The 65,346-nt window shown below is 43.1% G+C and overlaps 1 protein-coding gene across 2 annotated transcripts; it reads right to left on the bottom strand.

The window, feature by feature from the left end:
• Positions 1-13,170: 13,170 nt before the first annotated feature.
• LOC114669427 (uncharacterized) lies at positions 13,171-52,883 on the bottom strand. 2 transcript variants are annotated; one of them, XM_028825648.2, is made up of 10 exons: positions 52,608-52,883; positions 46,551-46,617; positions 44,998-45,062; positions 39,547-39,654; positions 37,906-38,016; positions 37,262-37,289; positions 34,508-34,575; positions 33,688-33,795; positions 23,121-23,184; positions 13,171-14,513 (listed from the first exon to the last, which is right to left on the bottom strand). In XM_028825648.2, the coding sequence occupies exons 1-10, from the start codon at positions 52,701-52,703 to the stop codon at positions 13,474-13,476; spliced, it is 1,755 nt and encodes a 584-aa protein (XP_028681481.1). In that variant the 5' UTR covers positions 52,704-52,883; the 3' UTR covers positions 13,171-13,473. The 2 variants fall into 2 exon arrangements, with proteins under 2 accessions (XP_028681481.1, XP_051779184.1); XM_051923224.1 differs by lacking the exons at positions 34,508-34,575; positions 37,262-37,289; positions 37,906-38,016; positions 39,547-39,654 and having other exon boundaries at positions 13,172-14,513; positions 52,608-52,878.
• Between the last annotated feature and the right edge of the window lie 12,463 nt (positions 52,884-65,346).

Raw genomic sequence — 65,346 nt, 5'->3', positions numbered from 1 at the left:
GTGCTAGCAGAAATTGGGCTACTGTTGGCCAAAGAAGGAGAAGAAGAAGAAGAGGAGGAGGAAGGTAAAGAGAGTGGAACTGAGGGTAGGAACTTTGAATGTTGGCAGTATGACTGGTAAGGGGAGAGAGTTAGCAGATATGGCGGAGAGAAGGAAGGTTGATATATTGTGTGTACAAGAGACTAAATGGAAGGGGAGTAAGGCCCGGTGGATCAGAGGGGGATTCAAATTGTCCTATCATGGTGTGGATGGGAGGAGAAATGGAGCAGGAGTTATTCTGAAGGAACAGCATGGCAAGAGTGTTTGGAAGTGAAAAAAGTGTCAGAGTGATGATCATGAAGCTGGAAACTGAGGTGTGATGATGAATGTTCTTAGTGCGTATGCACCGCAAGTTGGGTGTGCAATGGCTGAGAAAAAAGATTTAAGGAGTGACTTGGATGAGGTGATGGACAGAGAGTGGTGATTGGAGTGGATTTCAGTGGACATGTTGGTGAAGGGAACAGTGGAGACGAGGAGGTGATGGGTAGGTATGGTGTCAAGTAGAGGAATGAAGGTCAGATGATAGTGGATTTTGCTAAAAGGGTGGACATGGCTGTGGTGAATACGTAATTTAAAAAGAAGGAGGAACACAGGGTGACGTACAAGAGTGGAGGAAGATGCACACAGGTAGATGACATCCTATGCAGAAGAGTCAATCTGAAGGAGATTGAAGACTGCAAAGTGGTGGCAGGGGAAAGTGTAGTTAGACAGCATAGGATGGTGGTCTGTAGGATGACGTTGGAAATCAAGAAGAGGAGGAGAGTGAGGGCAGAGCCAAGGATCAAATGGTGGAATTTGAAAAAGGAAGACTGCAAGGTTGAGTTTAGGGAGGAGGTGAGACAGGCATTGGGTGGTAATGAAGAGTCACCAGACAGTTGGGAAACTACAGCAGATGTAGTAAGGGTGACAGCAAGAAGGGGGCTTGGTGTGACATCTGGAAAGAGGAAGGAGGAAAAGGAAACCTGGTGGTGGAATGGGGAAGTACAGGAGAGGATACAGAGGAAGAAGATGGTGAAGAAGAAGTGGCATAGTCAGAGATATGCAGAAAGTAGACAAGAGTACAAGGAGATAAGGCACAAGGTGAGAGAGGTGGCGAAGGCTAAAGAAAAGGCGTATGATGAGTTGTATGAGAGGTTGGACACTAAGGAGGAAGAAGACGACCAGTGGGCTACAGAGAGGGGCCAAGATGGGAAAGATGAGCAGCAGGTTAGGGTGATAAAGGATAAAGATGGAAACATACTCGCAAGTGAGGAGAGTGTGCTGAGCAGATGGAAAGAGGACTTTGAGAGGCTGATGAATGAAGAGAATGAGAGAGAGAAGAGGTTGGATGATGTGGAGATAGTGAACCAGGAAGTGCAACGGATTACCAAGGAGGAAGTAAGGACAGCTATGAAGAGGATGAAAAATGGAAAGGCCGTTGGTGCAGATGACATACCCGTGGAAGCATGGAGGTGTTTAGGAGAGATGGCAGTGGAGTTTTTAACCAGATTGTTTAATGGAATCTTGGAAAGTGAGAGGAGGCCTGAGGAGTGGAGAAGAAGTGTACTGGTGGGCCGATATTTAAGAATAAGGGAGATGTGCAGGACTGTAGTAACAGGATGAAGTTATGGGAAAGAGTAGTGGAAGCTCAGTTAAGAAGTGAGGTGATGATTAGTGAGCAGCAGGATGGTTTCATGCCAAGAAAGAGCACCACAGATGTGATGTTTGCTCTGAGGATGTTGATGGAGAAGTTTAGAGAAGGTCAGAAGGAGCTGCATTGTGTTTTTGTGGACCTGAAGAACACAGATGACAGGGTGACTGAGAGGAGCTGTGGTATTGTATGAGGAAGTCAGGAGTGGCAGAGAAGTACGTAAGAGTTGTAGAGGATATGAACGAGGGAAGTGTGACTGTGGTGAGGTCTGCGGTGGAGTGACGGAGGTGGGATTACATCAGGGATTGGCTCTGAGCCCTTTCTTAATTGTAATGGTGAAGGACAGGTTGACAGACGAGATTAGACAGGAGTCCCTGTGGACTGTGATGTTTGCTGATGACATTGTGATCTGCAGGTTGAGGAGACCCTGGAGAGATGAAGAGATGAGAGGAGAGGAATGAAGGTCAGTGAAATGGTGAGGATGAGGGGAGTAGAGTTAGCGAAGGTGGATGAGTTTTAAAAACTTGGGATCAACAGTACAGAGTAATGGGGATTGTGGAAGTGAAGTGAAGAAGAGAGTGCAGGCAGGGTGGAGTGAGTGGAGAAGAGTGTCAGGAGTGATTGGTGACAGCAAGAGTGACAGGGAAGGTCTACAGGACAGTAGTGAGACCAGCTATGTTATATGGGCTGGAGACGGTGGCACAGGAGACAGAGCTGGATGTGACAGAGTTAAAGATGCCAAGATTTGCATTGGGTGTGACGAGGATGGACAGGATTAGAAATGAGGACATCAGAGGGTCAGCTCAGGATAGACGGTGGGGAGACAAAGTCAGAGAGGCGAGATGGTGTTGGTTTGGAGATGTGCAGTGGAGAGATGCTGGGTATATTGGGAAAAGGATGCTAAGGATAGAGCTGCCAGGGAAGAGAAGAAGAGGAAGGCCTAAGAGAAGGTTTATGGATGTGGTGAAAGAGGACATGCAGGTGATGGTGGAACAGAACAAGATGACGAGGACAGGAAGAGATGGAACAAAATCGTCCGCTGTGGTGACACCTAACAGGAGCTGCTGGAAGAAGAAGATTCAGTCAGAGAGAGATTGGGGGTCTGAGGGGTGGTGGAAGTGTGATTAGAAAATTGATAAAACGTGGGGGAGGGGAGAACAGGACTTGCTCCGTCAACATGGTGGCAGGTGGAAGACTTTTTCGTTTTTCTTGTGCGACACGAGCAGCGTAACACAGTAACATTCACTCACAGTGGGGGTCCTCACGTGAAGAGGCGCAGTGTGCTGCGTGACATCGCCGGTGCTTTACGTGGATGTCAGGAGAGCGGCGCTCAGTAAATGAGCCTGAGGAGGACGTGCAGCAGATGGCGCCCCCAGGTTAGGGTCACTGAACTGTGAAAACGGTGGCCACACTGCAGTGAGCAGGACTCACAAATCAGGTGGCACATTGAGTCCCTCATCAAGTTGAGTCCAAAGGGTGAGTTGGGGTCTCCAGGACGTCCTCAACTGTACGTTTTTCTTTTTTAAAAAGACGTTTCTGTGGCACAAAACTTCAAGTTTGCATCAACCAAACAATCCTGGTGCAGTCTGGCTGAATGTCACACAAGTTTTTTACACACGGCGCTCACATGGCATACAAATGACCAATCACTGCGAGTTCTGAACAACAGTCATCCAATGGTGAGGAGCCTTTCACGCTTTGCGGTGAGATCTTTGACAAAGACTCGCTCAGTCGTGACGTGTGTGCAGCTCGCCTCAGGGTGTACCAGGGCCAAGCGCAGATTTTAACAATGAAGGACACTTAGGAGACCCCTCAGGTTTGTGAAAAGACCATCACTACCTTGGATTGACTTGTGGGTTTACTGCAATGCACACAACCATCTCTGCAATACGGCAGAACACCTCGGGTATAAGTGGGAACTGATCGGTTAAACGAGAGAACATCGGGATTTGAGCAAACCGCGAGATACAAAGAGTCACAAAATGTGAGCCGACTCTGCACAAGCTGCCCCCCTCGAGTTTGATTTACAGGCGGAGAATAAGGAAGAGCGCCAGCTGCGCCAACGGGAAGACACCCAGACACACAGGAAGTACAAAGTCAGAGAAAATGAAGAAGAACGGGAGCAACAAAGCAGGGAAGACAACTTGATGAACAAGAGAGCAAAGGCAAGAGGAACGGCAGAAGACAGTTGGGCAAGGCTGGCGAGAGGTGCCATACGTCAATGGGCACGAGAAGAGAATCTCACAGGAATGGCGAGGTAGAGGAGTTTAGTGTTCATATTGGGGTGCAGGGGATGTCTGAGGGGCTTCATCAACGCGCATCGAGCTGTCATGAAGGTAAAGTCACCAGACATCTGCAGCACATGTTGGAAGAGATAAATAAAATCAGTGCAAACTTTAAAGATTTTTGAACTTTTTATTTTGTTTCTTTTTGTTTCAGGTTCTCAAATTGTGATTTTCTTTGGTGTCCTTTGGCAAACTCCATCTCCACAGCCTTCATTATTCTGATATTAAAGACAATCAGGATGAGGAGCTTTTAATGGACAACGTAATGTGGCGTCCACTCCTAAGTATGAGGAGCCTCGGTAGTTAAGAGACGTGCTTCTATTTTATTAAAAACTGAAGAGCTCTACATGGAAAATGACGTCATTATGTAAAAATAACCAACACGTTACTTAAATATTAAGAGAAAACGTAATGAATAATGTTTAATTAGCAAAAAAAATAATCAGGTGTTACTTCTTCAGTAGCCAGAAGCACAACTGGTTAAAATCAGCAGAGTGTGAAGAAGGCGGCGAGGACCTCCGACTGAGGCAGGACCACAAATCGTAGAGAGAGACGAGCTGCGGGATTAAAAAGGCGGACGTGAGCAGAAACAGGCCTCGGACTGGGAGCTCACAAATGTCCACACTCTGGACACTCCATTGAGTTCCGCTCCTCCCTCCTTAAATGTCCCGTCTTCGTGTTTCTTCTACGCCGGACACGTCGCGTTTCAATACGAGACTCAAATCACTCGCCTTTACACAAAAGAACGAGAGACACGTGGAGTTGCTTTGAAAACTGAGGAACGTTCCCTGATCTGCGGTTTGGAAAATGGGCTTCTTTGTAAACATCTGAAGTTCTTAAAACTGCAATTTACAGAAATGACAAAGATCTTTAAACTCACAACAAGAATCTCTTTACTTTTTATTTTTTTTACCTCATTCCTTTGAGGTCACTTGTACCACAGCAGCTTTATCATAGCACCCGGAAAATTAAACTCTACAGGAGCGGCGAGACTGATAATATATATAATTAGAAATGAAGCGACGCCAGCGACGGACGGACGACAGGCCATTCGAGAGGCAGGCGAGGTCATCTGCACCTTCTTCTTTCACCACACCACGTGGGCAGCTCAGCTCAGGGACAGGAGACTCGTTGGCTACTTCTCTACGGCACGTCTCAAATTTGGGCTCAATTTGTGTTCCTACTGGAACTTCATAAATGAGAAACGTTTTCTGGGGTACATACAGTAGATAGAATCAGACTCCATAATTCTGTTTAAATCAGCATTGCAGACATCCTGTATATACAGGTGCTGGTCATAAAATTAGAATATCATGACATATCATTCAAAAAGTGACACTTGTATATTAGATTCATTCATTACACACAGACTGATGTATTTCTTTTAATGCTGATGATTATAACTGACAACTAATGAAAGTCCCAAATTCAGTATCTCAGAAAATTAGAATATTGTGAAAAGGGACAGCTTGCAAAGTTGTGTAAATAAATCAACTTTGTCATGATATTCTAATTTTATGACCAGCACCTGTAGTGCTGTACAAAAAAGAAACAGCGAGATTTTATTGTTCAACAACAGCAGCAATTCAGATCAGTCAAAGGTGGAAAGTCCTAATAAATTCAAGTAAACCTGCTATGCACGACAGCACCACAAGGGGGCAGTAAAATACTTTTAGATTAAATGATAAGTTGTTTTTATTTAAGTTTTAAATTAGAAATGTGCAGCATATAATTACAATTGATACAACATGTTTCAGTATTAAATGAATGAGAAACCAGACACTAAGGATAGTTCAACAACTATCGGAGTGCTGGCTCTGAGGCTGGGGATCTGCACTGGCAATCGGAAGGTCGCCGGTTCGAATCCCATAAATGCCAATAGGGACTCTGCTCTGTTGGACCCTTAACCTGCAATTGCTGAGCACTTTGAGTAGTGAGAAGAGCGCTATATAAATGCAAAGAATTATCAATTATAGAATTGCCATATTTACACGTGTACCACGCGCACATTTTTTCCAGAAAATTAGCATTAGAAAATCAGGCGAGTGTCAAACACGAGGAAATTTTTTTCTGTAATGTTTACTTCTTCTGCTTGGGCTCTCTCTCTCTCTCTATGCAACAAAAACAGAAGAGCATTTCGCAGAAAACGTGCCCTAAACGCTTCCTATACAATCACAACGCACGTCGCACACGGGACAGATTTTTTTCGCGATATTCTTTGTAAAAATTAGGGTGCACGGCTTGCATGAGGGCGTGTGGTACACGAGTAAATACGGTATTAACAATGAAGGTGATTAATTGGTGTCAATCAAAAATAAACCTTAAAATGACCCCCCCCCCCCCCAAAGTTGACAAAACACATGAGACTCCATGAAATGATCATAACAACAGCACAAGATTTAGGACTCTCTTCAAGGCATTTCCTCCTCCATGATAAAAACGTGTGAAGTGTGAGCCATCTGCACAGACCACAAACAGAGCCGTGCCAGCTGTGTGACTGTGACGTCATAAATAAAATGAAGGTCAGAGCTCCGTGAGCGCCATGACGGGTCGTGTGTTTCACTGCTGGTTTGCGGCGGTTTGGTTTTTTGCACAGCAGCACCACCACATGGAGGAGGTCCGACAAGACGCCGCTACCCCTGCAACTCCACCGCTGCCCACCCTGCTGGCCGCCTTCTCTTTCTCTCAGGTGAGAGATGAATTCAGCTTTGTGAAGTTTGACTTCATTGTATGTAATGTTAATTCCTATGTTGTATAACTTTAACTGATTCTATGAAATGTTATTTTTTTTCAAATAAAAAGGGTAAGAAGAAGAATTCTGAAAAATCAAAAGGTGGAACATTCTAATGAAACCAAGTAAAGCTGCTGTGCACAACATCACCACAAGGGGGCAGCTAACATTGGCAATTAAATATATATATATATATATACAGTTGGTACGGAAAGTATTCAGACCCCCTTCAATTTTTCACTCTTTGTCATATTGCAGCCATTTGCTAAAATCATTTAAATTAATTTTTTCCCTCATTAATGTACACACAGCACCCCATATTGACAGACAAAAAAAAGAATTTTTGAAATTGTTGCAGATTTATTAAAAAAGAAAAACTGAAATATCACATGGGTCCTAAGTATTCAGACCCTTTGCTCAGTATTTAGTAGAAGCACCCTTTTGAGCTAATACAGCCATGAGTCTTCTTGGGAAAGATGCAACAAGTTTTTCACACCTGGATTTGGGGATCCTCTGCCATTCCTCCTTGCAGATCCTCTCCAGTTCTGTCAGGTTGGATGGTAAACGTTGGTGGACAGCCATTTTTAGGTCTCTCCAGAGATGCTCAATTGGGTTTAAGTCAGGGCTCTGGCTGGGCCATTCAAGAACAGTCACAGAGTTGTTGTGAAGCCACTCCTTCATTATTTTAGCTGTGTGCTTAGGGTCATTGTCTTGTTGGAAGGTAAACCTTCGGCCCAGTCTGAGGTCCTTAGCACTCTGGAGAAGGTTTTTGTCCAGGATATCCCTGTACTTGGCCGCATTCATCTTTCCCTCGATTGCAACCAGTCGTCCTGTCCCTGCAGCTGAAAAACACTCCACAGCATGATGCTGCCACCGCCATGCTTCACTGTGGGGACTGTATTGGACAAGTGATGAGCAGTGCCTGGTTGTCTCCACACATACCGCTTAGAATTAAGGCCAAAAAGTTCTATCTTGGTCTCATCAGACCAGAGAATCTTATTTCTCACCACCTCAGAGTCCTTCAGGTGTCTTTTAGCAAACTCCATGTGGGCTGTCGTGTGTCTTGCACTGAGGAGAGGCTTCCGACAGGCCACTCTGCCATAAAGCCCTGACTGGTGGAGGGCTGCAGTGATGGTTGACTTTCTACAACTTTCTCCCATCTCCTGACTGCATCTCTGGAGCTCAGCCAAAGTGATCTTTGGGTTCTTCTTTACCCCTCTCACCAAGGCTCTTCTCCCCCGGTAGCTCAGCTTGGCCGGAAGGCCAGCTCTAGGAAGGGTTCTGGTCTTCCCAAACGTCTTCCATTTAAGGATTATGGAGGCCGCTGTGCTCTTGGGAACCTTAAGTGCAGCAGAAATTTTTTTGTAACCTTGGCCAGATCAGTGCCTTGCCACAATTCTGTCTCGGAGCTCTTCAGGCAGTTCCTCATTTGCTCTGACATGCATTGTGAGCTGTAAGGTCTTCTATAGACAGGTGTGTGGCTTTCCTAATCAAGTCCAGTCAGTATCATCAAACACAGCTGGACTCAAATGAAGGGGATCTCAAGGATGATCAGAAGAAATGGAGTTAAATATATGAGCGTCACAGCAAAGGGTCTGAATACTTTCCGTACCCACTGTATATATTTTTTTGGCTTTTTGGTTTTCATTTCTCTTTTAAATCTGAAATGCGCAGCAGATAATTGCAGTTAATAACCCGTTTAAGCGCTAGTATGAGGGAGAAGACAGACAGACGTACAATATGAAGAAACACAAATGACAGTTCAGCAGGTCAGGTCGTTCAATCAAAACAAACCTCAGGGCCCCCCGAGAGTCTCGGTCACCGCTGGCCCCCTTTACGCCCAAACACTTTATTTTCCGGTGTCTTTAATCCGCTCTTTGTCTTTCGTGGACTCCTCGTGTGATTTGTAAACTTAATATTTGTCACATACGCTGCACCGGTGCTCAGTGAAGAGCACAAGACACAAAGAAGTGGAGTGGAGTTTTTTGTACCTAAAACATAAATGAAAAAAATAAAAAAGAAATGAGTCTTATTCACTGCTTCACAGGCGCCATCATCCCAGACAAAGGACACAACAGAAGTAAAACAAACAGAAAGCCCACCCACTGTACTCGCGTCTTCTAATTGGGATCTGTAAAGTTTTGCATTTGCAGACCCCGTCGCTGCCTGATCATCTCGTCGCACAGGAGGGCACCTCCATACGTGCTGTCACAAGGTGGTCTCGAGAGCGTGGAGGAGACACCAGCACTGACTTAGGGTGGGACATTCGTGGCAGGGAGGGTTTGCCACTTTTGACGTGGGCTGACAGGGGGACAGGATGCACGGATTCTCCTTCAGGGAGTTTCATTTATGAAATGGGCGCCGGGGGTTTGTAGACCCCCAAGGAGTAACTCTGAAGGACATTTTCTAAGCCAGGAAGGCCATAAACTGTCCACTCTGGAGGACAGACATGTGGCTCTTTACGAGTGGTCATCGCGTTCCAAGACGCCCTGCTAGCCCAGGACTGAATGAACTTCGGGAGCCCCCCACACCCACTGAGTCAGGCTGTGTGTCACTCCGAGTCTCTTGTCATTACTCCCCGATGAAGACAACTCTGACTCAGCAGCCATATTGAGGCTCGTGGCCTGTTTCAATGCTCTGCTCAAAGCTCAAGCTGGAGAGCACAGAACACAGAATGGCGCCTGTGGACACAAGCTGCTCGGTCACCCTCAGTTTATGTCAGATCACCTGTGACACATAATGAAGTGCGCAGCTCTTTCTCCTGCCTGTTCTTTCTAATCGACTGAGGTAAGAGAAAGTGCAGCACCTGACCTCAGAATTGGAGGCGTTGTGGTCAAGTCTGCATAACAAAGAGCGTAAAATGGGACCCTACAGGACAAAACAGAAGAGAAGTGTCAAGAAAACGTATACTGGAGTTCCAGATGGAAGAGGAGAGATGAAGATGTGGAAGAACTCGAGTATCCGGACTGAAAGACGAAAAGCAGCCAACAGCCCAGAATGAGGAGGCCAAGGAGTTAGGGAGGTAAAGGAAGTTCCTGCCTCAGAGGCCGTCCTGTTTTGTGATGTCGATTCACACGGGCGACCGACTACAGAACTCCATCGAGACGCCTCATTGCAGCTCGGTGACAGGAAGGCGAGTTTGTCTTTGTTTTTCACAGAAGTCTAATAAACAAGAAACATCAGACGGCCCTCCGGACTTTCACGAAGCCCATAAAGTTTGCTTTCCTTCTTTCCTTGCAGCAGCCCTCAAGGAGGAGGACTTCTTTGTCTCTTTGCTACTCTCAATTGTTATTCTCTGGTTGTCGGCCTTCCTCTTTTTCTTCTAAGCGGGTGGTGATTTGAATTTAGTTTTGTTAAGTCTGACTTGATTGTATGGAATGTTACTTGCTTTTAATAAATTCAATAAAAAGAGGGACAAGTAATAAAATAGACCCCGGTTGCGGTTCAGAGTTCGTGGCCTCAGGCATTCGCAGATTTTCCTTAGAACCTAACCAATAATAATTGTTAGCAGAAACCGCAAATATCCTCCACAATTTTTATGGCAATACTGCACTGTAGAGAGAACAGGAAGCAACTGTAGAGAAAACGGTGGCTTGGGATGGTGAAAGTAGCCAATAGAATTTGAAACTGCAACTCCCAGCAGTCCCTGCAGTGGCTCTGATTGGTCTTCTGCGGAAGGTGTTGGGGTCAAAGGATGTCAGCACGGCTTTTAAAAAGGGGGCCGGTGACCAAAAGCAAAAAAAAAGTTTGTGTAATTTGTGTTTCAAGTTCCTGTCTCTCGGTCGTTTCATGTTTGGGGTCTGGATTGTCTGCCTGCGTACATGAGGACTGTAAGTAGATTCATGGCCATCCTACGTAGAAGGCAGCGCTCCTGAACCTGTCTTCACCATTTCATGAGCTACCGACAGGACTACCTGTACATTCCTATTCAACGTGTGCATCTCTGGGCTATCAATTTTCATCCATTGCCGTTTTTCATGATTTACTGTGTGTGTTTTGTTTGTTATATTTAATGTGTAATCGCCATAAGGGGTACAGGGGTGGTATCGTTGTTTTCATTACATTCTTGAATTTGCGGTTTGATTTGTTTTTGTCTCTGAAGGCTGGGTGCGTCCCTGGAATCTCCACCATAAAAATAAATAAATCACCATCTTCTCGTGTGATGCTACGCTTACTTAAAAGCCTCAACAGCGCCTGTCCATTTTTGGCTGACTGCTTTGTTTCTCTCTCCTCCCCCAGACATCCTCTGATCCTGTTGGAGGTCTCGCTCCCGTTGTGCTCCCCTATGATGTTGGTCTGTTCTTTAAATCGATAACTAACTGCATACTGAGCTCCTTTTACTTCTGACAGAGACATCTTTGTTTGAATAAAGTTCCTGTCTCTACAATCTCCTGTGTTTCTGTGCAAATCTGTGACCCGAGCTGCACTAAGACTGGCCTGCCAGCGCCGGCGTTTACCTCTCTGTGTGCTGGAGTGCAGTTGGCTCAGTGATTTACTGAATTTCCTCCATGGTGTCAGTTGCACTTTGTACATATTGTTCCAGTAGTTTTTACAGTTCAGCAGCAGTGTGTAAAATGTTCAGTGTTGCAGTAATTGTGATGCTCTTTGCATGAGGGGGAAAAAAAAAAAAAAGTGTTCCATTAAAATTTCACTTTTTCTTTTTTTAATTGTGACGTTTACTTAAAGTGCGCCAAGTATTGTATTTTTTGCTCCATAAGACGCACCGAGGTTTAGAGGAGGAAAATGAGAAAAAAAAATATTCTGAACCAAATGTTGCACTAATATGTTTAATAAAATATAGCAGAATAATATTTCAACATGTAAATTCAACAGCGGTATTAAGAAACATCACCACTGACATTAACAAATAAGGAGAGACTTTAAGGTTCAAGCACTCTTCTAGTGTTATGGAAACCCCAATAACTCCTCATTCCCAGTGTCACAATTTATGAAGCTCAGTTGCTCACAATCACTTTGCTGGAGCACGTACCTATCATCACACACGTTTGGACCAGTGCTCCCTGAAGTTATATCGCCAGTCCAGTCCCATCTCTATTTGTAATGCCGCCACAAAGCCCTTCATCTCGTGTTTTGTTGTGGGTTTCCAGTTTGAAAAACGAGAATGCGGTGCAAGCGCAGCCCTCGATTCAAAAAATTGCTCTTCCTACCCGTTTGTCTTGTCTGACAGCAGCTGAAAGGCAGCATCAGGGGACAGCAGCCTGAAGTAGTCCAGCGGCTGGTAATCTGTCACGTCCAACAGCAAGCCATACTGTCTTGTGAAGTCCGGTAGCCAGTTTGGCTCCCACAGATCAATGTCTGGGTATTCCTCCCACATGAACCTTGCTGTAGGTGAGTCGGCTGCACGAATGCGCTCAGCTGGGGTGGCATCGGCTGGTGTCCCGATCAGCTCATGCCAGTTCCCCACTCTCTTGTTCGATCTCCTGATCACTCTCAACAAAAGTCCGACTCAGTGATAATGCGCAAAACATTTGTTTTCTGCACTCGCTTCGCTCCCTCGTGAGATGTCGATGCCATCTTGCCATTGTTTACATTTCGTAACTCACGCACACACACGGATTAGATGCCAAGTCAATGAGTCTAACATTCCTCCAAGCACAGAGGGAATGCCTCTAACGTAACTGAGTTTTGTCACCCTCTACTCCTGGATGTCGACTTGTGTCAGGTAATACACATCATGGTCTGTGACGCAATATTCACTCCATAAGACGCACAGACATTTCCAACCTTCTTTTGGGGGAAAAAAAAGTGCGTCTTATGGTGCAAAAAATACGGTATTTGGCGTCCAGGGATGCGTTACCCCCCAAGTATGTGGCAGTTTAAGGGTTAAAGCCCCAAGATGCCACCAAAACGCCCTGCGCCTTTTGGCAATGAAAACGCGCTTGCATGAATGACAGTACGTAGAGCGGTAACATCGGTATTCGACATTCTAGCACTGCGGGAGACACAGCAGTACACTTTACAGGTTCACCTTTATACTTTAGGTTTAAGTAATGTATTAAGCCGAGTTTGAAATTAAATTAAAGTGTTTTGGGGCATATTTAGGGGTTAAACTATGAAAAAAGCCATTTTTTTAAACCACATCCAAAATTCGCGGGTGCTCTAGGAACGTAACCCCCGTGGATTTTGGGGGTGTCCTGTACTCCATTTCAATTCCGCTTGTAATAGACTCTCTCATATACTATGCACTAATATAAAGACATTTAAACTAACAAAGTACTTGTATCAACTCACCAAAACCTAAATACATAAACCAGCAAACGGCTCTTACAGGAGGAGTGCTGGAGTTGTCAAATATCGCGGCCCATTTAATACCAACCAACAATACAGAAGAACAGCGACCTTCTCCTCGATACGTAATGGCGAGTCCCGGTAATGCGAAGTACAAGAACAATATTTATTTAACACAGAATGACAAAATGATTACGTGAACAAAATAAATGACATTTATTTAACAAGTACAACTTTTTAACATATGAAAAATAAGCAGGATGTTAAGTTCTGTTGTCAAATCAGGACACAATTTGAACGTACTGACAACACAAACAGGTCCAGTCAAGAGACTTCCATTAACACATTCAAAAACTCAAACATTTACAACTCCTGAAGTATCCATAACCAGTAAACGAACTTCACAGTGAACTAAACTTCTTACCGGTCTGCTGACACATCGGCTGCTCGGCTTCCATTGATGGTTCCGTTTTGTTCTGACAGTACGGCCCGGGACAGCCAGCACAGTGAACAGTGGAAGTTGGATTTTGAAGGGACACTTAATTGCGTTGCCTTTTTCGCAGCATGGCATCTTCATCATCATCATAACAAAAAGTACCTCTCTTGTTTTTTCTGTTTGGGGTTACAGCATGTAGCATGGATGGGCCCCTCTGTACATCTGAGACATCAAATGTACTTAAATAACTCTTGAAATGTCTGGGAGAAAGAAGTTTCTGGTACATGGATTCAAATCTGCTGTGAACATCTTCATTGCAAGAAGACTGCAGCGAGCCTGAAAATGAATGTCTTCTCTGCAGTGACGAAGGGCCACTTAAAGAATCACCGCTGGACTCGACTCTCAACTTCCTCCGAACCAACTTCTTCAAATCAGAGTGCTGTTTTACTCTTGGAGGAGTTCCCAATATAAAACTGCATGAGATCTGAAGAGACCGGCTACTTGGCGAGGATGGCGGCATCTGCTGCTGGTGATCCATAAACTGTTCTGTGTGTGTCCTCCTCAACTGCTGGACCCTTAAAGGACTTGATGGACTTCCTTTATTCTTTTCTTTTGGTGAAAAGCACACATGGGTCGTGAGAGCCAACGGCTTGACTGAAGCTTCCAGCATCAAAGGCTTCTTGACAGTTGAGCTGCTGCTCACACTTAATGCAGACATGTTGCATTGAAGTAAACCGAGTTTTGATGGACTCGTACTAAAAGTAGGATTTGCAATCAGCTTAGTGTTAAAAGGTTGACCAACGGACTCGGAAGCACAAAATGGCAGGGAGTGCTCCTTCAGTTGTTGAGAGTTATTCATTCTCCATTTCACAATCGCCATCTTGCGTGCTTTTACTTTGTGGCTCATTAGTTTCCGATAAAATCTCTGCACTGCGTTAGCGGCACTCGTTTTCACTTGACTTTGGATGGCTGCCTTCATTTTAGCCACCATTAACGGATAGACCCGTGACAAGTCCAGAATAGAAGAAAGGTTATTGCGGTCAGAACTTGTTTCGTAATTATCAGCATTAAAGGATCCACTCAGGTTAAACTTCAGCTCTTCATTTGCTGCTGGACTTTCAAGACATACAAACGAAGAAAAATCTGAAAAGAAAAAACACAACAAGAATTCCCTGTCAGCTTCAGCTGTCTGTTACAAAATACAAAGAAAACATTTATGGATGTCACAAGTCACGGTGCTTATTAAAATTATAAAATTATAAATCAGCCGCTCCCAGTTAAACGTTTTTAGATTACAATTCTTAATATGATTGATGGTAACTGGACTGGGGATACCTGGAAGAAAACTCACAGAGGAGGTCCTGATGAGGACAGACGGGATAATGAAGTTCAACTTCAATGAGCGAGACGGCAGGAGGCCACAAAGACGTGGATTAAGATGAAGGAGTAAAGCAGCAAGTCCAGCTGGAGTGGAGGCACGAAGGGTGAAGGCAGATGTTAAATACTGAAGGGGGAGCGACAGCTTTCAACCCACATGTTTGGTCCCTCCATCACAAGGACTTAGGATGTGTGAACGTGTTTTTGATTAGCAAATCATGGATTCTGAAACAGCCAGTTACTTGACATCGTGTCCTCTCAAGTTAGCAGCTCTCTGTGAGGATCACTGCTGGATGCACAGCAGCTCTAGACTAGTGAATCTCACATTTCATTCCCGGGAATCCCGGGCACCCGGGGATGACACAGTACATGGGCATCTCACATGTGAACGGTTTTAGAATGACCGACACTTATTTTTAATAAAACTACTGCAATATGTTGACACAAATAAAGGACTAACCTTATCTACAAGCAGTTCTTGCTGTCATGTAAGTACATGTATCTAGTTAGTTGCAGTAATAAGAGCATAGAAAGCACAATGTGTCCAGCATGCAGTTGTCCAAGCGAGGGTGCACCTTCATGCAGAGTACGCCAGCCGCTGAGAAAGCACGGTCTGCCTCCACTGAAGTAGGCGGCACAATCATCAGATACCGATACACTCGTTCTAAACAACACCCGCGCTTGCCGTTTGCTCTGAAACATCGCCATTTCAGCTTTTACTGATGCATCCAGTTTCTTATCATTCTGTGATGGCAAGTTTCTTGGCACAGACAATGCGGATGCAACAGACTGACGCATTGCAATTTCAAGTTGCTGTTCAAGGCTGTTTGTCTGATGAAGTGCAAGCTGCAGCAATGGCGCCACCTTAATTATTTTCAACTATAACTCTGTTATTCTTGATCAATTTTTACACGCTATATATGCAAGCTTGGCCATTCCCATTTTCCTGGGAATTACACCAGTTTCATTCCCGGGAATGCAGGAAAGAAAAATGTCCAGGAGCCCGGGAATGGATTCCCTACTCTAGACGTCTCACGACTTGCTCAATGATGCTACAGAGCTGACTTTCTCAATTTAACTTCTTTTTTTTGTAATGTCCAGCTCAAATTAAGAAGCCTGACTTCTTATTAAATCGGACTGATGTGCCAAGTCTTAACCGCTACGCCACACTGCCAGAGTAGCAACAGCAGCTTTAAAATCCAGGAATACCCATCAAGATGATACCATTTACTTAAACTAGAACGGGCATCGCTAAAATATCAAAAGACAATGCAGGGTTTGAATTTTAATGTGTGATGGACATGGGGACCCCCACCCCAGAGCAAAAACGAACAGTGGAAATATTTAGATCAATTGATAGATCCTGATTCATCCACAGGGGGATATTTGAGGGGATTTTCAACACGGACTACCTGATTAATCTCACCACGTGCACATTCCACATTGAAAAATCCTGCTTGCTCAACATACACACTCACAAATGATTATACTTGTACAGTGGAAGGTACATTAGGATATTTTGATCTAAAGACGCTCTTTAAAGATGTTTTTGTAACAGCACACTTTTAAAGTCCGGCGTGTCAAAGAATCCCTCCGTTAGGTTTGTAACTCTTGCTATTTTAAAGTTTATATTTGTTTCAAACAAAGAGTCACAGACGAGTCTAAACGGATTTTCAAATGTCACAAAATGCTGGGACTTCAAATTTTCCCCGATCTGTCCCTCCTTTTATTATTATTTTTTGTACATTTGTCCACTGCGTCAAGTGAGACTTGTCAGCTTTACATGAATTATTTCAGAACTCCAGTAAAACGCTCTTCTTGGGCTGTTTGTAGAATATCGTGTGTGACAGATCAGACTTTGTCATTGCTTAGCCTGTGTACCGGTCCACAAGTAGAATATGAACTGGGCGTCTAGTTTAACTGGTAGACTGCATCACACATACCGTTGTACCTTTCAAATACGCGACATCTCTCAATGACTATCGCCCAATCGCACTTGCAACTCTTGTCATGAAGTGTTTTGAGAGGTTCAGTTCACACAACATCAAAGCCCATCTTCCTCCCACTTTTGACACACACAGCAGTTTCCTTAAAGAGCAAACCAGTCCACCGAGGACGCCAGAGCCATAGTCGCAGTTCACCATGCTGCTGTGCTGTGCCACTTGGGGAGCTATGTGAGGAGGCTTTTTATTGGCTATAGCTCAGTGTCTAATGCTATTACTCAGGACATTCAAGTCAGTACACGGTCTAACCTGTGTTAACATAACCCCCCCTCCCTCTTCAGCGCTTGGATTAGGAACTTCCTCATCAATCGCCCTCAGGCAGAAAAACTCACTCAGCACCGACTCCCGACAAGGCTGCGTGCCAAGTCCATTGCGGTTTACTCCCTACACCCATGACTGCAGTCCAGCCCACCCTAACAACATTAGCAAATTTGCTGATAACTCCACAGGGATTGGACTCTTGTCCTCTACAAGGAGGAGATCCTGAAATTGTCAGCTTGGACCTCAACACACACCCTGAGACTGAACACCATGAAAAGAAAGGAAATACAGGAAAAAACAGAGCAGACCTCAAACTCAAGTGTGATTGTGTGGAGCGGGTCCCAGCTTCCAAATTCTTGGGTGCCTTCATCTCTGCTGACCTGTCTTGGTCTGCATTTACCAAAGCAGTGACTAAAAAGGCACAGCAGAGACTTAATTTCCTGAGATTGCTTAGAAAGAATAACCTGGAACAGCAGCTGCTGGTGCACTTTTACCAGTCCTCCATCGAGAGTGTGCCAACATGCTGCATCACAGGGTGGAACAGAAGCGGCACTGCAGCAGACAGGAGGAGGCTTCAGTAGGTCATCAATGCAGCTCAGAAGACTGTCAGCTGCTCTCTGCCCTCCCTACAAGACTTGTATACTTCTCACTACCTCGGCAGGGCAAAAAACATTTAAAGGACCCCTCACATCCCGGTTTTCACCCGTTTGACTTGTTGCCCTCAAGTAGGTGATACGGGTCCATCAAATCAAGGACAAATACTCTCCCCCGGAGCCATAACTACACTATTCTTATATCTTAATTCCACATTTGTTGCCTAACAATTAGTACTTTGAGAGGCTGATGAATGAAGAGAACGAGAGATAGAGAAGAGGTTGGATGATGTGGAGATAGTGAATCTGGAAGTGCAATGGATTACCAAGGAGGAAGTAACGACAGCGATGAAGAGGATGAAAAATGGAAAGGCCGTTGGTCCAGATGACATACCTATGGAAGCATGGAGGTGTTTAGGAGAGATGGCAGTGGAGTTTTTAAGCAGATTGTTTAATGGAATCTTGGAAAGTGAAAGGATGCCTGAGGAGTGGAGGAGAAGTGTACTGGTGCTGATATTTAAGAATAAGTAGGATGTGCAGGACTGTAGTAACTACAGGGGGATAAAACTGATGAGCCACAGCATGAAGTTATGGGAAAGAGTAGTGGAAGCTCAGTTAAGAAGTGAGGTGATGATTAGTGAGCAGCAGGATGGTTTCATGTCAAGAAAGAGCACCACAGATGCGATGTTTGCTCTGAGGATGTTAATGGATAAGTTTAGAGAAGGTCAGAAGGAGTTGCATTGCATCTTTTTGAACCTGGAGAAAGCAAATGACAGGTTGACTGAGAGGAGCTGTGGTATTGTATGAGGAAGTCAGGAGTGGCAGAGAAGTACATAAGAGTTGTACAAGATATGTATGTGGGAAGTGTGATAGTGGTGAGGTCTGCAGTAGGAGTGACGGAGGTGGGATTACATCAGGGATCGGCTCTGAGCTTTCTTATTTGCAATGGTGATGGACAGGTTGACAGGCGAGATTAGACAGGAGTACCTGTGGACTGTGATGTTTGCTGAGGACATTGTGATCTGTAGTGAGTAGGAAGCAGGTTGAGGAGACCCTGGAAAGGTGGAGATATGCTCTAGAGGGGAGAGGAATGAAGTCAGTAGAACCACCAAGACAGAATACATGTGTGTAAATGAGAGGGAGGTCAGTGGAATGGTGAGGATGAGGGGAGTAGAGTTGGCGAAAGTGGACGAGTTTAAAAACTTGGGATCAACAGTACAGAGTAATCAGGATTGTGGAAGAGAGGTGAAGAAGAGAGTGCCAGCAGGGTGGAGTGGGTGGAGAAGAGTGTCAGGAGTGATTTGTGACAGACGGGTATCAGCAAGAGTGAAAGGGAAGGTCTACAGGATGGTAGTGAGACCAGCTGTGTTATATGGGCTGGAGACGGTGGCACAGGAGACAGAGCTGGAGATGGCAGAGTTAAAGATGTTAAGATTTGCATTGGGTGTGATGAGGATGGACAGGATTAGAAATGAGGACATTAGAGGGTCAGCTCAAGTTGGACAGTAGGGAGACAAAGTCAGAGAGGTGAGATTGCATTGGTTTGGACATGTTCAGAGAAGAGATGCTGAGTATATTGGGAGAAGGATGCTAAGGATGGAGCTGCCAGGGAAGAGGAGAAGAGGAAGGCCTAAGAGAAGGTTTATGGATGTGGGGAGAGAGGACATGCAGGTGATGAGGGTGACAGAACAAGATGTAGAGGACAGAAAGATATGGAAGAAGATGATCCGCTGTGGCAACCCCTAATGGGAGCAGCTGAAAGAAGAAGAAGATATGTAATACTTTACTGTTACTTCTATAAATGTTCAATTTATTTTTGTTTTGGTTGCATCTAAATCGAGTAGCTGCTCTGTAATTTCATTATACATAATATAATGAAAATGAAGGTTTTTAAAATTCTAAAAATTCATGTTTATCAAATGGATGAAAGTTTTAGAGCTGCAACGACTATTCAACATTATCGATAATAATCTATTATTAAAAATGTTGGTAAAGTTCAGTTCCATCGATTTGTTGGTTGCGTCATTAGGCGGAGTACGTTGTGCTGTGCAATCGCATCACTACTTCATTCAATTGTGAACACATCTGAAAAAAGGCAGATGGTAAGCAAGTTGTACAAAAGACGGTACGAGCTAAGACTTCCAGAGTGAGTCACTGCTTTACTCTGAATGCTGGGAAACAAAAGGTGTGTTGCAAAATGTGTAGGCCTGACCTTGTAAGGCACGAGAGCACAACAGAGCTGCACATTTGAACAGGAAAGGTACCATTGCAGGCTTTGTGGAAGACCTGCCGTTATCACTGTAAGTTAACTTCAGTGTTATGCGATACAAATACATAACACAGTATGCATCTGCTAGGTTAGGCACAACGACAGGACTTATTAGGACTAATTAGCTGATTAGAGTGTGGCACCAGGTGTCTGCAATATTGAAGCTTTTCACAATATTCTAATTTTCCGAGATACTGAATTTGGGACTTTCATTAGTTGTCAGTTATAATCATCAACATTAGAAAATAACCAAGAAATAAACATTTGAAATACATCAGTCTGCGTGTAATGAGTGAATCTAATATACAAGTCATGATATTCTCATTTTATGACCAGCACCTGTACATGATGCTCTGCAACTAAACCTTCTGTCACAGAAACTGGAAAAAAAAAAGTTTAAATTACAAGTTTAATTTTTAAAGTGTGGGTTTAGTGTGAATAGATAAGTAAATTGCAGGTTTTATTAACTTATTGAACATAGTTGTGTGTTTTAAGGAAATCTTGTGTGTTTACTGCACAACCAGAAGTGCTACCTAGTGTTTCTATTTATTTTCAATGCATTACATGAAATTTGTATAAAAAACTAATTTTGTTTAAATATCTACAAGTAGTTCATGCAAAAAATAAATTTCTGAGAATCTCTCATGACCCCTCAAACAGGCATTCAGACATGCAGTGTAGGATACCCCCATGAACTCCTTCATCAGACTGGCAGACAGAACTGGTTCATACCCTCAATGCCTTCTCTTTTGAGAACATTCTTTTTAACCAGGTCGGTGGAGTTGGAGTGACTACGAACAGTTAGTGTGGGTCAGATGAGGAGGTCGCGTTTTACTACCAAAGCTGGAATTCTATGAGGAGGGCAACAAAAGGACACAACCAGAGTGGAGCATGTGATGTTATTTATCTTGACTTTCAGAAAGCATTTGATGAGGTGCCACATGAGAGGGTGGGCATCAAACTAAAAGAAGTGGCACTTCAGGGTGTGGTGTGCAGGTGGGTGCAGAATTGGCTCAGACACAGGCAGCAGAGGGTGATAGTGTGAGGAATCTCATCAGAACTGGCCGGTGTTAAGAGTGGTAACCAGCAGGGGGCACTGCTGGGGCGGCTGCTATTTTTAATATATGCACATAAATTGTCAGATAATCTGCAAACCAGTGAATAATTACAGAGCGACATGGACACATTTGTGACAGATGAAAGTTAATGTTGGTAAATGTAAAGTATTACATGTAGGAAATAAAAAGGTCAGGTTTCAATACACAATGGGCGGTCTGAAACTTAAAAGTCCACCTTATAAGGAGGACTTAAGGAGTCATAGTGGACTCTAAGCTATCAATTGCCAGCCAGTGTTCATAAGCCATTAAGGAGACCAACAAAAATGTCATGTTATATAGCACCTTGATGTGTGGAGTACAAGTCACAGGAGGTTCTGCTCAAGCTTTATAACACACTGGTGAGGTCTCATCTGGAGTACTGGGTGCAGTTTGGGTCTCCAGGCTACAAAAAGCACATAGCAGCACAAGAAAAGGTCTAGAGAAGAGCGACTTGGCTGATTCAGGAGCTACAGGAGATGAGTTATGAGGAAAGAGTAAAAGAGCGGAGCCTTTACAGGAGATGAAGAGGAATATGACTGAAGTGTTTAAAATTGTTAAGGGAATTAGTCCAGTGGATCAAGACCGTGACTTTAAAATGAGTTCATTAAGAACACAGGGATGCAGCGGCAAGAATCTTAACTGAAAAAGAAATTCTGAGCACATCTCACCAGTCGTACAGTCATTACACTGGTTGCCTTTGTCATTTAGACTTTACTTTAAAATACTACTAAGGGTGTATAAAGCTTTAAATAATCTGCCCTTTCCTACATTGTGGAATGCCTGTCCCCCTACACTCCAAGTTGTAACCTTAGATCTTCTAATAGAGGTCTGCTTATAAATCCAAGAGCAAACCTGTAAAGAAGTGGTGAGGTGGCTTTTTGCTGTTATGCACCTAAAATTGAGTACTTTACCGATAAGACCTATGCCAGGCTAACACTGTGTAACTTCAAAAAATCTGATAAAAACGCACTTTTTAAACATGACTTTCTCTTAGCTACATTTCAGTTGTACTATTAATAGACTATATAGGCATACACTTATATTCTTCAGGAATCTACAATCTTTACTATTCTCTACTGGTTCTTTGTGGTGGCGTTTTGTGCCACCGCTGCCACCACCACTTGACCAATTCATTGTGCAGCCACCTGTGATGCTGGAATGAAGGCGGGTGCCCCAACTGTCCACGAGATCTGCTGCTTCAAATCCTCTCAGATGAAGCCTGGAAACAATTAGGAATGACTTAAGAACATTGTGCGCTAGAATGCCTGAGGGGTTAGGACAGTGTTTTTTGGGCCCCCCTTGAAGTCCTTGTAGATTTTGTTTTCTTCTCCAGCTTAACTGGAGTTTTGTTTTTTCTGTCCTCCCAGCCATCGGACTCAACTTTACAGACTTACATTATGATACAATTAGTGGAAGGGTAGCGTCCTCATCTACAGTATGTTCTATAAGATTGTATCGATTTTTTCTTTGTTACTTTCCAAAGCCCAAGTTTTACTGCCACAGCAAAGAACCAAGAAAATGTATATTTCAGTATTCTCTTTTTTTTGGCCAAATTTAGGTCTCCCTTCATCAGGTTCTTTTGTTTCCAGAAAGCATCCTTGCCCTGCTAATTCTTTCCTTTATCTCTTGACTGCATCGGCGATCACTGGATATTCAACTCCTTAAACATTTCCATGTATCATCTTACTCCAACTTTCCCCTGTCTAGTATTGCTGTGCTCCCGAGTGCTGCAGTGCAGTGGGTGACATCTCAGCACCACACCAGTTCTAATCCCCAACAGGCCTGACCCCATTGGCTCTCCAATGGTTTCGACTCTTCATGGATGGGGCTCCTGAGGGCTTCCACCATCCCCTTCATGATGTGAGCAGCCTTCCTATGGACGCCTGCAGCAGAGCTACTCCCGCGGAGAGCACAAAGGCGTCCTTTCTGTCGTCTCGGAGCTTTGTGAAGTTTTTTTCTAAGGTGGCTAGAGTGCCAATCCAGTCACCAACCCCCAGGATTTCCCTGCCAGTTGGAGGACCGCTTACAGGGCCGGATGCAGTTTAACGTCATACCCAAGATGGACCAACATTAGAAAAGTTCATTTACAACCCTGTATCACTTTAGTATTCTCATTTTAACATGCTTACTTTTATTAAATGTATACTTACAAAAGCTGCTGTCCTTAGCAGTTGGGCATGCAGGCGCCTCCTCTGACATTTCGTCACATTTGACCTATAAATCAAGAAAAAAAAAAAAAATTAACATCTCAACTTGAAACCTGCACTTCGTAATCCTCAGTACTGTACTCAACTGGCCACAATATCAAAGAACACCCACCAAATCTAACAAAGATGTGCTTAGTTTCTAAAGTTATATATAAATATAATATTATATACACACACATACATATACACACTGTATATATTACAGACAAACAGACATCATTAATGTGATTCGATAAAGATGAACACAGCATTTCCATTCACAGAACTATCACAGAATTTTAGCAGTTCCATTACAGACAGACAGATATATAGATAGATAGATACTTTATTAATCCTAAGGAGAAATTCACACAAATGTAATGACATCAAACACTTGAGCAGCCTGGAAATTAAAAGAGAGAGAGAGAGAGAGAGAGTGAGGCGCGGCCGAGTGTAAACGTAGAAAACAAACAATTAAAAAAGGAGAAACACTAAAGTAACTATCCATTACGAACTACTGAAGGCTCAGGTTACCAAGTAAAATATTTTAGCCATCTACTTTTCCTAAAGTCATAAATAGTGGAGAAAATCTAATACGGTTACTAACTTTTAAAGGAATTGTTCAGTTACCACTATCCAAGTGCCCAGTCCATATAAGATGTAGTTACGTAAGTGCTCATTAGAACAGTTCTGACAACGCACCATTTCTTTAATCTCCAACTGCCTTCTACCCTCCCTAACATCCTTCTTAATGGCTGCCCTCATGTTCTAATATGCTCTGTGATTCACACTCTTAAACACTTTGTCCATTTTTTCCTTTGCAGCTTTTTTAACTAATTAAAAATAACCTCCACAGTTGATTAATAATTTCATACAAATCCCAAATTTAGACATGTACCTGTCCTGCATTATGTGTACAGTCCTGCCCCATTGCTCCTTGACTGTCACTTACACTTACAAGTTTATCCCAGTCCATCCGCTTTAAACTTTGCCCTTAACCTAACAGTTTTGCCCTTGCATTTGTGCTCTACCAAAACACTGAGGACCGAGTCATATTATGGTCACTTGAGCCTAGTGGTTCAATCACATCTACACCCCACAATTCCATCCTGATTATTACCATATCTAGACAGGCCCTCATACACTGGAGTGTTAAAAAGCCGTCACTGATTACTTCTAAAAATTTCCTGCTCTTGTACTCTGCTATTTGCGCAGTTAGCCCAGTTAATATTTGGGTAATTGTAGTACCCCATCACTAGAATATCCCCCTGCAAACTCACCTTTTTAATATTACTAAAACGATGCACACTGAAATTACCATCTGTATTGAGGTCTATAGTACACTCCTAAAATAAGGTCCCTTTCCCTACTGCTTTCCAGACGTCCTCATCGTCCAAATGAAGAAAACACGCATTTAAGTGGTTTGACATAAACAGCACCCCCCTGTATACATCTGTTATATTCATCACCATCTTTGCTATTTAGCCAGGTTTCTGATATTTCTATTATATCATAATTATAATTAGTTATAAACAAGTCCTATTCACTTGTTTTATTTTTGATACTTTGAAACAAGCTGTGCTATTCTTTTTTTTTTTTAGTGTTGTCCTTAAACTTTGGGTTAGATTTGACATTATTATGCATGTTTTTTTTTTTTTTACAATATTTGTCCCTTTCATGTAAATACTCTGTTTCTGGAGCTCTGTCATTTAGCCATTGCTACTGCCGCTTGTACTGATCGACACTCCCTTGCTAGGTGCTCGTTTTACTTATATTTTGAATTCAGCCAGCATCCTGTATAGAAAACAAATGCTTTCTTCCTAAGGAATGAATGTTTGTGTCCTCACGTTCTACCAGAGCTAATGTGTTATTTTGAGGGCTGTATGGTGCCCTTAGAAGAATAATTATCCAATTATTCTTTAGATGTCTTCCCCCCCCCCCCCCCACTTAGGAATCACTGCTATTTTAAACTATTTGATGTTGGTTATGTACTTACAAACTCACCAATTTCTGCTGAGCCATGCCATTGTTAGTTTTAAATACAAGGAATGTCTCCTAGCACTCCGCTACCTTTGCTCCTGTGCAACACAAAGGCAACACAACTAGGGTCGTTCAGTATATCAGTACTAGAAAAGTACCAAAAAACCCAAATTTTAAAACTGTACAGTACCAGCTTTTAAAGATTTTCGGTAATGGAAGTAAACATCAGGTATCTTCTCAATACTCCGCTCCCCCATGTCCCCCTGTTTTGTTGTCCGTCTCTATTGCAATTGTGGACTTCACAAAATGTAAGTGAATGATTTGATGTAACAGGAACATCTCAGGGGATCCCTCCACTGCTTCGGACGTGACTGTGATGTCACTACAGACCTCGTTCCTTTGAAGTATTTGGGACTTTACCCCACCGTTTTCCTCTTGAAGTTGTAATGTGGTACAATGGAGGTGAGCAATTTTACAGTGCATCAGGGAGACTGGAGTAAGACAAAGGATTTTGGAGGTATCCGTGATGTGTTTTAGAACAGTTTTGGTACCAGTACACAGTAGTTCGTATCAACTGTCGGACCTAAGTCAAAAGGTTAGTATCGATCTAACACTGAACACTCAGCACTTCGTCCAATTCAACTTGTAAGGTTAACATCAGCACGTCTCGGCCAGTTCGGTTGAAAAATCACTTTCAAGACATAATATTGAAATGACAGCAAAATGTACAGTGGAACCTCGGTTCACGACCATAATTCGTTCCAAAACTCTGGTCGTAAATCGATTTGGTCATGAACCGAAGCAATTTCCCCCCATAGGATTGTAAGTACAGTGGAACCTCTAGATACGAGTTTACGATCTAGAACAAACTTCCCCATTGAAAATAATGGAAATCCAGTTAATCTGTTCCGCACCCCAAATATATTAACATAAAAATCAATTTTCCTAACAAATAACACTGATAAATTATATATACTGTAGTCTACCTTTAATAAATAACACTGGTAAATAATATAACTGATTATTAAAAGAATCAAAACAGGTGTCCAAAGTGCAGTAGAGCATTCAATAAATCTTTAAATAAATAATCCTTAAAACAGTTGTGAAGTGGAGGTTTAAAATACACAAGAATAACAATCCTTTAACACGAGGTTAAAACGTCAAAAGGATGCAGTCTTTAAAAAACAGATGACAATCCCCGGTGCTTCTTCTCTGTTAGCGTCTCACCTGCTTCTACCATGCGGGCTCTGCAACAGGCGAGACACTCTTAATGCAGCTGACCTTCTCTACACCGTCCTGCTTCAGCTGTTTGGCTCGCCTGTTCAGATACACGCGAGCCTGCACTCGCTCGCTCTTCCGCACCGACTTCTGCCTGCCTGTCCTCTCTTTTCTTTTACTTCTTCTCCCCTTAACCGGCTCGCGCTTCTCTATATATGCGGGGAGGACATGGCAGCTGCAGCCCATCAGCCACAGGAACAATCATGGATGTGGGCAGTTTCCCACCTGTGCACTTAAGTGAGAAACGCAGACACAGCAGATCGCGGCTCGCAACTGCTACCACGCCCCCTCGCTAAGCCGCGAGCTATACCCACAGCCTGGCTCGTGGCTCGTTACGCGAGCCAATGCTCGCATTTAGATCTGAATTTTTCGCTCATACTTTCCTCGTATTTTGAATTTCTCGTATACAGAGGTGATCGTATCTCGAGGTTCCACTGTAAATACAATTAATCCATTCCAGACCATACGAACTGTATGTAAAAATATTTTTTTTAAGTTTTTAAGCACAAATATAGTTAAAGCATAGAATGCACAGTGTAATAGTAAACTAAATGTAAAAACATTGAACAACACTGAAAAAACCTTGAACAACAGAGAAAACTAACACTGCAATAGCTCGCGCTATAGAGCTAGGAACTGCTGGCTAAAAACACTTTTTCTTTTTTTAATGGGTTTTAAGCACAGGGAAAAAAAATGAACCATTTGAAAAAATCCGTAATTTAATAAACCACCAAGAAAAGTAACATTGCAACAATGCACGCTACGAACCAATCGCTGTAAACAGAAGTGAAAACAAAATCAAGCCCAGTGCATTCTTTAACTGCCTTCCTACCTTGAGTCCAGCCCCCTCTCTCTCGCACTGCCTGTGTGTGTGTGTGTCGCTCTCTCTCTCTCTTGCTCGCTGCACAGGGAGAGACTAAACACGTACAAACTGAAAGGGAAACTGGCTTGTTCGTATACCGAGTGTGTGGTCATGAACCGAAGCAAAAGTTTGGCGAACTTTTTGGACGTAAACCGATTTGTACATGTACCGAGACGTTCGTGAACCGAGGTTCCACTGTACATAAAACAAACACCAAGTACAGAAAATAATTTTATGGTTTCACTTATGGGTTTATATTTTTCTTAATATAGCTAATCATTTTGAAATATTTTTAGTAATAAATGACAAATTCAAATGGCAACTCCATGGTGTCTAACACAAAAACTAAAAGTAAATGAACAGGCAGGCACTGAATTTGTGCTGCTCATTGGAAGGCCATGTGGAGTTAGTAAGGACAAGCACTAAAGTACAACGAGAACAAGGAGCACACAGAACATCGATTTGAAAATACAGTCTCAAACTGTAAGTGCACACGGTAGACGATGCACCAATACAGGTCTGCTTAACACTAGAATTACCAGAGCCTACGAAAAAACTCGTAAATCTGTCCCACCTTAAATCGTGTCTTAAATCCGTTTGCACCTCTCTGCCAGAGTCCTTTGTCATCTAAATGTGCTGATAAACACAAGCTACTAGCAGCCAGCTATTCCATCCCCCCACCGACTTAGAATGAACTTCTCTCCTAGCTCAAGCCTTGCCTTGATTTGATTACCTGGGATTGAAGTGGAGTTTTAGAGTGGAAATAATATAGTGTTATTTGGAATACACGCATTTCATGTGTGTTCCATTTCTATAGTAGGCTGTGCAAACACATTTTTAAAACAGAAACGTTTTTCATATTCTAATAGTAAATGACAAAATGTAGGCATAAACTATATAACGTATGAAGCCTGAAGTCCATATATCAAAGAAACACTTTCACAAAAGGTACAAATAAGAGAACACATGCGCTTTCATTCAAAAAATTAAAAAAAAAAAAAAAAGCCGCGTTAGCATGCCACATTGACTTTCTTATTACAACCGTCGCGGTGGCGTAATGGTATCAGCTCCTGACTGGGGATCAGAGGGTGGCGAGTTCGATTCCGCATGGCTCCACTTCGAGAAATTAACTGCTCTTATTCTTACAATTTTAGAACAACAATATAAATTTGATTTCAGTCTGTAACAGCCGGTGTAACTTATCATACTGGTAAAGGTTAGCTTTTTTTTTTTTTTTTTTTTAATTCACTTTTCATTCTCACAGTCGCATTCAGAATCAATCCATACAACCCCATCTGACACAGCTGGTTTCACATAAATAAAAGTGCACTTTTATTCAAGACTATAACCGAAGAATAAAGAAAGCAAGTTACAGTTGGTGGTTGATACGACAGCTTGCGTGGTGCAATGTTAAGAACTGCTGATTTCCGATCCGTGCTATATAAAATCATCACATTCAAATATTAACAGTTCCCACACACCCAAGGTCCGCCATTCCTACATTTACGACATGTGTACTTGTTGCAGTGTACACACGTCTCTGTGCTATGGTTCCTATTACAGTGAATGAGCACCTGACACTGTACTTTCTTCCCTGGGGGAAGCTGAGGTCTTAGAACGGAAGTTTGTTGATGCTGTGTCATCTTTTCTTTTTCCATCGCCTTTTCCTGTAAGAAGCGACGACGAAGTTCCTCTTCAAGGTGAGCCATGAACACTCTTCTTTTCTCAGCGGACCCCGTGCATGCCTTATACAGTACGCGTGCGTTCATCGCTGCTAGGTCAAGGATGTTGTACAACACAGCAACCGGCCACCTGCGTGTTCCTGTGCGCACTGAACAAGCACGCGCCTTCTGGTCCATGATGTCAACGCCACGCTGGGGAAAAAAGAAAGACAAATATATGTGACATTTTGAAGAAATCATTTTATCACCAGAATAGCACCAGAATACTTCATCACACTAATATTTTTTTCATTAGCATACCTTCATGTGGTTGTAGTCTGTGACCGTGTTTGGTTTTTTTTTTTTTATCTTACCCAGTCTCCACATCATGGTGCATTGTGCTGAGAATGCAGACAGACTTCATCTTTTTGGGCACATACACTGTCAGCATGGCACTGGGAGATCTAAACACCAGCGTTGAGAATTGTTCGTGTACTGAACTGACTTTAGCTGCAGGTGGAAGTTCCCGTCGCACTTTATTCATGGTGCCAAGCAGAGTTGTATTGCGGTGCAGCAGTCTATTAGCCAGCGAAAGTGACGTGAAGAAGTTGTCTGTTGTTACGGTTCTGCCTTTGTCCAGAAATGGCTCCATAAGCTTTATGACCACAGACTCGGAAAGTCTTTCTCCCATGGGACGACTGGGATCTTTTCCTAAATAAGGAGTGGCATTGCACATGTACTTTGTCTCCAAATCTGCCGCAATCCAAAAAGGCAGAACCGTAACAACAGACAACTTCTTCACGTCACTTTCGCTGGCTAATAGACTGCTGCACCGCAATACAACTCTGCTTGGCACCATGAATAAAGTGCGACGGGAACTTCCACCTGCAGCTAAAGTCAGTTCAGTACACGAACAATTCTCCAGGCTGGTGTTTAGATCTCCCAGTGCCATGCTGACAGTGTATGTGCCCAAAAAGATGAAGTCTGTCTGCATTCTCAGCACAATGCACCATGATGTGGAGATTGGGCAAGATAAAAAAAAAAAAAAACCAAACACGGTCACAGACTACAACCACATGAAGGTATGCTAATGAAAAACATATTAGTGTGACGAAGTATTCTGGTGCTATTCTGGTGATAAAATGATTTCTTCAAAATGTCACATATATTTGTCTTTCTTTTTTCCCCAGCGTGGCGTTGACATCATGGACCAGAAGGCGCGTGCTTGTTCAGTGCGCACAGGAACACGCAGGTGGCCGGTTGCTGTGTTCTACAACATCCTTGACCTAGCAGCGATGAACGCACACGTACTGTATAAGGCATGCACGGGGTCCGCTGAGAAAAGAAGAGTGTCCATGGCTCACCTTGCAGAGGAACTTCGTCGTCGCTTCTTACAGGAAAAGGCGATGGAAAAAGAAAAGATGACACAGCGTCAACAAACTTCCGTTCTAAGACCTCAGCTTCCCCCAGGGAAGAAAGTACAGTGTCAGGTGCTCATTCACTGTAATAGGAACCATAGCACAGAGAGGTGTGTACACTGCAACAAGTACACATGTCGTAAATGTAGGAATGGCGGACCTTGGGTGTGTGGGAACTGTTAATATTTGAATGTGATGATTTTATATAGCACGGATCGGAAATCAGCAGTTCTTAACATTGCACCACGCAAGCTGTCGTATCAACCACCAACTGTAACTTGCTTTCTTTATTCTTCGGTTATAGTCTTGAATAAAAGTGCACTTTTATTTATGTGAAACCAGCTGTGTCAGATGGGGTTGTATGGATTGATTCTGAATGCGACTGCGAGAATGAAAAGTGAATTAAAAAAAAAAAAAAAAAAAAAAAAAGCTAACCTTTACCAGTATCATAAGTTACACCGGCTGTTACAGACTGAAATCAAATTTATGTTGTTATTCTAAAATTGTAAGAATAAATGCAGTTCATTTCTCGAAGTGGAGCCGTGCGGAATCGAACTCGCCACCCTCTGATTCCCAGTCAGGGGCTGATACCATTACGCCACCGCGGCGGTTGTAATAAGTGTGTCAATGTGGCATGCTAACGCGGCTTTTTTTTTTTTTTTATTTTTTGAATGAAAGCACACGTGTTCTCTTATTTGTACCTTTTGTGAAAGTGTTTCTTTGATATATGGACTTCAGGCTTCATACGTTATATAGTTTATGCCTACATTTTGTCATTTACTATTAGAATATGAAAAACGTTTCTGTTTTAAAAATGTGTTTGCACAGCCTACTATAGAAATGGAACACACATGAAATGCGTGTATTCCAAATAACGCTAGAATTATTTCCACTGTAAAACTCCACTTCAATCCCAGGTAATCAAATCAAGGCAAGGCTTGAGCTAGGAGAAGTTCATTCTAAGTCGCTGGGGGGATGGAATAGCTGGCTGCTAGTAGCTTGTGTTTATCAGCACATTTAGATGACAAAGGACTCTGGCGGAGAGGTGCAAACGGATTTAAGACGCGATTTAAGGTGGGACGGATTTACGAGTTTTTTCGTAGGCTCTGGTAATTCTAGTGTTAAGGGAATTCTGAAGCAATGAATTTGACGAGAGAGACGACAGAACATTAAATGTTATGTTTCACCAAGTTATTAATTATCTATGTGAAAACAAACTCAATCACACAACAGCAAATATCAGAAATTGGACAAAGCAAACAAAAACTACCTTGATCCGAATACAAAATGCTGTAAAAGTGAATGTGTATCTAAAGCGGCTCCGTGTTTACTTGTTCATTTGGTTCAGATATTACAGTACATTAGAGGTCTACTTTTGAGAGTGTCGAGTTTGATCATTTTAAAGAAAGTCAATGAATAGATAATTTAAGCCTTATCCTTATCCCACACACGTACTAAAGAATTCTATGACGATCATACTGTAGATCTTTCTTTTTAAACGAGGGAATCCTCCCATCCTGCCAAACAAACTTAGGCCTTTAAATACATTTATTCTTGTTGATTTCTAACAAATATGTTAAATGGCATTTTTTTCTGTTATTGTGCAAAGACATTTATATATAATCCTAAATAATAAAAATGTCTCCTTATCTTATTCCTGTCACTGTACATGTCAGAATGAAACACTTTATTACAAAAGTCAGGCTAACAGGCGTCTAGCTGAGCTACACAGTTTGACAGCACACACAGCAGTCATGACGGACCCTCCTCCTCTTCACCTCAGCCCCTTGACAGGAGAGATCTGAAGCAGGTGCCCCCATACAGAGATCACGATGTGTGGGCCAGAAAGCCAGTCAAACCATTAACTACTTGCTTATAGAAATATGTGCTACTAATGAAATTAAATTAACTTTGATTATATAAAAAATAGCAAAGCATTTTAAATTGGCACATTAACATACTAAGCTATGTTTTTGGTAAATTAACTTTACTATTACACTTCAGAACAGGAAAAGATGCACTTTAAACTAAAGCAACTTGCGTTAGGTTAGCTAATTGATCAATACGAACTTTCCTAAAATTTTGATTTGCACTCATTCATTTCATTTGAACTGTTTGTATAATAAATGCTTCATTTATTTTATTATTGCTTTATTTATTTATTTATTTTAAAATAGCTGAAGAAAAGAAGACTGGTTGGTCTGGTCGCCCAACCAGTCTACATGTGTTTTGTGGACTTGGAAAAGGCGTTCGACCGTGTCCCTCGGGGAATCCTGTGGGGGGTGCTCCGAGAGTATGGAGTACCGGCCCCCCTGATAAGGGCTGTTCAGTCCCTGTACAACCGGTGTCAGAGCTTGGTCTGCATTGACGGCAGTAAGTCGAACCCGTTTCCAGTGAGAGTTGGACTCCGCCAGGGCTGCCCTTTGTCCATAAAAGTTATGAACAGAATCGGTGACAGAATTTCTAGGCACAGCCAGGGCATTGAGGGGGTCCAGTTTGGTGGACTCAGGATTGGGTCACTGCTTTTTGCAGATGATGTTGTCCTGTTTGCTTCATCAGGCCGTGATCTTCAGCTCTCTCTGGATCGGTTCGCAGCTGAGTGTGAAGCGGCTGGGATGGGAATCAGCACCTCCAAATCCGAGACCATGGTCCTCAGCCGGAAAAGGGTGGAATGCCCTCTCAGGGTTGGTAGCGAGATCCTGCCTCAAGTGGAGGAGTTCAAGTATCTCGGGGTCTTGTTCACGAGTGAGAGCGTGAGATCGACAGGCGGATCGGTGCGGCGTCCGCATTGATGCGGGCTCTGCATCGGTCTGTCATGGTGAAAAAGGAGCTGAGCCGTAAGGCAGAGCTCTCAATTTACCAGTCGATCTATGTTCTTACCCTCACCTATGGTCATGAGCTATGGGTAGTGACCGAAAGAACGAGATCGCGAATACAAGAGGCTGAAATGAGTTTCCTCTGCAGGGTGTCTGGGCTCTCCCTTAAAGATAGGGTGAGAAGCTCAGAGTAGAGCTGCTGCTCCTCCGCATCGAGAGGAGTCAGATGAGGTGGCTCGGGCATCTGATCAGGATGCCTCCTGGACGCCTCCCTGGTGAGGTGTTCCGGGCACGTCCAACTGGGAGGAGGCCCCGGGGAAGACCCAGGACACGCTGGAGGGACTGTGTCTCCCGGCTGGCCTGGGAATGCCTCGGGATTCTCCCGGAAGAGCTAGAAGAAGTGGTCAGGGAGAGGGAAGTCTGGGCATCTCTGCTCAAGCTGCTGCCCCCGCGACCCGACCTCAGATAAGCGGAAGACAATGGATGGATGGATGGATGAAGAAAAGAAGGACTTACCCACACATATCTTCTTTTGTCAGGTCTGTCTTGTGATAAATAGTCAACAGGAAATTTACGGTATATTGCGGTTTGCACTGTATTCTCATCATTGTCAGATACTGAATGCTATTGAAGACAAAAATAAAATGGATACAAACATAATGTTAAACAAATTGAATCAAAACATTCACATATTACTGCATATAATAAATTCAGACTGTTTACTCCAATTTACCAGAGCTCATCCCAGCAAGCCCAAGAACAGGAATCAATCCTGAACTGGGTACCAGTCCATATCAGCACCCAGCACACTGTGTGTGTGTCCGAGTATATTAATAAATATAATATATATTATATTTATATTTATTCCTGGCAGCACTTGGCACCAATGCAGTCAAAGGACCTGTGCAGGGTACGAGTTTATCTCCGAAGTCCACTTCAACATTATTTCTGAGTGCATCCCAATTATTTTCATCCTTAAAAGCACAACACTGCTGTTTACTCCACCAGTAAAGCGTTTTAACTAAACGCACGAGGCCTACAGCCAGCCGCCATTCTGCTTACAGCAGTGGTAGGAGAGCCTTGTGGGGCGTGAAATAGACAGCTTTAAACACATTTTACTTTTAACATGACCGTCTGCCATCATAAAATTAAAATTTCAGTTGAATAACAGAAAACATCTGAAACAGCAAGTAACTGCCTATGGATAAACGAAGGTCAAGAAACAAGTGATTAGACCTGCACAGCAAATGAGCGGCCTCTGCTGAACAGCACAACCACTGAATATCCTCTTAGAATGTAAGCTAATTTCCCACAAAAACGCAAGAAGACTCTTTACCGTTATTTTGCTCAGCTCCTGCTTAGAAGGACTGGGTTCATCTATAGTCATTGTTGTATTTGCAGGATCTAAAAAGAACACAAATCATCAGACACCAATTAAACACCAAAGCATCCTACAGCACATGTCGATTAACAGTTTGATTAAAAGATCTGTATAAAGCTTTAAACAGAAATGGAGCAGGTGCTATAAGGCAGGAACTCAGAAGTCCCAGTTGGCATAAGGAGGCCGTACACGTGGGGAGCTAGAAAGCAGATATCGATTTACCACACACACACACACAGACAGACAGACCATAGTGAAGTAGAATTACACAGCGCAGGTGAATCCAAATAATAAAACACCACAATACGACGAGTTCACTTCACCCACTCTGTGTTGTCAATTAGTTACGTTTCAGTTCATCATTGGACAACATTTCTAAAAGCATTTGTAACGATTGTATATCTCAAGTAAACACAGGAGAAGGATCTCCAACACTACATTCACAATTTTGCGAAGTCTGAGATGTGTTCTGTGTTCATAATTTAAGTTAGGAAAGCCAAAAAAAATTTTTTTTTTGGTTTTCAGTTGTGAGATGTGAAGCTCTGACAAAACACTGGTAGGAGAAAACCCCACATATGACAGACCATTAAACTCGTCTTGATGTCAAGTAAGCAAAGACATTGAGCTATGGCCATCTAAATGTGAAAAAAAACAAACACGATTTATAGGCCATTTTTGGACCAGATTTTATCCTAAGGATGCAATGGCCTGTGTAATAGAGCTGCCAGCCTAAGAAAAGGTTTATGGATGTGGTGACAGAGGACATGCAGGTGATGGGTGTAACAGAGCAAGATGTAGAGGACAGGAAGATATGGAAAAAGATGATCCGCTGTGGCAACAACAAACGGGAGCAGCTGAAAGATGAAGAATTATCAATATGCTAAATAGCAATCATCATCATCATCAGTGTTGATTAGTGAATTTCAAAGAATTATTCGCAGTGAATTTGCTGTGTTCGCACCCATGTTCATTAAATTACTTACTGATAATTCAGCCATTTTAAGAGAATGTTGTTTTCCAGCATCCCATAATGCTTTGCAAGGCCAGTGCAACATCCCTCAGAGTTCTAACAGTCAACATTGGGTGGGATTGCCCCCCTGGGTATATAATGCTGATCATTTGCATTCCAGACTCTGTGGAACTTGAATGAGCTTTACTGCTTTTCTTAGGTGTTCAGTGCTGTTGTCAGAGTTGTTCAACTTATTGGTAGCTTGTGGCCACTTGTACTTTGTTCGTGGTTATCGTTCCATCCCCATCTTGCTATTAAAGGTGCACTTACGTTTGTGTGTGTGTGGGCGGTTTGGGGGATTTTAGTACAGTAGTGCAGGATAAAAAAAAAAAAAAAATCTTATTCTCCTCCCCCCCCCCCCCCATCAGAGAGCTGTCAATAGCAGCAACAGCAGCTGTGGTGGTGTAAATCAGAAGGATAATTCATTACATTTATATAGCACTCTTCTCGGTACTCAAAGCGCTATCCACACAGGGAGGAAACGGGAAGCGAACCCACAATCTTCCACAGTCTTCTTACTGCAAAGCAGCAGCACTACCACTGCGCCAAAGGATGTGTGGAGAGACTTTTTTCAGCCTCAACACCCCAGTCTGACACAGGGTGGCAATAGCAGCGGCCTGACTGCATGGTGAGGGACTACCTGCAGTGCATCGCTGCAAATGATTCTATGTGCACTGATGACCCCATGGAGGTCTGGGTGATGAAGCTTGATTTAAGCTGGGAGCTTGCTCAGTATGCACTGAAGTGCTGTGTTGTCCGGCTTCTAGCTTACTGTCTGAGTGGGCTTTCAGTTCTGCAGTTGGGGTGGTCACAGACAAGAGGGCCCAGTTGATCACAGATTCTCTGGACAGACTGACCTTTATAAAAACTAATGGGTCCTGATCAGCAGTGATTTCCATTCCCCTTCATCGCTCTCCTTCTGTTTTTTATAAATCTTATGTACATCTGGCTTGTGGGGCCACATCTCCATGAACTCATGCAACCTGCTCCTGTTGCTATGGGCTACAAGACACTTTACTGCCCTGATATTTAATTCAATTAATTTTATCTCAGGGAGTCATGGTGGTGCAGTAGATGGCAGTGCTGTTTCAAGGCACAGGTCACATTATTGGCCAAAATAATTGGAAGTAGGATTTGGATTAAAAATGCATTCTCTTTGGCGATCACATCTTTAAATTCGCTTGTTTTAAAGATCTCATTATTTCTGACTTTAGACTCCAATTCTGCAGTTTCTTTTTGTCTTGATGAAACAACGGCTTGCTTGCAATGCCAGGAGGACAGCCTGACCACCAGTCTGGAGAAGTTAATAATAATTCTTTGCATTTATATAGCGCTTTTCTCACTACTCAAAGCGCTCAGCAATTGCAGGTCAAGGGCCCAACACAGCAGAGTCCCTTTTGGCATTTATGGGATTCAAACCGGCGACCTCCCGATTGCCAGCGCAGATCCCTAGCCTCAGAGCCACCACTCCGCATTACTCTGGATACCAAAGACCCCTGTAGCCTTCCCTCCCCTCGGCTGGTTTACCACCTGTGGCATCTCAGGGAGACTGGGGGGTTCACAGCTAACTGGAGGATAATGAGGCTGATCCTAAACCCTAGTAAGCAGTTAAATTATTTTGCCACCAAACGCTAACAATATTTACGCATAAATTATTTTTATGGATATCTATAATAAAAAAAAACCAAACCTGTACATACCCATTGTGGCACTAATATTACTGGACCCCTAGGAGACAAAAAAAAAATGATTTCAGATTACCAGGATTATATTTTGTACTTGTAAAAAATATACAGAAAAAAAAAGAAAGACTACTTACACAACCCTTTAAAAATCAGCTTTGCTTGCATAAAGTGTTTTATGAAATATAGAAAAACATACACAGTAAGTTTCAGTATTTGACTTTGGTTTAACACTCCTGCTCTTCTTAAAGCACAAGTCAGGGCCACAGCAGTTTGAAATGAAGGACTCGGGTTACACTCGGCATTTTAACGCTCAGACAATCCAACTCACACATTCATATTAACCACAACATTCCACCCTGGGCCGCACCAAACAATTCAATTAATCATTTTCAAAATATAACAAAGCATTTTAAATTGGCACATTAACATACTAAGCTAGGTTTTTGGTAAATTAACTTTGCTATCACACTTCAGAACAGGAAAGATGCACTCTAGACTAAAGCAACTTGCGTTAGGTTAGGTAAAGTAATTATTAATCAATACAAACTTTCCTAAAATTTTGATTTGCACTCATTCATTTCATTTGAACTGTTTGTATAATAAATGCTTCATTGTTTTTTTTTTTTTAATGTAAATAGCTGAAGAAAAGAAGGACTCACCCACACGGATCTTCTTTTGTCAGGTCTGTCTTCTTGTGATAAATAGTCAACAGGAAATTTACGGTATATTGCGGGTTGCACTGTATTCTCATCACTGTCAGATACTGAATGCTATTGAAGACAAAAATAAAATGGATACAAACATAATGTTAAACAAAACAGTCAAACCATTAACTACTTGCTGATGGAAATATGTGCTACTAATAAAATTAAATTAACTTTGATTATATAAAAAATAGCAAAGCATTTTAAATTGGCACATTAACATACTAAGCTATGTTTCTGGTAAATTAACTTTACTATTACACTTCAGAACAGGAAAGATGCACTTTAAACTAAAGCAACTTGCGTTAGGTTAGCTAATTGATCAATACGAACTTTCCTAAAATTTTGATTTGCACTCATTCATTTCATTTGAACTGTTTGTATAATAAAAGCTTCATTTATTTTATTATTGCTTTATTTATTTATTTATTTTAAAATAGCTGAAGAAAAGAAGACTGGTTGGTCTGGTCGCCCAACCAGTCTACATGTGTTTTGTGGACTTGGAAAAGGCGTTTCGACTGTGTCCCTCGGGGAATCCTGTGGGGGGTGCTCCGAGAGTATGGGGGTACCGGCCCCCCTGATAAGGGCTGTTCGGTCCCTGTACAACCGGTGCCAGAGCTTGGTCCGCATTGCCGGCAGTAAGTCAAACCCGTTTCCAGTGAGAGTTGGACTCCGCTAGGGCTGCCCTTTGTCACCGATTCTGTTCATAACTTTTATGGACAGAATTTCTAGGCACAGCCAGGGCATTGAGGGGGTCCAGTTTGGTGGACTCAGGATTGGGTCACTGCTTTTTGCAGATGATGTTGTCCTGTTTGCTTCATCAGGCCGTGATCTTCAGCTTTCTCTGGATCGGTTCGTAGCGGAGTGTGAAGCGGCTGGGATGGGAATCAGCACCTCCAAATCCGAGACCATGGTCCTCAGCCGGAAAAGGGTGGAATGCCCTCTCAGGGTTGGTAGCGAGATCCTGCCCCAAGTGGAGGAGTTCCAGTATCTCGGGGTCTTGTTCACGAGTGAGAGATTGGAGCGTGAGATCGACAAGCGGATCGGTGCGGTGTCCACAGTGATGAGGGCTCTGCATTGGTCTGTCGTGGTGAAAAAGGAGCTGAGCCGTAAGGCAGAGCTCTCAATTTACCAGTCAATCTATGTTCTTACCCTCACCTATGGTCATGAGCTATGGGTAGTGACCGAAAAAACGAGATCGCGAATACAAGCGGCTGAAAAGAGTTTCCTCCGCAGGGTGTCTGGGCTCTCCCTTAAAGATAGGGTGAGAAGCTCAGAATAGAGCCGCTGCTCCTCCGCATCGAGAGGAGTCAGATGAGGTGGCTCGGGCATCTGATCAGGATGCCTCCTGGACGCCTCCCTGGTGAGGTGTTCCGGGCATGCCCAACCGGGAGGAGGCCCCGGGGAAGACCCAGGACACGCTGGAGGGACTGTGTCTCCCGGCTGGCCTGGGAACGCCTCGGGATTCTCCCGGAAGAGCTAGAAGAAGTGGTCAGGGAGAGGGAAGTCTGGGCATCTCTGCTCAAGCTGCTGCCCCCGCGACCCGACCTCAGATAAGCGGAAGAGGATGGATGGATGAAGAAAAGAAGGACTTACCCACACGTATCTACTTTTGTCAGGTCTGTCTTGTGATAAATAGTCAACAGGAAATTTACGGTATATTGCGGTTTGCACTGTATTCTCATCATTGTCAGATACTGAATGCTATTGAAGACAAAAATAAAATGGATACAAACATAATGTTAAACAAATTGAATCAAAACATTCACATATTACTGCATATAATAAATTCAGACTGTTTACTCCAATTTACCAGAACTCATCCCAGCAAGCCCAAGAACAGGAATCAATCCTGAACTGGGTACCAGTCCATATCAGCACCCAGCACACTGTGTGTGTGTGTGTGTGAGTATGTATTATATATTAAATTAACAACCAGCATGGCAGACACCCGGGATGATGAAAGCTGCAATGACTTCAGTGTCAGGCCCACTAATTAGTGAATCATCAATTAAATAACCAGAACACTGGAAAAGCAGAATGAGAATTAGGTTGAAAAAACTTAAAAAAAAAAAAAAACTACAGGTGCTGGTCATAAAATTAGAATATCATGACAAAGTTGATTTATTTCAGTAATTCCATTCAAAAAGTGAAACTTGTATATTAGATTCATTCATTCCACACAGACTGATGTATTTCAAATGTTTAACTGACAACTAATGAAAGTCCCAAATTCAGTATCTCAGAAAATTAGAATATTGTGAAAAGGTTCAATATTGAAGACACCTGGTGCCACACTCTAATCAGCTAATTAACTCAAAACACCTGTAAAAGCCTTTAAATGGTCTCTCAGTCGAGTTCTGTAGGCTACACAATCATGGGGAAGACTGCCGACTTGACAGTTGTGCAAAAGACGACCATTGACATCTTGCACAAGGAGGGTGAGACACAAAAGGTCATTGCTAAAGAGGCTGGCTGTTCACAGAGCTCTGTGTCCAAGCACATTAATAGAGAGGCAAAGGGAAGGACAAGATGTGGTAGAAAAAAGTGGACAAGCAATAGGGATAACCGCACCATGGAGAGGATTGTGAAACAAAACCCATTGAAAAATGTGGGGGAGATTCACAAAGAGTGGACTGCAGCTGGAGTCAGTGCTTCAAGAACCACCACACACAGACGTATGCAAGACATGGGTTTCAGCTGTCGCATTCCTTGTGTCAAGCCACTCTTGAACAAGAGACAGCGTCAGAAGCGTCTCGCCTTTGGACTGCTGCTGAGTGGTCCAAAGTTATGTTCTCTGATGAAAGTAAATTTTGCATTTCCTTTGGAAATCAAGGTCCTAGAGTCTGGAGGAAGAGAGGAGAGGCACAGAATCCATGTTGCGTGAGGTCCAGTGTAAACTTTCCACAGTCAGGGATGGTTTGGGGTGCCATGTCATCTGCTGGTGTTGGTCCATTGTGTTTTCTGAGGTCCAAGGTCAACGCAGCCGTCTACCAGGAAGTTTTAGACCACTTCATGCTTCCTGCTGCTGACAAACTTGATGGAGATGCAGATTTCATTTTCCAACAGGACCTGGCACCTGGCACACAGTGCCAAAGCTACCAGTACCTGGTTTAAGGACCATGGTATCCCTGTTCTTGATTGGCCAGCAAACTCGCCTGACCTTAACCCCATAGAAAATTTATGGGGGATTGTGAAGAGGAAGATGCAATACGCCAGTCCCAACAATTCAGAAGAGCTGAAGGCCACTATCAGAGCAACATGGGCTCTCATAACACCTGAGCAGTGCCACAGACTGATCGACTCCATGCCACGCCGCATTGCTGCAGTAATCCATGACAAAGGAGCCCCATCTAAATACTGAGTGCTGTACATGCTCATACTTTTCATGTTCATACCTTTCAGTTGGCCAACATTTCTAAAAATCCTTTTTTTTGCATTGGTCTTAATTGATATACTAATTTTCTGAGATACTGAATTTGGGACTTTCATTAGTTGTCAGTTATAATCATCAACATTAAAAGAAATAAACATTTGAAATACATCAGTCTGTGTGTAATGAATGAATCTAATATACAAGTTTCACTTTTTAAATGGAATTACTGAAATAAATCAACTTTGTCATGATATTCTAATTTTTTGACCAGCACCTATACAAATTCCCCATATTACATTTTAATTAAAACCTACCAGACTTAGTTTGTAATTTCTACATTGACTCCAAAACACAGAAATTGGGAAATAACAACTCAATTAGGTTAAGAGTCCAATGAAAAGCGGAAGTTGATTGGAACAAAAACCTGCAGCCACAGGGGGTCCCCAGGACCGAGTTTAGGAATCACTGTGGTAGACGGTACAGAAGAACCCAACGCGCTGCCTCTAAGACAGAAGATAATGAGACAGCTCGCTAACTTGATTCTCCAGATTACATATTGAGGAACTCGCCGCTAACAGATTCTCTTAATCTTAATAATCTCTTGCCTGTCCAATACAAAATATGCATTGTATTTTATATATTTATATACACACACACTATAAATGTTATGTATATTCATACACACAGATAAAAAATAAAACTCTCCACAGATACGGAGTGGACAGTGGATTCAGAAACTCTTCAGACCCTTTCACTTTCAATGTATAATTTTGCCATTTTTGCCCGTCACTCTACACTCGACAACATGTAATGACAAGTTTAAACCAGGTTTTCTTAAAGGTTTGTAAACGTATTAAAGTTAAAAATTGAAATCTCTCATTCATATAAACATACAGACCCCTTCATTCTGTTACTTGCAGAAGCCTCCTTTAGTAGGCCTTCGAGTCCTGTTGAGTAAGTCTCTACAAGCTTTGCGGAGCTGGAACTGGTAGTGGATACCATTCTTCCTGGCAGACCCTCTCAAGCTCCGTTACACTGGATGGGAACTGCCATCTTCTCATTATAACTATTCATGGTGGCTCTAAAATCTGTACTAACCCCTACTCTCTCTTCTGTTTCCTTTTCCGGTGTCCTTCTGGTGGTGGCTTGTGCCACCACCATGTCCTCTAAGTACCATGATGTTCCAAAAATGATGGATGGATTAAAAGCCAGAAGTCTGTATGACCATCAGCATCAAGTGACTCTGTGAGAACCCTAACTACAAAGAGGACTATTTCATTTTTGTTAGGTAGAATGCCCAGAGGGGTCTGGGTGGTCTCGTGGCCTGGAACCTCTGCAAATTTTATTTTTTTTCTCCAGCCGTCTGGAGTTTTTTTTTTTTGTTTTTTCTGTCCACCCTGGCCATCGGACCTTACTCCTTTTCTATGTTAACTAATGTTGTCTTATTTTAATTTCTTATTTTGTCTTTTATTTTTCTTTTCTTCAGCATTGTGGAAGGTGAATGTTCTCTTCGTTCCTTTGTACTAATCCTTGTCTAAGGCGTTAAGCAGAAGTAAGCTTTAAAAACATGCTTTGCTGAGCAAACAGAAAAAATATTTGTCAGAAGGACTCAAGGTCTAAGCATTCCACACTGAGATTGCCTTATCACTTTTCCCTTAGTTTACATCTGAACGCCATAACAAGGAGCCAAGGAATCAAGTTGCACAAGGAGCATTGAAGGGGCTCAAGGATTGTGTATAATAAAGTGTTGACTGTTGCATTTTCATAATGAATATTAAATCACGCATTCTAGGGGTATAAAAACTTTGCCCCACCCAAAAAACAGTTGTTCAGAAAAGAGCCCTGATGCTGTCATGTACCCCAAGTTCTTGTCTATAAGCCGCGGCTTATCTAAGGAAAAAAGTTGTGAAAATGAAAAAATAGAATATCGGCTTATACATAAGTCCGGCTTATACATCCATCGCGGGGGTTGCGTTCCAGAGCCACCCGCGAAATAAGAAAATCCGCGAAGTAGAAACCATATGTTTATATGGTTATTTTTATATTGTCATGCTTGGGTCACAGATTTGCGCAGAAACACAGGAGGTTGTAGAGAGACAGGAACGTTATTCAAACACTGCAAACAAACATTTGTCTCTTTTTCAAAAGTTTAAACTGTGCTCCATGACAAGACAGAGATGACAGTTCCGTCTCACAATTAAAAGAATGCAAACATATCTTCCTCTTCAAAGGAGTGAAGCAAACAAATCAATATGTCTGTTTGGCTTTTAAGTATGCGAAGCACCGCGGCACAAAGCTGTTGAAGGCGGCAGCTCACACCCCCTCAGTCAGGAGCAGGAAGAGGGAGAGAGACAGAGTTTGTTTTTCAGTCAAAAATCAATACGTGCCCTTCGAGCTTTTAAGTATGTGAAGCACTGTGCAGCATGTCTTTTCAGGAATCAGCTTTACAAAAGATAGCAACGTGAAGATAATCTTTCAGCATTTTTAGACGAGCGTCCGTATCGTCTAGGTGTGCAAACAGCCCCCCTGCTCAATCCCCCTACATCAGGATCACAGATAGTCAGCGCAAGAGAGAGAGAAAGTAAGTTGGGTAGCTTCTCAGCCATCTGCCAATAGCGTCCCTTGTATGAAATCAACTGGGCAAACCAACTGAGGAAGCATGTACCAGAAATTAAAAGACCCATTGTCCGCAGAAATCCGCGAACCAGCAAAAAATCCGCGATATATATTTAAATATGCTTACATATAAAATCACAATTTAAATGACCGCTATGCACGCGTGTTGACTCGGCGATGCCCAGAGCAGAAAGAACGCGCTCCGGCCGCGCCATGCGGGGAGTGAGAGAGACGCCAATATCTCACACTCTCTCCCCCCTTAAAGAAATTAAATGGGTGCGAGTGAGACCACTGACCTCCCTCCCTTCTATTAGTTATAGGTTATAGTACGTTCGGCTTATCCATGAGTCCGGCTTATCTATGATACGATTTTATTTTAAAAATTCGTATGATTTTTGGTCTCCGGCTTATACATGAGTCCGGCTTATAGACAAGAACCTAGGGTAATATTGATTGCCTGCTTTTCTAAAACCTGCTCACTGTGACGATGAGAAAATAAAGCTGCTATATGATCACACCTGCTGTCTTGTCTACGTGATCATCCACAGTATGTAAAGCACTTTGAGCTACTTTTTGTATGAAAATGTGCTATATAAATAAATGTTGTTGTTGCTGTTATCATCTTCAGGTCTCTTCAGACATTCTATGGTGTTGAAGTCTGGGCTGTGGGTGGTCCACTCAAGGGCACAGGTGGACTCCAATCAAGTTCTGGACACATCTCAAGGAGAATTAAAGCAAACAGAATTTACCTGAGCACAGTTTGCAATGGAGCAGCAAAGGGTCCCAATACTTCTATAAATGAGAGAGTCCAGTTTTTATTTTTAAATTTGCAAACCTGGGTGGGCTGGGTTATTGAGTAGATTGATGGACAACAATGACAAACTTGCCAATCTAAAATTAAAACCTACAGAATACTAAAATGTGTACAAAGTGAAAGAATCTGAAACATTTTGGCATCCATTATTCACACATATATTGTTCCCACCCTTTCACTCCATTAAACTTCATTAAAAGGAAACAGTCAAATGTGCTTTCAATTCCATTACAGTCCATACCTTGACATTTTTTTTATCCTTTCCTGATGTTCTTCTGGGAGCCTCTCCTTTCCAAGGGTGAACTCCTGTCATTGTGGAAATAATATAGCAAATGAAATTCAGCTTCAATTGAGGTAAGGAGAAAAGACAGAGTTATTCAAACACCATTAACTAATAGCAACACTGCCTGTTAGAGGACGAGTCCCAAAAGTGGACAGATACTCTAAATATTATACCAATTTAAAAATAACTGCTTATTTACAGAGAAAAATATGTATACAAATGTAAAACTGCCCAGAACATCAATAGAACGCACTGTAAAATGTGTTGGTCCACAAAAAAGATCCCAAAACGATCCCTGAAATAACTCAAAACTGACTAAACTAATTGGCACCCATCGTTGTTCATTATGTACTTTCATGAACTCAACAAAATACTTTAAATAATAACACACATGAAAATGGCTTGGAGAAATGTGTGCTTTTCGCTGTGTGTTTTGGAGGATCCATGACCTGCAGCTGAGGCAGTTTTCTGACACCGGGCAGGACGTTTCACTCCAGAATGTCTCGATGGTCTTGAGATTTCATTGTTCCCTGTACAGACTGAAAGCCCACCGTGTCAGACACAGCAAAACACAAGTGAGCCTCCTCTGTGTGTCATAGTAGCTGCCGTGTTTTTTTCTTTGAAAGCTTCAGTTTTTTCGCCTGTGGACATTGAGCTCTTGTGACTTGCCAAAAAGCTCCAGTTGTGTCTCATCTGTCCACAGGACCTTCTCCCAGAAGCCTTCCGGCTTGTCAATATGCATTTGAGCAAATTCCAGTCTGGCTTTTTTCTATTTTTCTTTCAACAGTGGAGTCCTCTGAAAAAGACATGGATGGACCTCGACCTTGGAGTTTAGTTTGCATCTTTTCGGAAGTTGTCCTTGGCTCATTGCCCACCATTGCAACTGTCCGTCTGTCCATTCTGGGATCGATTTTCCCCTTGCGGCCATGTCCAGCAAGCGGGTCCTCAGTCCCAGGGACCTTTAACTTCTTCATTATATTTGCAACTGTTGTCACAGGAACATTGATCTGCTTGGAGATAATGGTCTTCTAGCCTTTGCCTTTCATTTTCTTTCTGATCTCCACAGACAACTCTCTCCTTTGCCTTCTCTGGCCAATATTCAGTGCGAGACACCCAATGACACCAAACAGCAGAGCGACGACTTGAATGACTGAATGCACGATTGGAGATGCGTGTGAAACAAATTCAAGACGGCGGTGAGATTTTGGGGGGTATGAAAAATCACTTGAATCCAGTTATTTAGGCTCTTCCCTAGGGGTCCCAAAAAATGTGTGCAGGCCATTTTAGAAGATCTTTGTAGAATAAGCAACCCATGATCTCTTGGCACACTTGCTTTGCATTACTGGAGGACATCTCAAAGGCGTGCAGATATACAGGAGACAACTGCTCTTCCTTTCATCACTTCTCAGGAGGCATGCAGCACTTCTTCTATGAGCTCCAAGGGTACCAGCACATTTGTCCACGTCTGTATAATTAAGAGATAAGACAAATAAAGTCTGCCACAAACTTGCCTGTTGAAGACTCATAGGTCATAGAATCCAGGTCAACGATAACGTCCTCTTCAAAAGGCTGGTTATACTGAAAAAGAAAGACATTTCTATGAGAAAGCAACAAAAGGCTATGATCAAAGTGGAGCAGATGAGATTATTGATTATCTGGACTTTCAGAAACCATTTAATAAGGTGCCACATCAGAGGATGGGCATCAAACTAAAAGATGTGGGAGTTCAGTGTGTGGGGTGTAGATGGGAGCAGAATTGACTCAGACATGGGAAAGAGAGGGTGATGGTGTGAGGAACCTCATCAGAACTGGCCGATGTGAAGAGTGGTGACCAGCAGGGGGCAGTGCTGGGGCCGCTGCTATTTTTAATGTATATAAATGATTTAGATTGGAATATAAGTAACAAGCTGGTGAAGTTTGCAGAGGATACCGAGATAGGTGGATTAGCAGATTATTTGGAATCCGTTATATCATTACAGAAGGACTTGGACAGCAGACAGGCTTGGGCAGATTTGTGGATGATGAAATTTAATGTCAGTAAATGTAAAGAATTACACATGGGGGTAAAAATGTGAGGTTTGAATACACAATGGGGGGTCTGAACATTAAACGTCCACCTTATGAGAAGGATTTAGGAGTCGTAGTGGACTCTAAGCTATCGACGTCCAGAGAGTGTTCAGAAGCCACGAAGAATAAATAATAATAATTCTTTGCATTTATATAGCGCTTTTCTCACTACTCAAAGCGCTCAGCAATTGCAGGTTAAGGGCCTTGCTCAAGGGCCCAACAGAGCAGAGTCTCTATTGGCATTTACGGGATTCGAACCGGCAACCTTCTGATTGCCAGTGCAGATCCTTAGCCTCAGAGCCACCACTCCGCCTAAGACCTACAGAATGTCAGGTTATATAGCGCCTTGATGTGTGGAGTACAAGTCACAGGAGGTTCTGCTCAAGCTTTATAACACACTGGTGAGGCCTCATCTGGAGTCCTGGGTGCAGTTTTGGTCTCCAGGCTACAAAAAGGACATAACAGCACAAGAAAAGGTCCAGAGAAGAGCGACTAGGCTGATTACGGGGTGCTACAGGGGGTGAGTTATGAGGAAAGCTGAAAAGAGCTGAGCCTTTGCAGTTTAAAAAATGAAGATGAAGAGGAGACCTGAGTGAAGTGTTTAAAACGATGAAGGGATTTAGTCCAGTGGATCGAGACGCTGACTTTTAAAAGGAGTTCATCAAAATCATGGGGACACAGCTGGAAACTTGAGAAGGGGAAATTTCACACAAACATTAGGACGTTTTTCTTCACACAAAGAACGACAGACACTTGGAATAAGGGAAGAAGTAGTGTGGTGTACAGTAAGACTTAAGGGACTTTCAAAACTCGCCTTTTAGAAGAATTAAGTGGAGCTGTGGTGGGCTGAATGGCCTGTTCTCATCCAGACCGTTCTAAAGTACAGCAGTGAAAGAATGTATTAAAATCAATGACTTTGTATATTAAAATTCTTTTCTTACATGTAGAGTATTTAATACAGAAAAGTTTTTTAGGTGTTATTAATGACATTTCACGTCTTGCTTATTCTAATGTATTTCTTCAGGTTGCCCCCATCCAGAAAGCATAGAAGACAAATACGTAACATCATAATGGCTGGTTAATCGACACATAAAGCAGACCCATCTTGACAGTTCAAACTCTGCTTGCACTCTGCACTCTCACAAACAGGTCACTTTTCTGCTGCTGAGTAACTTTAGAAACGTGTTGGGGTTGCACTGCCTGCCCACTGTGTTACTTTTACTACAAAATGTTGACTGGTGACCCCTCTTTGTCAGACCCTACCTTCCATTCCTCACAGCCATGCAGAAATGGAAGTGCCGGTGGTTAAGCCATTGATGTACTACTTGTGGAAGGGGGCAAAACAATCAATCAATTTTTAAAACCTACTGCCAGAAAAATCTGCTCTAGGACTTGTAAACGTTTATGAGAGAGCAGACCAATTCATCTTGCATCGTCTTGTCCTTAGTGTGTGCCCTGTGGTGGGCTGGCGCCCTGCCCGGGATTTGTTCCTGCCTTGAGCTGGCTGGAATTAGCTCCAGCAGACCCCTGTGACCCTATGTTAGGATATAGCAAGTTGCATGATGACTGACAAAAATACATACAGTGCATCCGCAAAGTATTCCCAGCGCTTCATCACTTTTTTCACCTTTTGTTATGTTACAGCCTTATTCCAAAATGGATTCAATTCATTTTTTTCCTCAGAATTCTACACACAACACCCCATAATGACAACGTGAAAAAAGTTTACTTGAGGTTTTTGCAAATTTATTAAAAATAAAAAAACTGAGAAATCCCATGTCCATAAGTATTCACAGCCTTTGCTCAATACTTTGTCGATGCCCCTTTGGCAGCAATTCCAGCCTCAAGTCTTTTTGAATATGATGCCACAAGCTTGGCACACCTATCCTTGGCCAGTTTGGCCCATTCCTCTTTGCAGCACCTCTCAAGCTCCATCAGGTTGGATGGGAAGCGTCGGTGCACAGCCATTTTAAGATCTCTCCAGAGATGTTCAATCGGATTCAAGTCTGGGCTCTGGCTGGGCCACTCAAGGACATTCACAGAGTTGTCCTGAAGCCACTCCTTTGATATCTTGGCTGTGTGCTTAGGGTCGTTGTCCTGCTGAAAGATGAACTGTCGCCCCAGTCGGAGGTCAAGAGCGCTCTGGAGCAGGTTTTCATCCAGGATGTCTCTGTACATTGCTGCAGTCATCGTTCCCTTTATCTTGTCTAGTCTCCCAGTCCCACAGTATGATGCTGCCACCACCATGCTTCACTGTAGGGATGGTATTGGCCTGGTGATGAGCGGTGCCTGGTTTCCTCCAAACATGACGCCTGGCATTCACACCAAAGAGTTCAATCTTTGTCTCATCAGACCAGAGAATTTTCTTTCTCATGGTCTGAGAGTCCTTCAGGTGCCTTTTGGCAAACTCCAGGCGGGCTGCCATGTGCCTTTTACTAAGGAGTGGCTTCCGTCTGGCCACTCTACCATACAGGCCTGATTGGTAGATTGCTGCAGAGATGGTTGTCCTTCTAGAAGGTTCTCCTCTCGCCACAGAGGACCTCTGACAGAGTGACCATCGGGTTCTTGGTCACCTCCCTGACTAAGGCCCTTCTCCCCTGATCGCTCAGTTTAGATGGCCGGCCATCTCTAGGAAGAGTCCTGGTGGTTTCGAACTTCTTCCACTTACGGATGGTGGAGGCCACTGTGCTCATTGAGACCTTCAAAGCAGCAGAAATTTTTCTGTAACCTTCCCCAGATTTGTGCCTCGAGACAATACTGTCTCGGAGGTCTATAGACAATTCCTTTGACTTCATGCTTGGTTTGTGCTCTGACATGAACTGTCAACTGTGGGACCTTCTATAGACAGGTGTGTGCCTTTCCAAATCATGTCCAGTCAGCTGAATTTACCACAGGTGGACTCCAATGAAGCTGCAGAAACATCTCAAGGATGATCAGGGGAAACAGGATGCACCGGAGTTCAATTTGGAGCTTCACGGCAAAGGCTGTGAATACTTATGGACATGAGATTTCTCAATTTTTTTATTTTTAATAAATTTGCAAAAACCTCAAGTAAACTTTTTTCACGTTGTCATTATGGGGTGTTGAGTGTAGAATTCTGAGGAAAAAAAATAAATTTAATCCATTTTGGAATAAGGCTGTAAGATAACAAAATGTGGAAAAAGTGATGAAGCGCTGGGAATACTTTCTGGATGCACTGTACATACATAAATAAATAAATAAAAAGTCAAGAACACTAATATTTACTTCTTTACCAAAGATGTTTCTATTTGCTCAGCATTTTTCCCCAAGTGAAAGGTATGTGAACGGAGTCTTCTTGTGACGTTTGAGGCAGTGGATTTTTGAACTCGTGATGACGTTTAATATTTCAGAGTGCTGCAATTCTCACCGACGGCCAGCACTTTCTCAGGCCCCACATCTCAAAAACTCAACAGGTGCCTGCTATCACAGAGACGGTGTTGTCTCCTGCCTCACCAGAGAAGTAAGATGTAAAAATTGCAAAAAATGGGATTTTTCTCAACTTAAAAGGGTGAGAAATGCATGAAGGGCGTAGCCATTTTGAGGATTTTGTTAATGGTTGTCATGTCACAAAGTCTCGAGTATAGATAACTTTGCATACATTTTCTGCAATGCTTTTATATAAAACAGTGAAAAATCAATATCTGCATGTCAATTTGTTAAGGACAGGAGGACCAATTTCAGAGCATATGGTAGGTGAAAAGAAAAAATGATCAATTTAAGCTGAGGGAAAAAAAAACCTTTTTTGAATTATTCGAATATCTTCATTGATTTAGGAAATATCTGACATCATGTCAAGGCTTTCAAAATGTTAAAAATTGTGATGGCCGTTATTTTTAAGAGGGCTAGCGGGGGAGATTATTTTTGGCCATCAATATAAATAAATGAGCAAAGTTTCAATTTGTTTTTAAAGTAGGTTCATCCTGATTGTATTACATTGTTTTTTTGTTTTTTTTATTTCCGTTAAAAGCCGACACTGTGCGGGTCACACCACCCTAAGTGAACGTGAAGTCGCGTCTGACATCGATGACAATCCTGGGAGTGTCACCGAAGTGCGGCGTGCCGTGTGCCGATGCAGAGAGAAGCCAACCCTTTAGGGAGCAGAGACACCAAAGCCACCTGGAAAACTTATTAGCCGTTGTCTTCAATGTCGCCACTCACACCTACGGGTTTTACCATCAAGCACTGTAGAAAACCCCTGTGTGTAGAAGACAAACACCATTGATATCAATGACAAAACTCTTAAAAGAAAACAAAAAGCGTTTTGGAGGCGATTTTATCCAAAGTTACGGCCTCATCCTGGATAAAGCAAAAAAGGTCAGTGTGGTCGTGCGCGGACATGCGGACAGCTAGTGTGGTGGGAGATCACGTAGCTGACAACCAAGTAGCAAGAATTCAACCCAAGTTAAAGGTGAACATTTACTTTTATTCAGGTTAAAGTTTGGTGCCGATGTTCTAACCCGTGGGCAGAGTGGTGGCACAGAGCTGGAATTCAGTTTCTTACAGCTTTTTGCATGTTCTACCCGTGCAGCACTAGTGAGCTTGCTTAACAGACTGATTACCTGTTTGAACAATTAATACCGGGTACTTGTGTCAGTGATATTTCCAAATTAAGAAAATACGGTTAGTCCTTCGTAAAGTTAAATAAAATCCAAACTCTCCCCGAGGCCCAGGATAAACATTGACGGCTGCGCCACCACATCACTCCATTTCAAAATACCATCATGTAATAACTGGATTAAAAACTCATTTTATCAATATGCCCCTACTATTGGATTGCGCACAGCACACTCATTCTGATTGGTTGTGCGACTGATCCCCCAAATACACATTTCACATTCTTGCCTCACACCGGGTGCTGCTGCGATAGCTACCGACTGCCAGGGACCTAAACTGGGCAGATTAAATGTACCCGTCGGCACATACAGGATCAAATGGTGACGAATTCAAAGTAAGGTCAGTTCTTTTTCGTTGATGGGCCCTTCCTCGCTAGCGGCTAACAGACGACCTGCTCACGCGCATGTACGATGTTGCTGCAGGCTTTTTATTCCCAAATTAACATAAATTATTCATCAAACCACATGACAAGTCAGGTTCACGCATGACACGTGCTCTTCAGTGCTGTGACAGTCGGTACTGAAAACTCTAACGTCACGGTCAGGACATTCTGAAAACGCAGCAATCACCTCGATCGGCTACAGAAATGGAAATGATGTCAAACACATTCTCCCTAAGAAACGCTTCTTAGAAAAACATTTGAAAATCTCTCTTAAAACACCTTAAAATCACAAGCAAAACACTCGAAGAGGCCTGAAAAGCGATTATAAAAAGCCATTAAAAAACTCGAAAATCGCAAAACAAAAGCAGGAAATTTACAACGCCCAAGTGTGAATAGGCCCGTGTATTTGGAAGGAGGTCAGTCGCGCTTTTAGACATGAGAGTGCTTTAGAGTTGTGTGAAGAAATGGCCCGTTTTCGTCTTACCTTTTCACATATTGCCTCCAAGCACTGCTGAAACCATTGCTCGTTCATCTTCATTCTCATATTGAAGTCACAGTTACTTTCTAAATCATTCTCCATTGTACTTAATTTTTACAAAGCTACCCGTCAACGCCGCTATCTCCCCAAACGAACTTTCTTTCAAAAACAATGTCTTAGCGAAGCGAGACAAGATGATTGGTTGTTACAAATCAGCAGCAGCCAGCCACTATTCGTCTAATGAGAGTGGGCGTGGAGACGAAAGCGATGGTGTGTTGTAGGGTGGGCTCCGAGTGAGGATCTGCCAATGATAGGTAGCGGAAGAGGAAGGTAGCGACAACCCTCAACTATTCGACGCTCTGATTGGCTGTCCCGTGGTACTGTGAAATTCAGACATCTGATTAGCTGTCCAGTGGAGCGGCGCGCTTGCGGTCGAGGCATTTAAAACTGCGCTTTGCAAAGAAACTCGGCTAAAGCTTGTTAACGGGAAAACCGATTGAAGTGTATTTCTAGTGCTCAAATCAATGTAAACATTCAGAATATTGACGCGAATTTGTATTTATTGTAGTTCGTTGCTTTTTATTTCACGAACTGTCCGCTGCCAGCTCGTGGCAGAGTTGTGCCACTTAAAAAACAAATACGACTGGAGGTTCAAATCGTGAGAGTGCGTGTTATTAAGATATCTGTGATCCGCCGTGGAATTCCGTGTGGCTTCTGATTAGCAGGTGTTGATTGTCGCGGATCTACTCGTGTTCGCACATCTTTGACGAGCCCCCTGCACAGCTCCGCAGCACGGCGAGTCAGGAGCTCCACTGGACAGCCAATCGGATTGCAGGTTTTTGTCACTTGATTTACATTACTTGACCCTCCCCCTACCCTAATCGTAACCATAGTGTACTGTAAACCATCAAAGCCATCACCTGATAAGATCATTAACCAGACGAAGAAGAGCCGTCTCAGTGCTGTGCTGTGTGTGAAAGCCAGACTGAAAAGGCTCATAGAGTGTATTGTCTACCAGAAAGGCATGGAGTTGTGTAGCAACCACGTGTTCCTTCACCTTAGCCAAACAAGAGAGATTAGAGAGAGGCCTGTAACTGGAGAGAGAAGATGGATCCAGGTCAGGTTTTTTAAGTATTGGGGTAACTGCAGCAGTTTTGAGGGCAGTAGGAACAGAACCTGAAACAAAACCTGCAGTTATCGATGATGCAACAGGAATACTAATTATGGATGAACAGAGAAGTGGAGGCAGGATCAAGCAGACAGGAGGAGGAATGAGACTTATTAATAAGTTCAGAGACGGCGAGAAACAAGTGAGTCTTGATGATGGAGATGGCAGATTGGAAGAAGTGAGTGATGGAGGTGTGGAGGGGACACTGGGATCAATTTCATCAATTTTGGTATTAAAGAAATGTAAGAAAGCCTGACACTGTATTGAGGTTTAGTGAGTGAGTTTATTAACAGTCTTAAAAAAAGAGTTTTAGGCCTGGGCTTGGCACCATTTATGAGACAGGAATAATAATTGGAGCGAGCAGAGTTAAGGGCATCCCCGTATTGAAGTGTGTGCTCAGTGTAAAGCTGGGAGTGAACTATCCATCCATCCATTTTCCAACCCGCTGAATCTGAACACAGGGTCACGGGGGTCTGCTGGAGCCAATCCCAGCCAACACAGGGCACAAGGCAGGAACCAATCCACCACAGGACACACACAAACACACCCACACACCAAGCACACACACTAGGGCCAATTTAGAATCGCCAATCCACCTAACCTGCATGGCTTTGGCCTGTGAGAGGAAACCGGAGCGCCCGGAGGTAACCCACGCAGACACGGGGAGAATATGTGAGCTATGAGGCCCGTTTTCTTATAAAGCTGTTCAAGACGCCGCCTAGTGGCTTATATAGCTCTGAGCCCACGGGTGGACCAGGGACAGCAGCGGGTGGCTGGAACCTGCCGAGACATTAAGGGGGCAAAGTGATCTAGCAGTTGGGAAACACAGTTGTTATAAAGGGAAACCATGCTGTCAGGAGAGGAAAGACCATGCAGGCCAGAAAGAGACGAAGACAGAAGGGAAGCAGCAAACACATTTGAATTAACAGACGAAGACCGAGTTTTTCTCAACAGAAGTAGTGGCAATAAGTTACATTCGATGATCACAAATCCCAGAGAATGAAGATGTTATTCAAGCCATTTGAGCAAAGCATATCAAGAATATGACCAGGAGTAGGAGTGGGGAAATCTAGGCAAATAAAGACCCCCCGTTTGACTGTAGGAGACCTTCCTGAAGATTTAGCAGACTTTGGAGTGGTGGCCCACTGCTCTACACACATAACCTTGATGGTAGAGTCAGCAGAGGAGAACCTGTCCTGTGTCCTCGCCACAACATCCAGTAGCTGAAGTGTGCAGATGAATGTCTAAACAAGCCTGACGCATTCAGGGCTGAGGAAGTCAAAGTAAAACTTTTTGGCCACGATGTGCAAATGAAGGATTGGAGAAAACAGTGGGCTGAATTCCAGGAAAAGAACAAGTCTCCAACTATTAAAGCATGGCGGTGGATCAATCAGGATTTGGGTTTGGGTGGCAGCCAGTGACACAGGGAACATGTCATTGGGAGAGAAGACGGATGGATTCAAATAAATGGCAGCAAATTCTGGAAGCCAACATCACTCCATCTGTAAAAAAGTTGAAATGAAAAAGAGGATGGGTGTACAACAAGATCTGATGTGCAATGGAAAAACCCAGCAATTGTCATTTTTTTCAAAATTGAGTTTTTTAGTTTTTGGAGTTGGTCTTTCCTGACGTCATAAGGCAGTGGTGATGGCCAAATATATCTTCATTCTGGTCACAGCACGATGGAAGAAGCTGGTATGGACACCGTAGTTTACATACTGCAGGACAAAAACCTAGCGACCCCACTGACCAATGAGGAAAGACCACCTACCAATGAAAATATCAGATTACAGTCACGTGATTTAAATGCTGTGACTGTGCGATTTAAATAGCAGGTGTTGTTGATTTATGAAAAAAAGAATGTTGTGTATGTGAAGCTCAGGAAAAACGAAATGTAGATGTCGTTAATTACAGGGGCAACATCATTTTCTCAAGTTTCCAGAAATGTGACATACAAGGTTTTGCCATAGGTGGTGGGAGATAACGGCCTGAAGCCCACCTCCACATCTACAATGGCATACATCAAGAGCAGTCCTGCAACCTGAACATCACTGAAAATCTGTGGAGATCTCAGAAGAGCAGGGCGGGCAAGGCGGACCAAGAATCTGGCAGAATTAGAAGCCTTTTACCAGGATGAATGGCCAAAAAGACCCCAAGTAAGAACGGAAAGACCCTTACAAGCTGTGGGTCTTACTAAGTACTGACCATGATGGGGGCCCAAACCTTTGCTTCAGGCCCTTTTCATTTTTTTGGTATTTTGTACCTGTTGTGAGAAGCAGCCCGGACACAGACAGACGGACACCATTCTTAAATCCACCACACGTTTATTAAACATATTTACATTGTCCATAGTGTACCAACCCAGTGCCTCCAGCACCAATCTCCCCAAAGTCCAGGCTCTCTTTCAGTGCCTGCTTCCTTCAGGCCACCTCCACTCTCCTTCACTCGAAACCTTGTCCACTCCTCGCCCGACTCCAGTCCATTGATTGGAGGGAGGCGGCCCCTTTTATACACCCCCGGATGGGCTCCAGGTGCTTTCCCGACTCTCCTCTGCGGACACTGCCCTGTGTGGCGGAAGTGCCGGCTGTGCTCCCGGAAGCCCTCCGGGTGTCCCCAGTCTTCTTCCCAGGTCCAGGCGGACGCCCCCTGGTGGTGACCATGGGCCCCTACAGGGTTGGGCTTCCAAGCCCTGTACCCGTGGCCCCCAGTACAACCGGGGCAGACGCACCCTCGCGGTCTAGAGGAGGAATGAGCCTTCCTCCCGTGTTCCTGGGCGTCCCGGCCGGGTGCCACCCCCAGCCACGTGCCACACTGTGAATGATGGAACTAAAAACTTGATGCCTTTTGGTGATCAGCTCATCTTCTGCTCACTTAACTGTTCACAGTAACAGACATTTTAAGCAAGGGGGCCCAAACTTTTGCATGCCACTCTAAGGTATGGTGTTTTGATGTGCAGTTTTGTGTAGGTGACGGTTTGGACTGTAATGTGCTAACTTTTACTAAGACACATTTCCACATTGTCACGTATTAATGTTGTGGGCAAAGGTTAAGAAGCCCTGTGATTGGTTGTGATTAATGTTAAAGGCATTGGACGGCACACACCCCGTCCCCGCCCACCCAGCGACCAGCAGCGTAAAGCTTCAACGAGGTCAGTCTGAGCGCACACAGTGCTTTAGTGACGTTTGAAGCTTCAGGTGTCATCAGTCATGTGGCTGTAAAGCTTCACTAATGGTTTCAAAACAGTGGGCTTCATTGAAGCGATACGAGCTTTGAATGCCTCGGTGTCAAATGTCCCATCCCTAGCAGTCGGTGAGACAAAGCAACACACACAAGTCACATACAAGTTTAGGAGTGCTGAGTTTTGCTGGAGTTGATTGCAAATGACAGGGTCGCTCATTCCGAGTCGTTTTAAAGTCAGACTTTTTTCTTTCCTCAGGTGGGTCTTGGGTGGTCAGATGCCCTCTTCTCTGTGGCACTTTATACCCGATTATCCTTCTGCTCTGTGATATAATAAACATTCTACTGAAATAGTTTTCTTATAATAAGCAGATGTTATTGAGCCGACATGCCAACATCGCCATTCACTGCATACTCTACAGCAGGCAGGGCTCTCCAACCTTTTTTCCCTGAGAGCTACTTTTACAAAATGAAGATGGCCGAGAGCTCCTCACGTGTTCTAACGTTTATTCTCATAGCTCATTTCAACCCAAACAAACTAAATACGCTTGTTTTGCCTGAACATTTACAAAATGTTGTTGTCCACAACTCACATTTTGCATTAAAACATCACAATAAAATATTTAGTTCACCTGCAAGTGCATTTTGCACATCTGTCTGCATCTTCTAGTGTATCTCACGCTATTGAACTAAAACAAAACAATGCAATTCCAAATCCACAGATATGACGTATTCATTTGTCATTTTGTCACTTTATTCACAGGTCCAGTTGCAGGTGTGATGTGTTGTTTAGTTAGTCAGATGACTGGCACTGAGGTGTATGGTGGAGTGGAGCCCCTCAGGTTCACTCTGATGGAGTCATTTCAATGTTCATCTGTCAGTCTTGTTCTGAACTTTGACTTCATGACATTCATGTCCGACTCACAGAGGTATGGAGACCCAAACACAGCAGACATTTTCAGAGCTGCTTGGTGAAGATTCTTGTAGTTATCTGGCTCTACTAAGCTCCAGAAATGCTGTTGAGACTAACTGCACATTATTATTTTGAAGGTTTACTAATATATAAAATATAAAATCCAATGTCTGTCTGTATGTCTGTCCACTTTAAATGACAGAACTACTTCACAGATTTACAGTGCATCCAGAAAGTATTCACAGCGCATCACTTTTTCCACATTTTGTGATGTTACAGCCTTATTCCAAAATGGATTCAATTAATTTTTTTCCTCAGAATTCTACACACAACACCCCATAATGACAATGTGAAAAAAGTTTACTTGAGGTTTTTGCAAATTTATTAAAAATAAACAAATTGAGAAATCCCATGTCCATAAGTATTCACAGCCTTTGCCATGAAGCTCCAAATTGAGCTCAGTTGCATCCTGTTTCCCCTGATCATCCTTGAGATGTTTCTGCAGCTTCATTGGAGTCCACCTGTGGTAAATTCAGTTGACTGACATGATTTGGAAAGGCACACACCTGTCTATAGAAGGTCCCACAGTTGACAGTTCATGTCAGAGCACAAACCAAGCATGAAGTCAAAGGAATTGTCTGTAGACCTCAGAGACAGGATTGTCTCGAGGCACAAATCTGGGGAAGGTTACAGAAAAATTTCTGCTGCTTTGAAGGTCCCAATGAGCACAGTGGCCTCCATCATCTGTAAGTGGAAGAAGCTCGAAACCGCCAGGACTCTTCCTAGAGCTGGCCGGCCATCTAAACTGAGCGATCGGGGGAGAAAGGCCTTAGTCAGGGAGGTGACAAAGAACCCGATGATCACTCTGTCAGAGCTCCAGAGGTCATCTGTGGAGAGAGGAGAACCTTCCAGAAGGACAACTATCTCTGCAGCAATTCACCAATCAGGCCTGTATGGTAGAGTGGCCAGACGGAAGCCACTCCTTAGTAAAAGGCACATGGCAGCCCGCCTGGAGTTTGCCAAAAGGCACCTGAAGGACTCTCAGACCATGAGAAAGAAAATTCTCTGGTCTGATGAGACAAAGATTGAACTCTTTGGTGTGAATGCCAGGCGTTACGTTTGGAGGAAACCAGGCACCACTCGTCACCAGGCCAATACCATCCCTACAGTGAAGCATGGTGGTGGCAGCATCATGCTGTGGGGAACTGGGAGACTAGTCAGGATAAAGGGAAAGATGACTGCAGCAATGTACAGAGACATCCTGGATGAAAACCTGCTCCAGAGCGCTCTTGACCTCAGACTGGGGCGACGGTTCATCTTTCAGCAGGACAACGACCCTAAGCACACAGCCATGATATCAAAGGAGTGGCTTCAGGACAACTCTGTGAATGTCCTTGAGTGGCCCAGATTTGAATCCGAGTGAACATCTCTGGAGAGATCTTAAAATGGCTGTGCACCGACGCTTCCCATCCAACCTGATGGAGCTTGAGAGGTGCTGCAAAGAGGAATGGGCCAAACTGGCCAAGGATAGGTGTGCCAAGCTTGTGGCATCATATTCAACAAGACTTGAGGCTGGAATTGCTGCCAAAGGGGCATCGACAAGGTATTGAGCAAAGGCTGTGAATACTTATGGACATGGGATTTCTCAGTTTTTTTATTTTTAATAAATTTGCAAAAACCTCAAGTAAACTTTTTTCACGTTGTCATTATGGGGTGTTGTGTGTAGAATGCTGAGGGAAAAAATTAATTTAATCCATTTTGGAATTTTCTTTCTCATGGTCTGAGAGTCCTTCAGGTGCCTTTTGGCAAACTCCAGGCGGGCTGCCATGTGCCTTTTACTAAGGAGTGGCTTCCATCTGGCCACTCTACCATACAGGCCCGATTGGTGGATTGCTGCAGAGATGGTTTTCCTTCTGGAAAGTTGTCCTCTCTCCACAGATGACCTCTGGAGCTCTGACAGAGTGACCATCGGGTTCTTGGTCACCTCCCTGAGTAAGGCCCTTTTCCCCCAATTGCTCAGTTTAGATGGCCAGCCAGCTCTAGGAAGAGTCCTGGTGGTTTCGAACTTCTTCCACTTACGGATGATGGAGGCCACTGTGCTCATTGGGACCTTCAAAGCAGCAGAAATTTTTCTGTAACCTTCCCCAGATTTGTGCCTCGAGACAATCCTGTCTCGGAGGTCTACAGACAATTCCTTTGATTTCATGCTTGGTTTGTGCTCTGACATGAACTATCAACTGTGGGACCTTCTATAGACAGGTGTGTGCCTTTCCAAATCATGTCAGTCAACTGAATTTACCACAGGTGGACTCCAATGAAGCTGCAGAAACATCACAAGGATGATCAGGGGAACCAGGATGGACCTGAGCTCAATTGTGAGCTTCATGGCAAAGGCTGTGAATACTTATGTACATGTGCTTTCTCAGTTTTTTTTTTTTATTAAATTTGCAAAAATCTCAAGTAAACTTTTTTCATGTTGTCATTATGGGGTGTTGTGTGTAGAATTCTGAGGAAAAAAATGAATTGAATCCATTTTGGAATAAGGCTGGAACATAACAAAATGTGGAAAAAGTGATGTGCTGTGAATACTTTCCGGATGCACTGTAGATCAGGTTTTTTTTCCATAATTTGCTTGAACATTCCGGTTGATTTTGCGCCTTCTCTCATTTCGCTATGTATCAGAGTTCACTTGTGGTACCGATTTATTTGTGCAAATCTGAGAAACATGCAACAAGGGAAGGGGCCTTCATCACTCACTCATTCGCCAGCTTCCAGTCGTGTGCCTTAACTCCATTCAGCTAGCGAACGAGAGAACAATTGAATTCAACTTTGTTTGATATATAATATAAAGTGTTACTTAGGTCTTGATGAGTTTGAGTCCAGATATTCTCTTAAGGGTATGCCACATTGAAAAGAGAGATTGCAATTCGGGTTGTGGAGCGAGATTTTGTGATAAAAGGATCATCATATGATTTTTTGGAAAGATCGCACTCACCTAATTTGACTAATCAGGTTTTCAAATTTATGTAGGATTCATTAACCCTTTGGCGAGCTACTTGGAAAGGGGTGGCGAGCTACCAGTACCTCGTGAACGACGTGTTGGAGACTCCTGCTCTATAGGAACAACAGGGGCGTCCATCCATCTTCCTAACTCACTTGTCCAGGGCACCTCGAGTCTAACCAAGAACCAGTTGGCACCAGGTGCAACACCAGGGGTCTTGTTTATAAAACTTTGCATGGATTCAAGCCTGAAAGTATGCATACATTTTATATATTAAAAAACAATTCTACACTATTTACCTTGACAAGTTACAATTCTAGTATCTTGTATAATGTGTGTACGTGAACGCACCTCAGAGCTCGTCCAGTTCCACCCTGGCACAACCGTACATGGACTATGCTAATAAACCTCATGCATATGCAATCACCATACTGCAGACCTTCATCGGCTGGTAGGGCAGCTTCTCTCCGGACACGTCCAGTAGTGTGGGTGCTGTGCCTTGTAGGTCAGTTAATGGTTTCTGGCACAGCAGGAATGATGGAGTGAAGCTTGCCCAAGATCTTCTTGACCTCTCAGCCAGTGACCTGGGCAGTGGCAACAGCAAACACACAGCATTGGCCCCCTTAAAAGTGGACTAATCACAGTCTAGTCTGTACATCTTATTCACCAGTTTTGAGGTGTCGTACGTTTGTCATGTCAACACAAATTCTAACAACAATTTGGTTGTATGAATTATTACACTTCCAAGTCGTCATTTAGCGGTCTCTCCTGAATTTCCCTACTTAAATCAAGGACGTTGTTATTTCCCACCGACTCTGGAATGTTGTGTATGCACGGCTCAGCGCTGCCGTAAATCTATGCATGTTCTTTCATCAATTTTTTTTAAAATAAATTGTAACATTTACATAGAAAGCCACGTTCACACATTTCAACCCTAATTTTGTACATACACAGATTTTATAAATCTGACCCCTGGATAGGACACCAGTCAATTGCAGGGTGACAACACATGCACATGTGCACCCCTCATTACTCGTGGATGTGACATCCACTCGTACCTCAAACAAACAAATCAAATCAAGCGGTACAGCTGAAGCTGGTGACCTTAGCGTCATTGGAGAGCAAGCAAGAATACCTTGGCAAAGGTCAGGGGCTACCTTGAGAGCGAGGCAAGGAGATGTTCTCCTTCGTTGTCTTCACTTGGACTTTCTGTCATTCCTTCCTGGGTATGTGGCCCTGGGGAGGGGTGCTAAATCTTGTACCCACACTGTGGGTCACCTGTGGCCTCCCACGAGGATCAGTCCTTGGGCCGACCCTTTTTAATATCTATATGCTACCCCTGGGTCACATCATCCGCAGGCATGGAGTTTCATTCCATTGCTATGCAGATGATACACAGCTCTATGTGAGATTGTATTTGACTTTTCTTACACCTCCATCAACTCTTTCCTCCTTCTTGGATGAGATTGAGGCTTGGATGTCCAAGAACTTTCTTAAGATAAACAGCACCAAAACTGAAGCTCTTTTAATTGGTACCCCCCATCAACTTTGTTCCTGTGTAAATTGTATTTCCTTTTCTGGTCATACCATTGCCCAATCCCCTTCTGTTACTAACATGGGTGTCAAGTTAGACTCCTGTCATTTGATACTCATGTCCATCACCTTTATAAAATTGCATTCCTTCATCTTCGAAACATAGCCAAACTCTGTCCCTGCCTCTCCCTTTGTGACGCTGAAAAGCTGGTTCATGCCTTTGTCTCCTCCAGGCTGGACTATTTATAATGCACTCCTCATCGGGATATCCAACAAGAGCCTTCAAAAGCTCCAACAAATCCAAAATAGTGCTGCAAGGATCCTGATGAGGGTGCAGAAATGTGAACACCTTTCACCAATCCTTCAGTCACTTCATTGGCTCCCTATTCACCTCCGTATTGAACACAAACTGTTTGGTCACTCACCAGTGTATCCATGGAAATGCTCCACAATATCTTAAGGAACTCCTTATATTACAATCCACTACACGAAACCTCCGTTTTTCAAATACCCACTGCCTTCGCCCCCCCTGTGACCAAACTTTGTACAATGGGTGGCCGAGCCTTTGTAGTCGCTGATCCACGGCTCTGGAGTGTCCTACCAGAGAACTTGAGAACACAGCAGATTGTGGGCTGTTTTAAAAAAACAGCTGAAGACTTTTCTATTTAGGAAAGCATTTTAACAAAATTGCCTCTAATTATTGTTTTATCTTTGTTTTTATCTTGTTATGTCTTTGTTTACATTTTTCTATGTAGCACTTTGAGGTTTACTACAAATGTAAAGTGCCTTATAAATAAAATGAATTATTATTATTATTAAGATAACTTGACCAATAGAGGCTGGCAGCCTCTGCTTCAACATCTTACCAGGACCCCGGGAGACATCTCTGTCCTTCAGGTCTCTCCTCATCACCCCTAAAAGAGCTGCACAATTTTAATGGAACAAGCACGGCTCACACCAGAGCAAACATGGAAGACAAACTCCAACAAAGTCAGATTGGTACAAATCACTCAAACAAGCACACTGGGGCAGATAAAATTAATACACCCGGCAAGTTTCAGTGATAATGTATTCAAACTTTAATTCAGTCATTCCTTCTGTTTACTTGCAAAGAAATCAGGCATTCAAATACTAGAAGTCAATTGTGGACAAAAAGATACAACCTGAATGACTCAAATCAGTGTCCATACAGCAAGCTGTGCCTCGGGTCACCCAGGAGAGAGATCCATGGAATTTAAAGTGTCCATTCTTCTTAATTCAACTGAGGTGTTCCCTTAGAAGATGTGCCATGGTGAAGCAGGCTTGGTCCGTTTGCATTTTCATTTCGTAGCTGGCGCTGCAGTTTTGTCCTTAGACAGCAAGTTATTTTCAGTGTGTCTTCAGAACTCACCTTTTCATAGCAGGCATTGTATTCTCATATTAAAAACCTGGGACGTTCCTCCATTTTTTTAAAGTAGACATGTTATCTGCAGCCCAGTCTGTCTCACTCACCTTATGAGTTCCTTAGTATAGCTTTGGTCATACAGATTATCTAAAGTAAATCGCACAAATATTACAAGTCTAATTTCATGAATTAAATATTAAGAGTCTTATTTTGTAAACTAAAACCTCTAATTTTGTGACGATTTTTCTGCTCAGTTCTTGACCCACTTCGTGGTTTTTAAAACCTTTACACAGTACACTTTTGGCTTTGCTTTATTCCAGTTATGGCCTTGTTGACCTTGATTATAATACTGCGTGGACTTTAATGATTCTTGATAATACTGGGTGGGCCAAAACGAAGTACCACATTTCTGAAGGTCACTGAGCAAAGTAGAGGCTGCCGAGTGAGTAAGTGAGGTGGGTGGGGGGTCTTTTGATAGGCGATTCCTAGTTATTTTCATTCGGCAACATGCCTTGGTCTGGTGCTTTCACTGTCAAAACGTTCATCAAAAACAACAAATCCATCATCACTATGCAACACGCCTTCCAAACGCACTTCAGCATTCTCCCAATGAGGACGTCCCAAATCGGAAAACAATTCTTCACTGGGTGGCTAAATTTAGACAGACTGATATAACATTGAACTGAAAATCTCCAGGCCATCCTCGGACTATATGAACGCCTGAAAACGCCCAAGCAGTTAGGACATCGATTTTTTAGGAGGATTTTGCAGGAGGATCTTAATTTTCATCCATACAAAAATGATGGTAGTGCAGGAACTCACTTAGAGAGACTGGGAGAGCCGTAGTTGTGCGTGAACATTCTACAAACCGTTTATCGAGGTGCCATTGTCACATGCACATTTCCATTTGAACGACTGCGTAAATAAGGAAAACTTGCTATTGGGCTGAAACCCAATGGTGTATAAAATCTACAAGTTATTCTCTATATTTTTATTATTATATTTTGCTCAATTCCAGCAAGATGAATTCAGATGTAGGCGGCATTATAATAAAAAGGCCTATCCTCTTCCCTTACACCTCACTTTTATAACAGTTGTTCACATCATAGTGCTAAATTGGTATTACAGCCTGGGAAAGGAAGATTGAGCCATACCTCAGGATATTGATGACTTTATGGATGGACATCTGGGACAACAATTTGGTTTACAGCCTGGGAAAGGAGGACATGAGGTGATATCAAAAAAACTATTATCTGGGAAAAGATAGATTAAAGAGTTTGAACAAAATTCATCCATCATATTGACAGCCAGCCAATCAGGTGCATAGAACATTCATGTGTTGTGAAGCCACGGCATGAAAGTTTATAACAAATATGCCTCATTTGAAAGCAATGAAGAAGAGAAACAGCGACGACAGAAGAGCAACATCAGAGAAGACAACAAAGACGTGTATGACCAGTTTTCATCCATCCGATCGTCAGTTAACAGCATTTTCATGAACGTCGATTGCTAAATCAAACGCTACCCTGGGACATTCATCCTTGTCATCTCTACTTTTTTTCGTAAGCT

This window comes from Erpetoichthys calabaricus, chromosome 2 (genome assembly GCF_900747795.2).
Source record: "Erpetoichthys calabaricus chromosome 2, fErpCal1.3, whole genome shotgun sequence".
NCBI classification, from domain to species: Eukaryota; Metazoa; Chordata; class Cladistia; order Polypteriformes; family Polypteridae; genus Erpetoichthys; species Erpetoichthys calabaricus.
This window is presented reverse-complemented; position numbering and strand designations above follow the sequence as displayed.

Coding starts and splice junctions, on each gene's coding strand:
- LOC114669427 (XM_028825648.2), bottom strand. CDS start 52,703: ATGGAGAATGATTTAGAAAGTAACTGTGACTTCAATATGAGAATGAAG. Junction 46,618..52,607: donor TGGAGGCAATATGTGAAAAG/GTAAGACGAAAA, acceptor TTTCTTTTTCAG/TATAACCAGCCTTTTGAAGA. Junction 37,290..37,905: donor ACAAAAGAAGATCCGTGTGG/GTGAGTCCTTCT, acceptor TTTGTCTCCTAG/GGGTCCAGTAATATTAGTGC.